Source organism: Pleurodeles waltl, chromosome 4_2 (genome assembly GCF_031143425.1).
Source record: "Pleurodeles waltl isolate 20211129_DDA chromosome 4_2, aPleWal1.hap1.20221129, whole genome shotgun sequence".
NCBI lineage: Eukaryota > Metazoa > Chordata > Amphibia > Caudata > Salamandridae > Pleurodeles > Pleurodeles waltl.
Window position 1 is genome coordinate 482,293,607 of NC_090443.1, and position 72,089 is coordinate 482,365,695.

General features: G+C 45.1%; 1 protein-coding gene across 1 annotated transcript; it reads left to right on the forward strand.

The window, feature by feature from the left end:
• Positions 1–1,971: 1,971 nt before the first annotated feature.
• GET3 (guided entry of tail-anchored proteins factor 3, ATPase) lies at positions 1,972–59,610 on the forward strand. Its single transcript, XM_069231846.1, has 7 exons — positions 1,972–2,163; positions 21,075–21,222; positions 21,892–22,040; positions 23,295–23,445; positions 24,957–25,064; positions 27,008–27,205; positions 58,080–59,610. Exons 1-7 carry the CDS (start codon positions 2,021–2,023, stop codon positions 58,209–58,211), a joined length of 1,029 nt encoding a protein of 342 aa, XP_069087947.1. The 5' UTR covers positions 1,972–2,020; the 3' UTR covers positions 58,212–59,610.
• The last annotated feature ends 12,479 nt before the right edge of the window (positions 59,611–72,089 follow it).

A 72,089-nucleotide genomic window follows, 5' to 3' on the forward strand; every position in this document is an offset into this window, starting at 1 on the left:
ACCGTACAATCAACCTTTACAGATCGGCTATTTCTCTGAACCACTCTTATATCAACGGAAACCCTATTGGGTCTCACCCGCTAATCTGCCGTCTCCTGAAAGGAGTCAAGCTCTCTAGGCCCCCTTCTGCGAAGTACTCTTATCTCTGGGATGTTTCCCTAGTCCTCAATTTCTTTCTCTCCTTGCCAGATAACCCTAGCCTTTCCCTCAAAATGCTCTCCGCTAAACTTACCATGTTGTTATGCTTAATTTCTATAAAAAGGACTTCAGATGTCAAGTCCTTAGATGTCTCTGCTCGACAATTCTTACCTTCAGGGGTTCTGTTTCACATTTCCAAACGTACCAAAACTAATTTACACTCAGTTTTCTACCCTTTCTTTCCAGACAAGCCTAAGTTATGTGTTGGTTTTTGTTTAAAAGAATACGAAAAAAGAACTGTCAACCTGAGAACGTCCTCTCCTAACCAATTGTTAATCTCTTTTCGAAAACCTCACAATCCAGTGTCTTCGGCAACTCTAGCCCGCTGGATCAAATTCATTATGTCCTTAGCGGGTATAGATGTTTCTGTTTTCGGAGCCCATTCCTCCAGAGGAGCTATGGCCTCGAAAGCTTTCGCTGTTGGGTCTTCATTGGAGGACATTCTCAGGTCAGCTGATTGGTCAAATGATAATGTTTTTAAAACTTTCTACTGTAAACCTGTCAGAACTGCTTCTTCGTTAGTTGTGGAACAGCTTTAAACGCGCATAATAGAGCCTCCGGTCTTGACATAAAATGTAGATTTTCCTAGTAATTTATGATGGAAAGTCTTAATTTTATTAAAGACACGGAGGCGAATATTATCCCACCACAGTACTTCTTCTAATATGTACTTTTATTTCCCTCCCAGCGACTCCTGCATTGCCTCCAGCTTCTGGGTAATTCTCTTTACTCAATTGGTTCCATCGTCAAGAAGAGTCTTCTGGAGTCGCCTTCACAACCTGTCCGGAATCAACTTCCTCAAGCATCATCCTGTCGGATCATCGCCCTGGTTCAAGACTTGTGCTCCTTTATTTTATCAATAACAATTGTTGGCCTCATTTATCCTTTGTTACATGACTCTATCTGACTTGCTCGTTCAAGAAAAGAGGGCTGCTTGCAGTCAAGTGTGCTCTCTATGGTTTATGGGCCTTTCCTATTGGTCCAGTTCACGTTATGGTTTCGCTCCCATTGGTTAGTTGTTGTCTAACCTTCCTGGGAGTTGTAGTTTTCTTGACTGCTGCTGTTTGAATTAAAGTAAGAAAAGAACGCATAATATTCGCCTCCGTGTCTTTAATAAAATTAAGACTTTCCGTCATAAATTACTAGGAAAATCTACATTCTATGTCAGGACTGGAGGCTTCGGATTATGCTTTTCCTTCTTTGCTGTTTATTAACATAAACTCACAGCAGTCAATCAGATTAAAGTTAAAGAAAAAACTACATTTCCCAACCGTATCAAACAGTCTCAATACCAATCACCCTGAACATCGCCCGTAACTGCGGCGATCCTTAAAACTCTTCCTCTTTCTTTGCTGCTGCATTACACAGATAAGTATTGCTCCGACGTTTTTCCTCATTTTCTTGTGGTGCCATAGCCTTTGCGCTGCTTAGGCATTTATTGTTGTCCTGGCATTTGGTCCGTGAGGTGTTCGATCACCCTTAGCTGCGCTGTGTTTTATTGAGTTTCGTCCATTCACTTCCGCATGCCCGCCTGTGAACTAATCATAAGAGGGTCAGACAAGCCTCGCCCCCAGTTACAAAACTCGCTCAACGTGATTGGTCGGAGACATTCCTACGAGCCAAATCGGTCTCTTCCGTTTAGTAAGCCTTGCCTAATATGGCTGCCGCTAAATTAATTTGCGGCTTCGACCATTGCCGCTAATAGGAGGCGCACCTTTTCCAAAATGGCCGTATTTGACCCAGGAGCGACTCTTCTGTGTCTCGTCACGATCACGTGTGCCCCTCTCAAGATGGCAGTGTAGTCACGTGGGCCACTCCCAAGATGGCAGCGCCGCCGGAGGATGAGTTCGAAGATGCCCCTGACGTGGAGCCTCTGGAGCCTACATTGAGTAACATCATTGACCAGCGTTCCTTAAAATGGATTTTTGTGGGTGGCAAAGGTGGCGTGGGCAAAACCACCTGCAGGTGAGAGAGAATGCAACCTGCGATAGATAGCGAATGTATTCCGAACGGCAGTGGGAAGCACCATAGGTCAACGTGATCGGCAGGATATAACTGCCTCTTGGTTATACAGAGATCACTGCAGGAAAACGGGCAGCAAAAGACTAGCTTCCGAGGGAGGAGACAGGTCAGGGACGCACCTACAGATCTGGCAAAGGCCACCAGAGTAAGAAGGGGGAAACGAGCTTGGTGGCCCATTATATAGCCGTAGGTAAGTGCAGAATCTCCAGCAAACGGAGGACAGGATGGCAGTCGGAGATTGCCTGCTCGTGGAAGCGCTCACCTGAAAGAGAGGAGGCGACCAACTGGGAATGAGGCTGGGATAGTACCTTTGAAAAACAAGCACTGGTATAGCCGATTGGTCTCCTCCTTGGGACCCTATAAGGGCTTAGCCACGCAGCACATTATCCTGGGTGGTTAAATGATAGCTTAATTACAGAATTTGTGTAAGGCTCTATCAAGCCCAAATTGCATCCACTTGCAAAAAAAATACTGCACACAACATAAAAAGTGTATACCAACTTGCAGGCACATGACGTATGACTCAAAGTAAACAGGCGGCATTTGTTTGCTTAGAGGAGCAAAACTAGTATGTGTAAAATCCATTTTCTCACGCTCTAAGTAACCTAAATAGCAGTTACGTGCAAAGAAAAGGCAACCCCCAACGTGGTCTGAAATGAGTGTTTTCTTCAAGACCTGAAGCTACCTGTCACAACAAGGCCGACGTTGCGGTTGGAACGCGACATGGCTTTCTAACATTTGGAGTTAAGACAGGCAAGGAAAGCAAAAAAACTGGGAAGCAGTGATAAACAAGATGTCACTTCACTGATGGCATCGGAGCTTGGGAGCAGTGACGTATTCACGGGCTGTTCGCCACACTCTTTATCTGGTAGTTGTGACAACACTTCAAATTTAATTAAGTGACACCTTGCTTAAAACAAAACGCTATGACGCGGCCCCCATAAATGAATTAGCAAAGGTAAAAAATGCACAAGTGTGTAAATTGGGGCAGTTTTGAAGACATGGTGTGGAAGTGTTTTTGAAGGTATGGTAGACTTCATGGATCTGAGCTTGCTGCAGGCAATGTTTTGTTTTACTATTAGGTTATTAAACTGTAAAAAGCATACTATACAACAGGTCCACAAACGACAAACAAAACGCCCCCACACTGACCTATTAGTCCAACTCTTAGGGCACTGCTTGATTGCTCATTAAACAGTCTGATGTTTGTGGAGCTTGTTACACACAACAGAATGAGTTGCTTGGAGCCCCTGGCGAGAGAGTGGGTAGACGAAGACCATACTGATGGCTAATGTGAGGACTTGTGACATATGGGCACATAGAAAGTTGGACTTGGGGTACAAGGATAATTTGTGTGACGCTTGTTGCCCCAGGAGGCTTTGGACACGTGGACAGATAGCATGACGGTCATTGGAGGACATGGATCAATAGTGTTGAGTAGTTTGGGGAACATGGATCAATGGTGTGCCATGCTTCAGCGTGGGCATGCATAAACAATATTCCAATAAGTTCTATTAAAAAAAACAGTACATCAATAAACTGACTCTTTTGCAGCCTTTCTGTTTCATAAGTAGTGATCGCTGAGGCAGCAGTTCAAGAGGACGACCCACTCCTATATTTTATTTGACATGAAGGGGTTAGCCTACGTATCACATGAATGAGCCAAACTGAAAGAGAAAGTGCAGTCCAGCCTTTTAGAGAAGGCTCGGTGAAAAAGTGATGCAGTTACGGAGTGTGAATAAAAGCAAAACTGCACCAAAGTGTAATTATAAACACAAGCGTTTGTGTATTTTTCAAAGATATTTTTAACGCTTATGGGAAAATGGAAACCGCAATGGAATATTAACAAGCACACATATTTGGAAGTAAAATGTTTGTTGCAGTTAAGTTGTATTTTACATATAGTAGCTTTGCTGATTGCACATTGTAACAAGCAGTGCTGGAGGCTCAGGGGAAAGAAAATGATGCTGCAATGGCGAATGAACAGCTAGAGTATGGGTACCCAAAGTACGGCCCGGGGGCCACATGCGGCCCCCTTGACCTTTTCATGCGGCCTCCTGGGCAACAGGAGTACAAGGTTGTTCGATTCAGCTCTAACAATATAAAGATCGCAAATAGAGAGGCAATCATTTATTTCAAGGTTAACTGGTGTTATGGAAAGGAAGTAACCAGGGAGTCCTGAGCTTCACTTTAGAAGCATGTTCATTTTTAAAGACATCTTGCAGCAAATGTGTAAAAATATAAGTTACTTCACAATTCAAAAAAGTGTGTTAACATGTAGTCCATTTCACACAAGTATAATTTATTGTATCAGTGCTATGAGAAGTATTCATTTAAATGTGATAGTTTTCAAACATGAATTTAGAAACATTCATTTTTACCCCTACCTGACAAATACGCCAATAGGGAATTAAACAAGCAAGTCTGGTGTTATGTGCACTTTTTGAGTGGCCTGGGTTCCTATTATACATGAACAGCATTATAGTTGATTAAATTAAACACAGGAGCAGATTTGTCGGTGCACACCCTGATTTCGATGAACTCATGTGATAATGAAGAAAAAAAGGAGGGAAAGTGAAATTAAGCAATTGCCTAGGATCACAGAATTTGGAAAATTGGGGAAGCCAAAATTAATCCCAGGTTTTCTAGTTTCATATTGCTCAATTTAGCCACTAGGGGCCAGATGTAGGTAAGTTTGGGATTGCGACTCGCAATTTGCGAGTCGCAATCCCATATGCAGAATGGTGTCCCCGACACCATCTGCGAATAGCAAGGGGGTCGCAAAGACCCACCTCATTAATATTAATGAGGTGGGTCGCAATTTGCGACCCCCTTGCGATTCCCTGCACTCACAGGGATGGTGGCCTGCTGGAGACAGCTGGCCACCATGTCTGTGACTGTTTTTTTAATAAAGCAGTTTTGTTTTGTATTGCAGCCTGTTTTTCTTAAAGGAAAACGAGTTGCAATACACTCGGGAAAATGAAACCATTTGGTTTCATTTTTTCAGAGTAGGCAGTGGTCCGTTAGACCACTGCCTGCTCTGAAAAAATAGTTTTGGCTACATTCACAAAGGGAAAGGGGTCCCGTCTGTACCCCTTCCCTTTTGCAAATGAGTTAGCACCCATTTCACATGGGTGCTAATTGCGAATTGCATTGCGACCGCGTTAGCGGTCACAAAGCAATTCTGCATTGCGGTGCGACTCGCAAATAGGAAGGGGAACACCCCTACCTATTTGTGAGTCGCATTCCCATTTTGCGAGTCGGTACCGACTCGCAAAATGGGAATGTGCATCGCGATGTCTGTTTTGCATGGCGCAAACTGCAAATTTAGCAGTTTGCACCATGCAAAGCGGTTCCTACATCTGGCCCCAAATGTATATCCTTCGCTTCGCCTACAGATACTTAACTGCCAATACTCCCAACCCCCTTGCCCAACCTCCAATCCGCTGGCATCGATGCAGCCCTCGGGCACATCACAGACCAAACTTTTTGGCCCCTAGAAAAATGGTTGCGAGTACCCATGAGCTAGAGGCTCGGTGAAAAAAAACACAGCAACAGAGTGAATGAATAAAAACGAAACAGCAACAAACTGTCATAAAAACATTGTAGGGGGGTGTTTGTTTTTACAACAAAAAGCAAACAAGTGGAAAGATTACCACTACAAAGGCAAACCTGGACATTGAACAAACACGGTCAGAAAGCAACAATAAAAATAGTGCGTGCATACGAACAGACATACAAAAAAGAGGAAAAATGCAAGTAATAGGCCGCTGCAACGTGGGAGGAAGCAAAACACACAAAAAAGGGACCAACAGCATAGATTAGCCAAAGATAAGCAAGCTTTTCTAAAAGACATAGAAAGGCACTAATGAAAAGCAATGGGTGTGCTGAAAGCCTACAGAATAGACACATTATGTCTCGAAGAGACCACACATGTGCTGCCTAGGCAAGACCTAAAAAACGAAGACAATACCACTGGTTGGAGGGTGTCTCCTGCAGATGCCATATGATCAATGGCACTGGAATTATGCAACACGGGAGGACCAAATTATGTAGCTGGATTGACTAAAGTATACGTTAAGAAAAGTCAAATCATACGACGTGACGGGGATCATTTTGTGATCATATCATTTATTTTGACATTTTACAGGTTAACACTATGTGGGAAAGCACTCATCTCAGTGCTTTCATCTCAGTACTTGTTTAACACCCAAATACAGAAATAAGCAACTGAAAACTGACCATTGAACCTCAGAGAACGATCTTACACTGGGCTGCTGTGCGTGTCGCCATGTTAGTAACTTTTGAGCAGTCTGAGCTAGAATATTTTTGTTAAAATCTACAAATTTATGTAGCTGATGCTCTAATCCGTTATTCCAGTGGCTCTGTTTATGATAGACAGCCTCTTGCAGAGGCCATCTATAATTGGATGAGAGATACAACCTTTTTATAAAGGGGATACCACTTGCAAGGCAATATTAGCCACCTTTAAAGAGGGCAAAGATGCATGCAAATGAATGGCGGGAGTCAATTTGTAAAAAGAGGTGAATACTTGAAAGTGAAGTGAATGGGTCTCAGGATGGTTGGTCTCTGGGAAATTGTGAGGCTCAAGTACATTGAAACAGAGAGGTTACTCGACGTTACTAGGTACAGAATGGGTGCTTGTCCAGTTTCCTTTTTTTCCGTACTCTGAGTGTGTTGGCCAGCTCTCGATTATAACTTTGCAGAACACTTTGCCTCAGCAGATACACTGCATGCTCTGAAACACCATAAGCCATGTTAGGGAGGATTAAGAATTGTGTAATTAATTTTTATGGTTTCATTCTAAATCCCACTTTTCTAGCCATCTTAAAACATAACACTTGATTGGGGTTGAGCTTATCGAGTGTGATCACTTTTTGTACAGTATTTGAATTCTAATTTCTTTACCACCTCCTGGTGTAAGCCTTGACTGCTCGCTATAGCATCATGCACTCTGCTGCTGTGTCCATGAAACAGCACTAACGATAACAAAAGTGTTAAATAAGCAGGCAAGCAAATATTTAAAGGTTAATTGAAATTAAAGAAAGAAAGTAACTAGGCTGTCCTGCACGCTTAACTTTCAGCACACCTTCATTTTTAAATACAACTTGCAGCAAATGTGTAAAAACATGTTAAAGTCACTTCAAAATTCAAAAAGTGTATTTCAGTAACGTTTCTTCTTAGTACATCAGATTACATCAGTGCATTGAAAAGTATATATTTTTCTAAAGTGATATTTTTCAGACATAAATTTAGAGACATTCATTCTTCCTTCACTCTGAAAACAATGCCAGTAGTGAACTAAGGTAAGTCAGTATTGTGAAGTTTTTGGGTGGCCTAAGATGCTATTGTACTCAAACAACATTGTAGTTTATGAAATCAAACACAGGAGAACGTTTGTACAGTGCAAATTTGGAAGTCATGTTTTTCGAAGTCCTCTTATATGTGATAAGAAAAAGGAGAGGAAGTGAAATAAAACAATTACCTTAGATCACACAGCTTGGTTAAGTGGGGCAGTCAAGATTAATCCAGTTTTTCCGGTTTCACATCTGGTAGTTCAGCAGATATATATGCTTCGTGTCACCCACAGGCACGTCATTGCCAAACCTCTAACCCCGACTGCCACTGTGCTGTTAACAATGCAGCCCTCTGTCACATAGCAGACCAAAATTTATGAACCTTGGGAAACTGTTTGCGAGTACCTATGCCCTATAATGAATTGTAAATTTGTTCAGAAGGATTCAAGACCCATATCCTAAAATGCAATATCAGTTCAATATTCCTGTAGGTAATCAATATGTGTTAATGAAAGGACTGTATACAGTTGACTGACTCCTTCTCCAGGGCGAACCAATTGAGTCAATTTAAAAATTGGAAATTGATATTGAACGTGGTTTACAGACTTTGGGAGCCCATCAAACAGAAGATGCATTGAAGCTATTCGTACATCCAGAATCTGTGGTATCATTGAAAGGTATTAGTCTCTTTTCCTGGAACGTGGCAGGTGTACATGCTAAGATCACAAACCCAGATTGGAGGGGGTTTGTAAGTGCTTCAGACATTATTTGTTGGCAAGAAACTTGGATGGCTGAGGCATTTCATAACAATGGTTATTATGCTTTGGCTCTGCCTGCCCTTCCGTCACCGGGAGGAAGGGCTAAAGGCTGCCTTATTACTTTTCTATTTGTCCAAATCGCTACCCTCCAAGCATCAATGGTGTGGTCTGCTCCCATTTTTTGGGGTAATTCTCTTATCCTTCCCTATTGAGCCTGATATTTTATTGATACATTTTTATTATAATATTTTTAATCAGCATGTGAGTGACTTGATAGATCAGTTTGACAGGTTTTTGGAAGATTTTTACTTAAATTATTATTCCCATCAATAAAGATGGGGAGATAGTCGCGGCTCGTTTCAATGCCTGCATGCTGACAGTAAGCAGCTGGATGAAGGCCAACTGGCTAAAACTAAACTGTGATAAGACCGAAGTTCTCTGCTTTGGGATAAGTAGGGCACAGTGGTCCCCTAACTGGTCGCCCAAAGAATGTGGCACTCTGCCCTTACCTGGTTCCACTTCAAGGAATCTACGATTTCTTTTTGATGACCACTTATCTTTTCAATCTCAGGTCAATCAGACCATTAAAACCTGCATGTGGATTCTGAGGAAATTGAAGAAAATGTTTCCTTATCTATTAAAAGAATGGAGAGTTACCGCTACCCTGGCTCTGGTCCTGTCCAGATTGGACTATGGCAACGCCCTCTTGCTTAACTTGGACAAAGGATCACTTAAAAAACTGCAGCTGATGCAGAACACAGATTAATATTGAATTTGCCACGATCAGCCTCCGCTAAGGAGAGCCTTAGAAATCTTCACTGGCTCCCTATAGCCCCAATGGATTTCTTTAAAGGCTCTCTGTATTTCTCACTAAGCCACGCACGGGATTGGGCCCAAGTATCTGACTACTAAACTTCAGTGGCACCGATCTACACGTCTGCTGCGTTCTGCCAGCACCTTTCAAATCCAAGTTCCCCGTACCAAGAAGGTGAAGTGGGGGGATAAAGCTTTCACTATCGCGGCCGCTAGGATTTGGAATTCTCTCCCGTTGGATCTCAGAAAAGAGCACAATTACCTTATCTTTAGGAAACGGGTTAAGACCTGGCTGTTCCCTCGATAGCCTGCGCCTTTCTCTTTACAGACATTGTTGCCTCACCTTAGTTAGCGCTTCGATGCCCCGGGCCGGAATGCGCTTTACAAATACCCCATACATACATACATAAAACGTTTTTTTTTTTTTTTGGGTACGGGATTTTAACATGTCTTGATTCATCTTATGTTAAGCGTGTCTGTGGGTTTATGAACCAAAAAATGAAAATATGAAACATTTTATGCACACAGTGATGGGAAGGTACTAAATACTCTTGTACTGATGTGTGATTTAATTTGTCCTAGTGATTTATTGCAAAGGGAGAAAAGTAGCATCCCTGTCTTTGTGGGAAGTTCTACAGGGAGAACCATTGATTGTATTCTGATAGCAAAAATGTCACCCTTTCTTTCGGATTTTAAAATAGCCACTAAGGGCCATATGTACGAAAGCTTTTTCCCCATAGACACAGAATGGGTAAAATCCTTTGGTACATCTGGTCCTAAGTGTGTAGGTGATCATAATCTTTCCGTTGCGGCCAGGGCGAGGTGCAGTAATATGCTCTGGGAAATAGTTAATCACCCTTTCTTCTCAGGCCAAGATATTCCAAAGATCGAATCTGTGATTCCAGCACATATGTGGGTGTCCCTTTATTCAAAAATCTTCCAGTCAGGAAACAACAAATCAATCTGCTGACCTAGCAAATGGTTTGTGCAGGATTGAACCAAATTTACAGAGTCTTCCCAATCCGATAGAAATCAGTAAAGTGGTTTCTACCCTTGGAAAATGGGCTTTTGGGAAAGCACCAAGTCCAGATGGTGTTCACGCTGATATTTTTAAATCTCATATCAATTTCTTAGCCCCCCACTTTTAACAAATGTGATAAAGAGTACAATGACGGGCCCCACCCCAGATTTCTGGAGGTCGGCAACAATTGTCCACATTTTTAAACAAGCATTTGCAATGCAATAGGTCTTGCATTTGCGAGACTTAGAATTATTGGTGTTGTAGATGCCTAATTGGACTTTTCTTGCCACATAAACTGGTCAACCGTGTCTCCTAATTTGGTCCTCTCTGCCACATAATTCCAGTGGCCCTGCATATAATTAAAGCACTTCCACTTACCTTCTTCCTCTATCTGCAGTAAAAAATGAAAATGTTACAATTTAGCATCCTAATTTAAATCTGCCATACTAATTCTAATAGAATATCACTTTCACCACCCAATCATCAGAGTTGCTGGTTGGCAAACACAATTCCCCCCAAAAAGACACAAGACAGCTATGAAGGAGGAGGACTAACGAGAGAAATAAACTAGAAAGGTCAGACAAACATATCAAGCCTGTTCAAACTGTTGGCCTGAATCATAATTATAATTGCAATAAAGAGAGATTAATAATACTTATACAATCATCATGTCAACCCAATAAAAAACTTTATTAGAACAACACGACGGAAAGCAGTGCTTTTGCGCTGCAATGCTCGACCTAAAAAGGAGACTGCTTTTAATGGCAGGTTGCAGAAACAAGGAGGAAAACTCCATCTGGTAGCAAATATGGGTGACCTGTGCAAAACAATTATTTGCTAAAATGCCATGTAAAGAGCTATTGGCTTTTTGAAAGAATTGTCCTGCAAAGTTGTTTTTCTGTTTTCATAACTTTGTCCTACAATATACCTTGTCAAGACAACATTTTTCATATAATTGTGAAGATCGCACAAAATAAAGTGCAACATTAGTCAACATGTGTGCCTATATTATTGTAAAGAAAAGGTAATCAATTGCGAATATGGCTTTAGAACAAGTCACCAACTCAGCATACTTTAAGTAAAATCTACTTCTATATTTGTTGTCTTTCTCGCAGGGTTGGTTGAATCTGCTAACAATTTTCTTCCCACTAGTATAAACATGCTAAGAGTTTGCAGAATCTACGGTCTGTAACCAGATTTGTTTATACAGCGACATACGGATACCGTTCATCACGCATACTCTTTCCAAATGAGAAAACTGGAGAATATTAAAAAAATGTGTGCACACAAGTCAATTCAGGCACTGCACGGAAGCTCAAAATGCCACTAACAACAGGATATTTTAATGGTTCAATAAGTATAAAACAGACAATGTGGCACTAGTATAAAGCCAAATCAACATTAATTATTAAACGTGCACATAATCCATTGGCACTCATAGTAGTAGGAAAGAAATCAACCAAGAAAACTATATAATATTGGAATGTCAGCATTGAGAAGGGAAGCTCCTACATAAAGGAAAGGTGTACGTTCCTAGGGAGCTGCATGCCACTGCTCACTACAGGGTAGTCCCTTGCTGTTTTTGTTTAGCAATATTATAATCAAGAGCTGAAGTAAGCATTCAGAACGTTCCTAAACATGATTGCCAAACAACTCAAGAGTGACAGAAATAATCTAGAAAAAACACCCTATCACGTGAAGACAAAAGTGCTACTCAGTAACCCGCTGATTTCAAGTAAGGCATATATTTGTTGCCTTGGAGGTGCCTCCCTAACTCGAGCAATTCTTTCTGTTGAAAATGGTAAACACATACTGTTGGAGTCCCTAGGTGCAGAGTCATGAGGCGTGGAGAGCATGTGTGTGCCTTTAGCAACATAATGCATTCTGGGAACTGTAGTTGTAACTGGTACGCTCCAATATGGGCAATCGGGTTCGTGCTTTATAACTTCAAAGCGCCATTGCGCGCGGAGGGCATCGACAAAAAATAATGTAGTTTGCCCTTGCTAAAGTATATGCGTGCCTGTGCAATAATCTATGTAACAGGGTCAGTCTCCAAGGCGTAACGAAACTGCCTCAGGGCAGGAAAAACGTAAAGCATTTACCAACAAAATGAAGGGATTTTTGAAAGGCAAGGAACGAATAAAAGTGATGGGCGTGATATGCGTGTGGTAAAGCCCACAGAGTAGATTACAACACGTTGAAAAGCAGACTTGCATGCTGCTATGCTCAACCTAGAAAGGGGGCAGAGCACTGCCATCATGTTATAGAGCTATTTCTCTGCTAGTTTCTGGTGTCAACAATCTATGTCATCTGCTTCTGTCCAGCCTGGAAACCTGGGCTAAAGCAAATAACATCTTGACTGAGATATAATTTGGTTTCAGGCCTGGAATTGGCACTGTGGATCAGAGCTTACATTTTTATCTTATAGCAGTAAAATGTGTCATGGTCAAGAAGGGAGCTTTACATCAGGCCTTTATTGACCTGACAAACGCATTCGCTTTAGAAAATTGTCCAATGTTATGGGCTATAATGGGGCAAAATTGGGGTTAAAATTGAAATCTTTACCCTTATAAAATGTTTGCATCATGATTTAACAGTAAAAGTCCGCTTTAGTCCCCATGTTGAAAATACATCCCAAATTAGATCTTCATGGGGCCTCGGACAGGGGTGTCTCTTAGCCCTTTTCCTCTTCCTACTTAATATAAATGGTATCAGCAATCACTACTGGAAGAGCAATATTGGCCAACAAGCAGCTGCACAACACAGGTGTTAGTACTTAGAGTGTAATAATACAGCACTCTACCTCCCAATGGTCCTATTGCACAGAGACCATCTACCCAATATCAAAATCCATACATAAAAGGGAGTGCTAAGGTAGTCAAAAGAAATTTCCTTGAGTGCTCCAAAAATCCAGTAATACTAGAACATTTCTTATAAGTCTTGTTTCATTATTCCTTAAATGATCATTCAGCCTCACCCCAACTAACGCGTTTCGTCCCCTAGACAGGACTTCATCAGTGTTTTTTTTATTTTTATTCACTTCTTTTCTTTTTTTACTGTTTCTCTGATGATTCTTTTTCTATAGCACATGTCAAACAACACTCATGTTTCATTTTCAGCAATGGGATCTGTGTATGTTGCAAAGAAGGAAGCAATATCTCCTCTCCGCCGAGCCTCAGCTTGTCATGACACTTGTTTGACATGTGATCACTTATTAGGCTCAGGAAAGGACATGGCAGAAATAGGAAGGCGGTTCATTCCCACTCTTCTATATACAGATGATGCAGTGTTGATTGCACACTCAGCAAACGGCCTACGGGCCTTACTGGATTCCCTTTCTTCTTATATGGAAGATTTAGATCTAAAAGTTAACTATTCAAAATCATATATTATGACTTGTGGCCAACCAGATACGAAGACAAAGCATTTTGTGGATTAAGATTTGGGGAAATCCAGAGGCAGCTCTAATCAGAACTTGCATTTCTGATTGTCATTGGATAAGGTTGATCAGATCTCTCATATTTGAAGACAACATTTGAGAAATTAAGTCTCTACCCACAAAAGATCACTCCTGATTGTAAAGAGGTAGTGAAATAGCATACCTTGATCATTACATGGAGAAGAAGTTAGTGTGGGTCCAGTCTATGGAGGCCGTAGTGAGATATTCTCTGGTATGAACCACAAAGAGCATAGAACAATATCTATATTGGATTGTCAACTCCACTCACTGTTGTTATCTTACCCTTTTTAGATAAAGCATTGTGCACTTCAAACTTGCTTTCCCTTTGCAACGTATCTGGCATGATGACTTGCATCCTTGTCGCTATAACAACACCTCAGTACAAAGAAAAAGTCACTTTGTATTGTTTTGCCCAACCCGGGTTTCTCATCCAATTAATCTAACTATATAAAAATATATAGCAAAAAGTCACACTTAAAATAAAAATGCTCAGAAATTAATTATAACATCAATATTAGAAAAATATTTTTACTAATTCTAAAAACATGTAACCCCTCTCGCCTAAGAAACCTCTTCCGACACCATTACATGCCCACATTCACACTCTAGGGGAAAACACAACCATTGGCTTATATTGATCCTACCCAATATTTTAAGCATATATTACATAAACATTAGTGCTCCTGACCAGTGGGTTATAAGAAACGTTGATGCATGTTTTGGTGGCTCACACCCATATTTTACTTTCTTCACTGTATTGATATTTTGAATAACTGTGGCGGGCCCCATCCCAGATTCCTGGAGGTCAGCAACAATTGTCCACGTTTTTAAAGAAGCTGCAATAGGTCTTGCATTTGCTTCTTGAACCACTATCTAGCGATGAAGTTCCTTGTGATGTGGCATAAGAAGGCCCAACGTCGTTCACGGTCCTGATTCCGGAGGAGATCTCTGGCTGAGTCACAGAGCCAGTCTCGCCTACTGTAGTATTCAAAGTAAATTAGGAGTAGAAAGTTAACAAGCCAACAGCGCTGATCCTGAGAGCTACCTCAGTCATTTTTTTTACCAACTGTTCGGACCTTTTTCTTGACCTTTTTTGAGAAATTGGTGTCAGTTTGGTAGGGATATGTCTTCCAATAAACCTACTTGGTTGTCACCTTGTAGGGAATGTCGTGGACAAATGTCTGTGTCTGATCACCACTTTGTCTGCATTTGGAGCCTGAGGTCGGATCATGACTCCACAGCCTGGGCCGACTGTTGATCGATGCACTCGTAGGTGATCCCTGAGAGAGCGATGAAGCTCCTAGCAGAATGGCATAAGAAGGCCTTGCAGACTGTAGGCAAGCTCATGGTGTATGGACAGAAGAGAGATTACTACAGAGCCTGCAAGGAGACTTCCAAAGATATTTGTACTTCCTGTGTTTCCCTACTAGGAGGCTAATAAATAAAGCACTGCACAGTAAAGAGAAAACATTAGAACACTCATATTTTCAAAATGTAGTTGCTGATTCCACAACAATATCACTAGAAATCTTTATTATAGAGTAGCACAGAACACTAAATTTGACTCTTTTTACTGACACATTATTACAATCAATTAGAAGAATAAGTTAACAAAATACCTGGTATTTTGTATTGTCATGACAGGTAATATGTTTTCTTCCGTTATTGAGAAGTAGTCCCTAATCCAGCGTACACTACCTCTTCTCTTGGCTGCTGGTGGGAATTTGCCTCTTTGTCAGATAAAAATTCTGTAATTTGGGCATGTCTCCAAACCAACACAGCATTCCCCCACATCAAGGGACCTCTCCTGAGCAACCAAACCCCAGTGTTTTTATATATTTCGACATCTAACAAGTGCACAGTACCTTTTCCGCTATCTCAGCTGGTCACATGTAAGGCATAAGTAAGCCAGAAACAGGAGGTAGAAATATACTCTTTGGAGAGCAAGATGCAAATTATAGTCTTCATTTCTTAATTTTCAAAACACTGTGGTAAAGAAATGACAGGTGTTACCCTGTCTTTGGGCAGGCACCTAAAGGGAAATGTTATCTTTAGGCAACAAGTCGGATACCCTCCTTCTAAAAGATGGGGATGACAACTGCATAAGGTGGATTCAGGAACGTATGCATGGTGCAGCAAAAAGGCTGTCCTCCCTGGATTGTGTGTTCTGCCTGGTGGCTTGGAAGTCATTATTCAATTGCTCATACCATACCTTCAAGAGAGAGAGACAGCTCGTGCCAGGGGAGCAAGTTTGCTAAATGCGGGAACATGCTTTACCAATGATCCTGGTGTATCTCGGCCTGTGCTGGCCACTTCGCAAGTTGCACCAGCCCCCATTCTTCGGCCTGGCTAGTGGCACACTGCAGTCCTGCGCGCTTTCTCCTGTGCTTTTGACATTCCTGCTTTCTGGATGCAGAACACGGTATGCAGCAGCCCTAGCAGCACAGCGGATGAGACGCATGGGTCAGATATTCTCGTTGCCAGTGTTCTATTGACAGAGCAGGCTTGACAGATTCTAAGGAACAGGCACACTGGAACAGAGACGGGCAGGATTATTAGTTAAAGAACTGGCACTCGTGCACACACAGTCTCCTTTTCTTTTGCTTACATACCCCATCTCTAAAGGTATGTGTGCGCGAGTGTGTTCTTACATCAGATACTCAAACGATGCGTAACATGACAGTGACGAAGATTCAATCTGCAAAAGGAGGGTAGAAATGGCAAATTATTCTCCATCTTTTGTCCCTACACCGCAGCATAGCCCAGGCAAAATTTGCCTTACTAGAAAGTGACTGAGGGCAGGCTGAATTGGGTGGGGATGGGACGTGTGGGAGGAGGAAGGGTGGAGGCAGTGGGAGGCTGCTTGAATTATTGACAGTGATACAGGTTACCTGTCGGGCCTCCTTGGGGTGATGTGCATATGTTGGGTTGGACGGGTTGTAGGAAGTTGGCTCTGTATGTGCTATTTCAAAGTAAGGAATAGCATGCACAGAGTCCAAGGGTTCCCCTTAGAGGTAAAATAGTGGTAAAAATAGATAATACTAATGCTCTATTTTGTGGTAGTGTGGTCGAGCAGTAGGCTTATCCAAGGAGTAGTGTTAAGCATTTGTTGTACATACACATAGACAATAAATGAGGTACACACACTCAGAGACAAATCCAGCCAATAGGTTTTTATATAGAAAAATATCTTTTCTTAGTTTATTTTAAGAACCACAGGTTCAAATTCTACATGTAATATCTCATTTGAAAGGTATTGCAGGTAAGTACTTTAGGAACTTCAAATCATCAAAATTGCATGTATACTTTTCAAGTTATTCACAAATAGCTGTTTTAAAAGTGGACACAGTGCAATTTTCACAGTTCCTAGGGGAGGTAAGTATTTGTTAGGTTAACCAGGTAAGTAAGACACTTACAGGGCTTAGTTCTTGGTCCAAGGTAGCCCACCGTTGGGGGTTCAGAGCAACCCCAAAGTCACCACACCAGCAGCTCAGGGCCGGTCAGGTGCAGAGTTCAAAGTGGTGCCCAAAACACATAGGCTAGAATGGAGAGAAGGGGGTGCCCCGGTTCCGGTCTGCTTGCAGGTAAGTACCCGCGTCTTCGGAGGGCAGACCAGGGGGGTTTTGTAGGGCACCGGGGGGGACACAGGTCCACACAGAAATTTCACCCTCAGCGGCGCGGGGGCGGCCGGGTGCAGTGTAGAAACAAGCGTCGGGTTCGCAATGTTAGTCTATGAGAGATCTCGGGATCTCTTCAGCGCTGCAGGCAGGCAAGGGGGGGATTCCTCGGGGAAACCTCCACTTGGGCAAGGGAGAGGGACTCCTGGGGGTCGCTTCTCCAGTGAAAGTCCGGTCCTTCAGGTCCTGGGGGCTGCGGGTGCAGGGTCTCTCCCAGGCGTCGGGACTTTAGGTTCAAAGAGTCGCGGTCAGGGGAAGCCTCGGGATTCCCTCTGCAGGCGGCGCGGTGGGGGCTCAGGGGGGACAGGTTTTGGTACTCACAGTATTAGAGTAGTCCTGGGGTCCATCCTGAGGTGTTGGATCGCCACCAGCCGAGTCGGGGTCGCCGGGTGCAGTGTTGCAAGTCTCACGCTTCTTGCGGGGAGCTTGCAGGGTTCTTTAAAGCTGCTGGAAACAAAGTTGCAGCTTTTCTTGGAGCAGGTCCGCTGTCCTCGGGAGTTTCTTGTCTTTTCGAAGCAGGGGCAGTCCTCAGAGGATGTCGAGGTCGCTGGTCCCTTCGGAAGGCGTCGCTGGAGCAGGATCTTTGGAAGGCAGGAGACAGGCCGGTGAGTTTCTGGAGCCAAGGCAGTTGTCGTCTTCTGGTCTTCCGCTGCAGGGGTTTTCAGCTGGGTAGTCCTTCTTCTTGTTGCAGGAATCTAATTTTCTAGGGTTCAGGGTAGCCCTTAAATACTAAATTTAAGGGCGTGTTTAGGTCTGGGGGGTTAGTAGCCAATGGCTACTAGCCCTGAGGGTGGGTACACCCTCTTTGTGCCTCCTCCCAAGGGGAGGGGGTCACAATCCTAACCCTATTGGGGGAATCCTCCATCTGCAAGATGGAGGATTTCTAAAAGTTAGAGTCACCTCAGCTCAGGACACCTTAGGGGCTGTCCTGACTGGCCAGTGACTCCTCCTTGTTGCTTTCTTTTGTTCCCTCCAGCCTTGCCGCCAAAAGTGGGGGCCGTGGCCGGAGGGGGCGGGCAACTCCACTAAGCTGGAGTGCCCTGCTGGGCTGTGACAAAGGGGTGAGCCTTTGAGGCTCACCGCCAGGTGTTACAGCTCCTGCCTGGGGGAGGTGTTAGCATCTCCACCCAGTGCAGGCTTTGTTACTGGCCTCAGAGTGACAAAGGCACTCTCCCCATGGGGCCAGCAACATGTCTCTGGTGTGGCAGGCTGCTGGAACTAGTCAGCCTACACAGACAGTCGGTTAAGTTTCAGGGGGCACCTCTAAGGTGCCCTCTGTGGTGTATTTTACAATAAAATGTACACTGGCATCAGTGTGCATTTATTGTGCTGAGAAGTTTGATACCAAACTTCCCAGTTTTCAGTGTAGCCATTATGGTGCTGTGGAGTTCGTGTTTGACAGACTCCCAGACCATATACTCTTATGGCTACCCTGCACTTACAATGTCTAAGGTTTTGTTTAGACACTGTAGGGGTACCATGCTCATGCACTGGTACCCTCACCTATGGTATAGTGCACCCTGCCTTAGGGCTGTAAGGCCTGCTAGAGGGGTGGCTTACCTATACTACATAGGCAGTGAGAGGCTGGCATGGCACCCTGAGGGGAGTGCCATGTCGACTTACTCGTTTTGTCCTCACTAGCACACACAAGCTGGCAAGCAGTGTGTCTGTGCTGAGTGAGAGGTCTCCAGGGTGGCATAAGACATGCTGCAGCCCTTAGAGACCTTCCTTGGCATCAGGGCCCTTGGTACTAGAAGTACCAGTTACAAGGGACTTATCTGGATGCCAGGGTCTGCCAATTGTGGATACAAAAGTACAGGTTAGGGAAAGAACACTGGTGCTGGGGCCTGGTTAGCAGGCCTCAGCACACTTTCAATTGTAAACATAGCATCAGCAAAGGCAAAAAGTCAGGGGGCAACCATGCCAAGGAGGCATTTCCTTACACGGGTGCCTTGCTCTGACCAGCCCAACATGCACACTACCTGCGAAATGTAGGATCCTGGGGGATTGCTGCCACATCCCCTAGGGCTCCTAAGTTTATAGTAACGTGGGAAGTCTCCAACGTGCAGAAAATCGTTTTACCCACAGACTTCTCTCAGTCCCCAAAGGTACTGCTGACCCTGATGGTCGTAGGACCATATTAAATCTAGATAGCCCTCCCTTAGCTTCTTTAACCATAACTTTTCCTCCATACCCTTTCCAACCGTTTGGACCTGGGTGCATAGTGTGCTGTCTTGTTCGCATCCATTGATGCCTTCTGTTGTGTTTCGTGTGTACTTAGTTTGTTCTGAATAAAAGCTTTTGTGATATGTGTCTGCCTGTTCCATTTTTGTGTTGTTAATCGGCTTAGTGGGCGTTGGTGTTTGGGTGCAGGGATCAGTAAAGTGTGGTTTGTTTCTAAGTGTGCATTTGCAAACTTACTTTTGTGTCTTTTTGGCTCATGTTTTTTGGTTACTTGGTCTCGGGGTTTGCTTTCCTGGTGGGTGTAATAGTGCAAATCTGTTTATCATCGGAGGATTTTGTGGCTCATTGTGTGCCAGTCGACATACCGGGTGTGTTGGAGGCTCATGGAGGTGCCAGAGTTCACCCCTTGGAGGGTCTTTTTTTCGTGAGTAGATTACACACATGACATGGAGCTCACTGTGACATCAGATGTATTGATTTCCTGTTGTGTCTTTTGCAGTTACCAGATTATAAAAACACGACCTAAAGATTATGGAGACCTTAAAGTAATTTCAAGAAGGGGGGCTGTGAGCAGATGAGGAGACGCCGCCACGTAACACTATTTGTGTGTTGGCTTTTGGTTACCTCATTGCACGAACATGCCTTGAAACTCAAGACCGCGAGGTTTCACCATGTCCAGAGGGGTTCTTTGTTGCCGCCAGCTTACATAGAAGAAGCTGGTGACCCCAAGTTGCTTCCATCGCCTGAGTTATGGGTGAACCCTTCTCTCCCACGCTACAGAAACACCATGAAGGGCATGTAGATCTTGCCCTGCCTCCATTTCATGGGCAAGATGGAGGACCCTTGCTCCCACGTTACAGAAGTGCCAAAAGGCTCATAGAAAATAGGGGGTGGGTCCATTCCCTAAGTAATATGGGGAAAACATCGCCCTGCCCCTCCCCACCCCCGTTTTATTGTTTGCTTTAATGTTTGCTTGCTGTCTCATTGTGTCCATTTCGACAAATCACAATAACTTGTATTTCCTCAGTAGATTTCATTTGTAAAGGTATATCAATAAATAAAGAAATACCTGAGGTACTCACTGCATTATCTGTAAAGTTCTCTGGTTATACTGAATAAGCAGCTACCTACTTTATTATCATAGGAAATCTCTTTATTGATGGCATAACTACAATTTCACAATTGCTTTATTAACCTTCTTGCTTTGTCAAATTTGCTTGAAAATGCATCATTAGCTCCTCTTTTTTTCAATCCCCCCGCCCGAACCTTCTTATGACAAGTGGATTCACTTGCTATGCTTGCTCACCACAGGGCACTCATCCTGAACTTTTACACCCACCACTTCCAAATGTCACGAGCCACTAGTGGATGTACCCAACATCTGTCCTGTTCAGATGCCTGCCTCAGCCCCTCGTGTGCTAGCCCCATCTCTTGTCTCTTTCTTGACCCATATGGCCTGTTCTTTCACCTTTGCCCTGTTGATACATATAGTATTTCCTTCAAGTACCATGTTTGTATTGTCTGCTCCCCTATGCTGTTTACCCCCTGTATTTGTTCCGACCCTTCCATGATCACTTTTGTCCTTTTTACTCTGAACATGCCAACCTCTCTGTTTGTTCACAGTTGCAGCTTGGCTGTCCAGCTGTCCAAAGTACGGGAGAGCGTACTCATTATTTCCACTGATCCGGCCCATAACATCTCTGATGCTTTCGATCAAAAGTTTTCCAAGGTGCCCACCAAAGTGAAAGGCTATGACAACCTCTTTGCAATGGTGAGTATACCAAGGCTATATCCTCCTGTCCACATGCGCAGCACCCTTCTCTCAGTTGCGGCAAGTGTGGCTGAATGCATAAGTGTTGCTCTTCATGCTATCCTAAATGCCTGTGGGGCAGCACAGGAGTTTTTATGTTTGCCAGTGAGTGCTATTGCTGCCACAGCTGCATAAGCAGGTGTGGCTAAATTGTAAAATTTTAGCAGATTTCTGGCTTTTTCTGTGGCACATCTGATTGATTTCTCACTGATCAGACCTCTGGTTCCTATAATAGTTGCAACTGCTGGAGAATCATGAGTTGTTTTCACCCAGAACAATAAAAAAAATAGGAAAGAGCACTTTCTTTACAGTCTGTTTTTGTGATCCATCTCTGAAGCCATCATGAGACAACAGGAGCGTAAAATATGAATAACATTACTGACATTGCTTGAAACAACTATTTCTCGTGCAAAGTGGCAGTGACTATATATTCATATCGGTTTCCAAATCATTGCTTTCACTGCTGGTAGTGTTCTTTGTGACAGAGCATCAACACTTCCAGTCCCAAGAAGTGTCCCTGTTGTTTCAATTGTTGCTGTGAATATTGGATTTGCTGACTGCGAATACAGGGAGGCCACAGACATCTGCAAACTCAAACCCTACTTTTCTCTTCCTATCCACGTATTGCAGGAGATAGACCCCAGCCTGGGGGTAGCCGAGCTTCCAGATGAGTTCTTTGAGGAGGACAACATGCTGAGCATGGGCAAGAAGATGATGCAGGAGGCTATGAGTGCCTTCCCTGGCATTGACGAAGCAATGAGTTACGCGGAAGTCATGAGGTGTGTATGTTTTTTTAGGTTAGCAAGTTTGGCATGCTGTGCCGAGGTGAGAGCCAGTATGACGCGGTGCAGATGCTAGGGTTTGTCATGAACTGAGGTTTAGGAGCACCAACCCTTGCATCATTGACATTGTGTGACCTGAGGTTTGACGACGGGAGCTAACAGGTTCAGGGGCACGAATCACGAGGGCAGGAGACCACAAGCAAGCTTTCCATGGCATCAGTTAGACTTTCAGTGATACTGAGGCGAGGGCTTTAGGTAATCCCAAACCTATTTCCCCTTCTTTAAGGATGGCATGAACCATACAATGGTCATGAAAAGTGTAGCAGACTATTTATATGAGGAGAATTGTGAAGGTGGCAACAGATAAAGACGGAGTTAGAGATTCTGATGAGGAAAGTAACTGCAATGCAGGAGAAACAGAAGAGATGTTATGTGCAGATGTACTTTTCTTTTACTCCCTATGGGGTATAGGGCTAGGGATGGTAGAGCTTAGGGTGGTGAATGCCTCTGGTTGGTTGGGTGTAGGTAGTGAAGCAGACTTCAGTGCCCCACGTTGGACTTCAGGGTTCAGATTGTCAGCAGATGGGTGGTGGTTCTCTTGCAACTATATATACAACAGTAAGCATCAGAGTGAGTAAACAATGCTTCGCCTACTTAGGAAGGTAGGGGAAGGTGTGTTTTATACTGACCACTGTCAATAAATGGCTGTGACAAGTGTATATCGTTTGTGTTGTACTGAATATGTATCTGCTTGAGACTGTGGTTCTGAATTTTATGAGTGTTGAGTTTTCATATTTGAGACGGACGTGTAAGCCCATAATTCAGTAAATGCTCGAGAATGTGGAGGAGTGGAGTCCCTTGGGGCTTGGTGTGTCCGGGAAGGGCGTTTCCTTCCTCTTGTATTATGACATGCGCTGCTCACTCCCTGGATGCTAGTCAAGGACATGACAACCGCAAATGGCATTCTAACCCTCAGCAAAGTCAAGTGTTTAGGGAATTTTGGCTCCAACCAGGGTATAAGATTTCCATGGTGCACGTGGTTTTCCAAGTTGTAGTATTGTTCGGCAACCGACATGTGGACATGCCAGTCTGAATGTGGCTTTTTCAGGAGTGAGTGAATGTTGCCAGAGTCTCGTTGAACAGGAATCTGTCATGTCTTACTCATTCTTCCACTTGTGTACTGGAGGATTCGCTGTGGCTGGGTTAGGAATGGGGCTAGTTCCTAACCTTACCTGGGTGTGTTTTCTGCAGGCTGGTGAAAGGAATGAACTTCTCGGTGGTGGTGTTCGACACGGCCCCTACTGGACATACTCTTCGGCTGCTGAACTTCCCTACCATTGTAGAGCGGGGACTGGGCCGGCTCATGCAGATAAAAAACCAGATCAGCCCCTTCATATCGCAGGTATGGCGACTATTGCCCCCGTACAGAAAATCTGTATTGTCCGCCTATAAATACTGCCCCTATGCTTTCTTCTGACCGGAAACAAAAATCCGGAGCTGCCATGAAATCAGCTGAGATTCAACAAGTGAGGACAGACTGGAAGAGAGGATGTGGCTTTAAATCCCCAGAAGGCTGGTAGATGGCGGTGGTACAGGAGTCCAAAGCAGTGCCCAGCCTCCATGTGATATTATCCATGGTTGTGACGGGAGGAGACTGGCGCCATCCATGACTCTGCTTTGTACCGGTGGTGTTTTGGCCAAGCAGGGACAGCCTGGCAATGGTGCAGGTTTCTAGTTCGACATTGACTGTGGTCTTGAGGGCGCAGACAGACAGTGCTATGGTCACAGTTTTGAATTGGTTTGGGTTTTAGAAGGAGAGGTGCGGATCTGCCAGTTACATGTTAGCTGTGGTTGCGATCCTAGCGAAGTAGGCAGAGGCTGTTGCAGCTGTGACGCTTTGAAGCCTGTCTCAGGGTTTGAGGTTCTTCGGTGAAGTCAAACACGTGTAGTGGTGGCATCAATAACCTGTCAAGCTAGAGCACTGATCGAGATAGTATATGGGAGAGAGACTGGAGTAGCAGTAACAACCATTTGATAGTCACATGATAGCCTTGCCTGAGGTCCTGGAGAAGCAAATAGCCACTGGTGTTTATATGTACATTTGTGGTGTATGTGTAGCACAAACACAAGACAAGTCAGTGTAGTTTGTACAAGTCAAAGCAAAGATACAGTCATCAAGTGATTGGTGAGATTGCTAGGTTCAGGGAGCAGCATTCGACTGTAAATGCATTTTGATGTAGTGTTCAGTAATTTCGATCATCTTTATTGCGATTTGTGTTTCACCATATGCTCTTTTAACCAATGACTTTTGAACAGTGTTAAACCTCCCCCCCCCCACCCCCTTTTTACAAATGTTGTTTAAAGAGCTGCACTTTCAGCTGTTTCCTCAATTGGAGCATGTCAAGGGCACTGTATATAGCCACCAGGGATGACTGTTGCAGCTTTGACACTCCGCGGCTGGCTACAGTATTGTAGTGGCTGAGGCCTTCGGAGCTGAAACTCTTACAGCAGCGAGACTTCACGTCCAGTCCTAGTGTAGCTCTGGATGAAGTCCCAGAGTGGAGAGCTGGCACCTGTGTTCAGGCATAGTACAGCATTGGCTGATGTCTTGCGGGACAGACGGGCACTGGGGAAGACACCAGGGCCTAGCCACAAAATGGGAGTGATACCTTAGTGAAAAACACAGTGACCACCAAAGCCTAAGGTTTCAATACTTTGATAAAATCTGTGTGGATCTGATCAGTGCTTGCATTTCTACAGTTTGTTTCTCTATTGTTTAGTTTACTATGCTCTGTGCTATTTTTGACTGTTTCTTCCCTACGTACCTAACACAAAGTAGTGCATCACCAGTGGAACCCATAAATTAAAAAAGAAAAAATGTCATTCCTATTTATGGGTGTTCTGTTTCCCCAGATGTGTAACATGCTGGGGTTGGGGGATATGAATGCAGATCAGCTGGCATCCAAACTGGAAGAGACTCTACCTGTCATCCGCTCCGTCAGCGAGCAGTTCAAAGACCCGGTAAGCATTTTGTGCTAATCTTCGTATATATTGCTGAAAATCACTCTGCAAACAAAGAAAGTTGAACCAGCCTTTATGGCCTGATCACTTTTTTTTACCAGTGTGTTTGTTAAATAAATGGTCCATTGAGTCGTTGTTTATTGTAGTACTCCAACCCAAATTAATTAGGCCATAGCCATCTAACATAGATCCAGGAGAGTCACATCTATGTCAAAGTTTCATTCTATCCACATACAGTAGCTTTACATTCAAGGAACCTGGATGGAAACAAATAATATACATAGTAGTCTCCTGAAAATCTGGCATGGATCCTGCCTACTCAACCCTTGGACATCCTTAGTAGAAGTGCGCCAGGCTTGACAGTATTCCCGTTTATTTGGTTTGCTAGTGTTTATTACTGGTCTTTAGCCCACTTTTGAGAGCTCATCGGCGTTTCATATGTAGGGTCGAACAGAGGCCAAAGGCACTTGCAAAGGATTGCACAGTTTACTGAAGTGGGGAAGCTCTAATTTTAGAACCCTGGTCTAACAGCTTCATAGCAGAGCTGCGTCTCCTCCTACTAAAACTCACACACTCCCAGTTGCAACACCCTGAAAAACCAGTAGCAATGTCACACATTCCTGGCTTTTAACTGACACTACTCCAGCAGCTCTGTCTCTGTTTTAGAGGCTTTGTTGTCGTGTGAGCAGGATGGCTCAGTGAGTTATACCTTTGACATTGAGATATACAGTGATCTAGAGATCACAAGTTTGAATCCCAGGACGATCTCAGCCTTTCATCCTGACTGAGCAGCATTAAATTATACAATAGAGACACAGCGTTTAAAAATGGCAGAAGTGAGAAGTATGATGTGCTATACATTTAAAGATAGCATATTATTTACTGTTTGGGTTATTTTGTTTTACTAGTACTTGCAAGTTTACTCCCCCTAGTCTAAATGAACACAAGAAAAATGAGGCTGTCCAGCCTTTAATTCAGGACGTGAAACAAAGTGAAGAGGGCGTTGCAGGGAGTACAGTAGATAATCATCAATACTTGTTGACCATCAGTCAAAGCATGAACATGAATCCTTTTTGTCTACAACGGACTGCACTGTCTAGTTACTAAAACAGAATTGTATTATTATTTTTGTATAAGGCTGTAAAATATTGTGGTCTCCAAGGTCTGTGATAATTTGTGACCAGAGGTACCATTTTATTGGTCTCTGGACTTTGACGACAATGTTTGAGCATGTCTCTTGCAGGCAGAGTATTAAGCATTGACCCTTCCGTTCCATAGTGAAACTGCCAACCCTTATCCATGCACGGGCCAATTTGCATACACTGTTAATTTTGTTTTGGAAACCCCTTTATCTTGTTCCTTCCCATCCATTATACCATATCTGGCCCTTGCCCTCAAACACATCACCCACTTTAACTGCACAAAGTAATCTTGTAACAACCTTGCAAGTGAAGCCGGACACTTTATTCCCAGGTTAGGTATTTCTATGAAAAGAAAATCATTTTCAGTTTTATTTCTTAGTTGCCTTTTGTTTGTCAGGGCTACGCGGGCATTGTTTTTTTTATCCGCGAGTTAATGTTTTTCCATTGTGCACTCCTCTACTCTCATGTAGGTGCTTGAAGAACTTGGCCTGCTCTGTTGCCCTATCTGCCCCTACATGTAGATGCATGTTCTCATGTTACCTTGAAAAGATATTTGTATCTGCTTATATTGCCCATCCTTCCTTTATTGATTGCTTACTCTGATTTCCCTTGGAAAGGCCACTTTTATCTTTTCAGTGACTCCCCCCAGTAGAGACTGCCTTCACCCTGTGTTCACCCGTTGTCATAAATCTGCTCCCTATCTTCCCCCATCAACACTCCCATTAGTTACTTTCTTTTTATTTCATCCTCAAGAAGCAGATCTTCCCTCCTACATTGATTTTTCTCCCTCTTCTCCAACAGGAGCAGACCACCTTCATTTGTGTGTGCATTGCTGAGTTCCTGTCCCTCTATGAGACGGAGCGACTAATCCAGGAGCTTGCCAAATGCAAGATTGACACGCACAACATCATTGTGAACCAGCTGGTTTTCCCCGAGACAGAGCGGCCATGTCGCATGTGTGAGGCTCGGCACAAGATCCAATCCAAGTATCTGGACCAGGTGAGCATAAGCAGCAGGCTTCGATGGCATAAGATCACTAAGAATTATCAACTAGGTGCATATAGCTTTAGGTCTGTGGACATAATATCTGGTGAGACATAGACAGGCTAGAAGAAGGTTTGTATCATGTATGGCTATAGATACATAGGCTCTGGTTACTCCTACCCTATTGTGCTGGGATCGGATTTCTTTGAAAGTTGTTTTCAAGTCACAAGACCTGTTGTTACTCCATCTTCGGTCTACAGTGCATTAGCTCCTGGGCCAAGATTTTTGCTGGGAACTTTGCAGCAAACTGTTGGAATTTTGACTCCAGTGACAAGAAAACTGTTGCTGACTTCTCCTGCAGCAACTGTGAGGACTTCTTATAGATACCTCAGTGTTTTAGAAGCATTGCACCTGAGAACTTTTAGTCGGACTGGAAAACCGGAGACCCACAGCTGCGACCTGCATAGACGGGACATCAAGGAACTTCAGGTCATATTCCAGAGAATGACTCGGGGGAGCTGATCATCCCTTGGAGTACAACAAGGCCTCCTGCACTGCCTGTAATCATTCCTGTGTAAGAAGGATCTTTGTACTGAAGGGAGAGGCACTGATGGCATCATAGGATACTGTAGCAACTGTTGCCCGAAACCCCTTACTTCTTCAAGTAGGAGGACATCTTCGGTGTTGAGGGAGGAGGAGCCCGTCAGGCCTACCAACTGCGAAAAGTGGACATAGCTTGGAGGTTTTATACTCTGTGCCCTCGGAATCCAAGCACGGGGAGTAGTGCATCCAGTAACAAAGCCCTCGTGACTGAAGACCAGGGGCACACCCAGGACTCCTATTTCTCTTCAGACACAAGAGGGTCCATCCCTGCCAGTTTGACCCCCGAAAGTGCATGCAAGGCAAGGGCAGAGTACCGTTTCTGAGGGAGAGATGGGCATCAAGCCCCAGACCTCCACTCGGAAGGCACTGACCTTCGAGTCCAGCTCCTCCAGTGGACACCGCTCGACCCCTGAAGCTACTTTTGATGCTGAGAAACTCTTCATCATAGGATGCCGAGCCACACCACATATCAATTGCTGGTCTCAAGAAACAGATTCCTAGCGTGTCCAAGATGGCGACCGGGTCGGACGCATAAATCGCAGCTCCGACCCGGCCTACAATAAAGATCCTGAACAAAGACGCCTTGACCCGCTGTGGGGTCGAGAACCATCCGCCCCTGCCGCGGAACCAACAGGACGGAAGCGGTGGCGAGCGGAGCGTCGAAGGAGCTGCCTGGGGCACTTGGCTCACGCCCCATCCGCGGGACGCATGAGGCGCCCACCCCCGCCGCACGATCGCGCTGGGAGGCGCCCGAACGCTGCTCGGTCGAAAAAATCGGAGCGGCCGGAGCCACGATCGCGTGGAGCGACGGGGCTCCCCATAGGCGGTAAGTGGCGACTTGCCCGCGTAATCGCTTCGCCTCGGGGACCCCGCCCCATCGGGACTGCAGCCGGAGGACGCTGCGTGGGCTGAGTGGGCGAGACGTGCGGGCGCTCCGTGGTCCTCCTGTGCCCCTCTGGAGGACACATGGGCCCTTAGTTGGCCGGGGCAATAGCCGAGAGGCCACCAGGCACAAAGAAGTATGGATGCTTGAGGGGCTAATCAACCGCGATTCAGCCGTCGAGGGTTGCGGCCACGAAGGAACGAGCCGGTCCATCACAGCAGGGGCAAGCAAAGAAATGCAGAGCCTAGTCAGAGGGTAGGCGAAGAGATGATGCCACATCAACGCAAAAATTAACAGGAACGCAGATGGAAACAAACTGCAGAAGCAACCGACCTAGGTGGCGCCTATTGGTGAGTGCGTAGTGGGAAAAAGGGGGGCCGCCTGACATCCTCAGGCACCGCGGCGCAGTTAGACCCCTCTACACCATTTTGAACACGCCGCCAGCGCCAAAGCATCTAGCCACTGCGATAAAATTAAGCAACGCAACGTTGAATCCAGAGACCAGCAACAGCATTGTACGGGAATCACCTGATGGGAAAACCAAAGACCCGCGTGCGCCCCCTGGAACCATGGACCCTACTAAGCCGCCTCTATTATCCGGGGCCTCAGACACATATCAAGCCCTTCAGAAAATGGAAGGGACGTTGCAAACGCACTCAACACAACTCGAAAAAGTGCTACAAGCCATACTTGACACTAAAACAACTCTGGAGGCGAAGATTGGCTCAATTACAGAAGATGTTAACCTGCTCCGCACGGACCAACAGGCGCTAGCAGAAAAGGTCGCTGAGCTTGAAAAAGACACGCCGCACCTCACACCATCTATGCTTGAGGTTAAGTCACAACTGGGTGCTATAATAGCAGAAGTTGAGACACTTAAACGCAGAGCCGAAGAAGCCGAAGGCAGATCGCGTCGAAATAACATCCGGTTCGTGGGATTTCCGGAACGCGCCGAGGGCCCCAATACAGAACTCTTTATCGAACAATGGCTGACTGAATCGGTACTGAAAAATAACGTTCCAAAGTTTCTTTCCATAGAACGCGCCCACAGGGTCCCAGGCAGACTCCCACCACCGGGTGCTTATCCACGTCCCCTCATAGTAAAATTACTGAACTACCGCGATAGAGACCTTATATTGCAACTATTCCGAAAAGCAGGCCCAATGCACTTTGAGAACACGCAAATAACCGCCTACCCGAATTTCACAGTAGAGGTACAAAAAAAACGAAACTCATTCTACCGGATCAAAGAGCGTCTAAGAGAGCACAATATTAAATACTCCTTGTTGTTCCCCGCTAAACTTCGCATACAAGACAATACCCGCACTCTATTTTTCTCTACTCCTGAAGACGCATGGACATGGCTTCATGCAAAAGGACTAGCTGACCCACTACCCCCTAATGACAAAAGCCTACCCCCGAGGGATAAACGCAGACCTCGCAGTAAACAAGATAACAAACCTTCCCCTGAACAATCGCAAGTTGAACGATCGCTACTGCTACAGTCTACGTTGCGTTTCGCCAACGCATCACCGACATCCTTATCTGGGCAATCAGAAGCAGATCCTGACCTAGAGTTAAACTCCGACTCAACCGAATCTGCCCGCGGCCCCAACCTCACTCCACGATCATCAGATGACATTTGTTAAATCTTTGCCCCTGAACATTGGAGGTCGTCTCACCCACTACTCCTACCTGGATACTTTCGTCGTTTGTAATCACATAATCACTTTCCTTAACTCGTGTGCTCGACTCGCTGCCGCTCCTGCTTGGCAAGGACACCAAAATGGGCCGGGTCTAAGACACTCAACCACCCGTAGTCTTGGATCACCCCCGCTCCATATGGACCGTTACCCCAGGATGACAAGTTTCGTTACCCCCTTATTTTTACCACAACTGCTACTGCTACTGCTGCTAAATATAGTAGATTTTATAGTTGTAGTTGAATGGAGCGTTTTACTGTTATATGTATTGACATGTACTATTTGCAGTGCGCCACACCACAATGTAAACCTAAAAGGCAGGTCACACACTCCAATAGCTAAGAGGCTAGATGATATATATACGTATCAAATAACAAAGAAAATCGGGCTTGCGCAACCACAGGCGGCACCCCCCCACATTGTCTCACTTAAATCCCATGGCATCCCAAAATCAGCGCTATACCACACACTATAAAATTCTCACATGGAACGTAAAGGGCATGGCATCCGTAAGCAAAAGGCAACGGATTTATACATACCTCAGCAGGCACCAGATACACATAGCCATGTTGCAAGAGACCCACTTAGATGAGTCCTCGTTGGCATATACCAAAACAAAATGGAAAGGCCAATTATATGGGACCACCTTCTCGACATACGCCAGAGGAGCTATAATCTGGATAGCCCCCGGGGTTCCATATACTATGTCCCGCAAACCATGTGACCCAAATGGGCGGTACGTGGTACTGGAGGGTACTTTAGACGGAGGCCCCTTAGCCCTGATAACATTATACACTCCTAATACAAACCAACGTGACTTCCTCAGGACATTGGGCAGTAGCATGCTCAGCGACCCCGCAACAGATGCCATATGGGGCGGGGACTTTAACTGCGTTCTAGATATCTTGAAAGACCGCTCTACCCCTCCACTAGCTCACACCCCGGCTAAACGAGCATCGCTCGACCTGGTAGATTGGGCTTCCAATAATGGGCTAAACAAAATTTGGAGAACTTCCCATCCCACACTACGTGAGTATTCTTTCTATTCACCAGTGCACAAACTTTACACTAGGTTGGATATGTTCTTCGCTACACCTAGCATAATCCCAAAGGTAGCTACATCTGGCTACCTAGCCCGTACTATATCAGACCACAACCCACACTACTCCATATTGCTTTGGGGCTACATACATGCCCGTATTCCAACATGGCGCCTGCAGCCAGATGCCCTGACTGACCCCCCTTTTAATACTGAATTGGCCACATGCCTGTCGACCTATTTCTCTCTAAATAAAAACACAACATCAACCCGAGCCACTGAGTGGGATGCCCATAAAGTAGTAATTAGAGGGCACTGTCTGGCAGCATCTGTGGGCATTAAGAAAATGCTGACCACAGAGTTATTAAAATTAGAAGCCAAAATACACAGGGCGGAGATTGAAGTCTCAACAAATAATACCCCACCAGAAACACTAATCTCACTGAAAGCAAAATACAGAGAAACGGATGACAGTCTTAGCAGGCACGACTATAGACACTTTAAAACGAGACAACATGGTGAGGGGGGCAGATCGGGCAAATTGCTGGCGTGGCTGGTGCGTCAATCACCGCAATCATCGCCGATAGGAACTATCAAATTACAAACAGGAATAGTGGTTAACACTCAAGCTGACATCAACAAGGCCTTCTACATGTATTATCACACGCTATACCAGTCTTCTATCCCCCCTACAGAACAAAAACTGGCTGAATTTCTAGGTCAGATTTCCCAAAACTCGAACATCGCTAACAACGCTGATATCCTAGACGGCCCCATTACTATTGAGGAGCTTCGCTTGGCCCTCTCTCAGATGGCACGTGGCAAGACCCCTGGCACAGATGGTCTACCACCAGAATACTACAACTCACAAAGCACCCACTTGTTGCAACCCTTGCTAGAGGTGTTTAATGAAGCGCGAAATAGAAAGCAATTGCCAGACTCTGAGGGAAGCATTAATAGTGGTCCTGCCTAAACCAGGACGTGATCCACTGGATGTCAGATCATATAGACCACTCTCTCTCTTAAACACTGATTGCAAACTTCTAGGGAAAATCCTAGCAAATAGATTGCTCCCCCACTTGCCACACTTAATACACCCTGACCAGTCGGGATTTATCCCGGGTAGAAACACCTTTCTTAATATAAGACGCCTAATCCGTATCATGCATAATACCACTGACCCAGATAGTGTGACTGTGTCACTAGATATAGAGAAGGCGTTCGACACGCTAGGTTGGGAATATCTATTCCGCACCCTCAAGGCGTTTGGATTCCGGAGTGGCTTAATTAAATGGATTGCTACACTATATTCCAAACCAACAGCCCGAGTTAAAACCGGTCAGGTAGTGTCGGAGGCCTTTCCTGTAAACAGAGGAACCAGGCAGGGCTGCCCGCTCTCTCCATTGCTGTTCGCAATAGCTATGGAACCACTCGCAATTAAGTTCAGGGGATGTGCACATAAATGGGGCATAAAGGAGTTTGACGCATATCACATAATATCCTTGTACGCGGATGACGCCCTGATATATTTGCGCAATCACTCTGCCTCCCTGTCTGAGATAATGCGTATACTGAATAGGTTTGCTCTTGTCTCTGGCTTGCATGTGAATTGGTCTAAATCCTGTATCTTCCCTCTTACTTGTTTGCCCCCTGAACAGCGAGCGTCTCTCCCCATGCATCAACTATCATGGTCGCACCAGACCTTCAAATATCTGGGTGTTCAAGTATATCACTTTATGTCAGACCTAAGGAAAGGTAACTTAGATAGGCTGCTTCGCTCTACCTGAGGCTCCTTGACATTTTGGAGTTCCTTGCCTTTATCGCCTATGGGCCGGATAGCAATAGTCAAGATGCTAATATTACCGAGATTCTTATACTATTTCTCTGCACTCCTGGTGACCTTGCCACGCTTGTTTTTCCACAAAGTGCATTCCCTACTAACTGACTTGCTCTGGGGCAGAGACAGACGCAGAGTAGCCCTAACTACCACACAATATCCACAAGAAGAAGGTGGCCTGGGCATGCCGAACCTTGAGCTATATTATGCAGCAGCCCAACTTCAATGGGTCACTAAATGGCTCAACGAGCCGTCCAATGCAGAGTCTACAGCAATAATGGCTTATACAATCCCAACAACGATATTGACATGGTTATTAATAGGTCTCCCTCATCTACTACATAATACTCCCTTACTGGACTCGGCCAGACACTGCTGGAAGAGATATGTGCAGGGCAAAATGCAGCCCCTCCTCTACTCTCCCCTAATCCCAGTACCACAGCTGCCGGGCATCCACGCCCTATCATCTCATCATGACGTACGGGCGGTTAATACCCTGAACACAGGAGACTTATATTATGACTCCAGAGCAATCAAGTTTGCAGACCTGGTGACTGCGGAGGTAATGCAACCGCGAGCCTTTCTGACATTCAATGCCATAACTAATCTCCTACGTAACATATGGGGCTGCGGTCACAACGAACCAAACGAATCCCTCCTACTTACTGCAATACTCTCTATGGGCGAGGCAAAACACTCTGTTACTAAACTATACAAAATACTTCTAACAAGAAGCTGCAAAGCCCTAACCCAGATCAAGCATCGCTGGGACAACGTCCTTCCCGCACCAATTGCACAAAAATCCTGGGACACAGCCCTTACTTCGATCAAGTCCGTATCTCGCAACTCCAGACTAAGATACACGTAATTTAATTATGTGCATCAAGCATATCTCTCCCCAGCTCGTATTCATAAAATATACCCAGGCGCTAACTCCATATGTCCAAGATGCGCTACCCCCGCAGCAACTTTCTACCATATGGTCTGGGAATGCCACGTGTTCAACACTGGCTGGAACCACGTCGTTGCTACAACCGCAGACTTGATAGACCAGTTGCTAACTCCTACTCCAGAATCCTGCCTGCTTAATATACGACACCGCACAAAAGGAGATAAACACATTCACAAGTTTGTAGATTTGGCATTTGTGACATATAAACGCCTGATAGCTACACATTGGAAGGCCCCAAATGCCCCTCCCCACTCCCTCTGGCTACAAGACCTACATGATTACACATTGGCGGAATCTCAAACCCTAAGGCAATCACAACATAGAGGTCAGATACAAGGCGGGACCGAAAGCTGGGACCTTTTTGTAGTTAGAATTGAATCCAGAGATGACAAATATCCACCATGAGTTAGTCCCTTCAACATTCTTGGGATACGCTATTACTAATACTATCCATAACAATTGAGTTTGCCGAAAACAGACCCATTATATTGTACCACCATGCCTAGCCCATAATATATCTACCCATCAGCCGCCCCTTGATAATGCTATCCCCCCACACGAAAGCGCACACATAGAAATGTAGCCCTTAGGGCCTGTACAGACATATGCTCCCACTATAATATTTGACGCCAACATATATATTTAAGAATAATAACCACCATGTCAAGTGTTACTAGTTATATAAAGTTTATGGAAAGCCAGTACACTAAAATACAGCTATGTTGTGCAGTGTAATGTACAAACGTTAAAAAAAGCACAAGGAGAGAAGCTGTGTGTTTTCTCACCAAGTCATATGTAATGTACTGCTACTTTTGTACCTTGTTTTGTATTAAGTTTAATAAACAGATTTAAAAAAAAAAAAGAAACAGATTCCTAAACTGAAGTCTGCGCTGAAAATCCGAGCCAAACAGGACTCAAAGTCTGCACTGAAAGAACCCTCCACTCTGAGGTTGAACTCAAGGGAAGTACCACTGATACTTCAGGTTCTGGACATCTCAGACTTGAGGCAGAAGATGATCTACACACACACTTCTCCATGAAGAAGTTTCTCACCCAGCCCACTACACATGACTGTCAATGCACAGCCTTTAGTATCTCCAAAGAAATCAGATGCCTCCAGGGAAGAGCTCTCCTTTGAGCCTCCCATTCCGAAAAGTGTTAAGAGACACGGCCACCAGCCCACCCCTACTACCACTGGTTTCTAGGAGAACTTCACCTCCCTTCTCCCATGCCTTAGCTCACCTTCCCCATATCACTCTCCACATTCCCCTTCACAGTCAGTCGATATCACCATGGGGACCCATATTATGAGCCCTTAGAACCAGGCCGAAGACTACCAGCTCGATCCTCATGATACATCAGGTCTGAAGCTGTACCCTGCTATGGCTTCTCTGCTAGATGACACAACTGCATATCATGTGTTAATCCAGAGGTCTGCACACCACCAGTATGTTGAGATACATATGGCACAGGAGAACGACTGCTCCCTTGTAGAAATGCTCTCCAAGACAGAAAAGTGAGTGCTGTATCTGCCTAAGTTTAAGGGTGAGGTAAAATCTTCCCCAACTTCAAAGAACTAGTGAAGGCTAGCATGCTTACTCCACAGGTGGAGAAGGAAATGCATGCCAGTCACTGATGATTCAGTATACGTAAATAAGGCCAAGTTCCTCCTGATTCCCTCATAGTCCACACAGAAAGGATGTCCCCCCCCCCCCCCCCCCCCCTTGTGCCCCAGAGAAGGAACACAAAAGGATTGATGCTGCAAGGAAGTGTGCGGCAGTTGGGCACCTACCCACTGGCGAATTGCCAGCTCTCCCAGCTTGCTCTCCCATATGACCTCCATCATTGGGAGGAAATGGAGTTGCTCATCAAACACTTCCCAGAGGCCAAGAACTCGTAGCTGAGGGCAAGGTATCTGCCAGCACAAATATAAGGTGCTCATTAGATGCTGCGGACACAGCCTCCCAGGTATTAAACACCAGTATATGCATGCAGTGGCATGCTTGGCTCAGGATTTCTGGCCACTGGCCAGTAGAACGCTTAATTAACATGCCCTTCGATGGGGAGTGTATTTTCAGCTCTTTGGTTGATGAGACTAAGAAAAGATTAGGTAGGACATAGAAGCAGCTAATGCAATGGGTGACCTTCATGTTTCTACATCCAGCTCTACTTTTCTTAAGCACCAGACCAGATGGGGTAGTATATTTATCTTACCAGATGCAAGGCTACCAAAAACAGCAATCATTCCAGGACCTAAGCCTTCGAAGAGATTTGGCCAAGGAAGATACAGAGGGAACTGGCGAGGTGACTCAAATCATGGTGCCTCTGCCTCCACATAGTGATTATCCATTTCCCCTGACCACACAAGACCTGTTGAAGGAATCCAAGGTTTTTCCTCCCGAGTAGGAGAGAATTGCCTATGATGAATGGGTGCTCTCAGTGGTTCAACAGTGTTACTGCCTAGAGTTCCACTCCACCACCTCCTCTGTGGTGACTATCCCGAGCTAATCAATGAGGAAATGCAGGTGCTACTCACCATAGGTGCCTTTGAGCTGGAGGCCACAATACCAGCATGGTTGTCAAATGTGTCATCCTTCTACTTCTTAATTCCCAAGAAGGATGTGTTCCTATGTCCAGCCTTAGAGCTCAGCATGTAAAACCAATACATCCTGTTGGAGCCCTTCCATGTGACCACCCTGCAGGATCTCATGCCGCTTCTCTATTGATTTGACTCCTGTTGTTGCTTGCCTTAAGACACCTACTTCCATATCCCCATATATCCAACCCACCACCCATATAGGCAGTGAACAAACTGCCCGTTCTCAGTCACAACATCACCAGGGGTCTTCACAAAGTCTTTGGCAATGTTGGCATCTCATCTGCACAGAAACTCTGTTCACATCTTTCATTAGCTAGACAACTGGCTTATCAAGAGCGGCAGCAGTGAGCAATGCCTTGGAAACGTGCAGTGGTATCATTGTGCCAATGGCTAGGGTTCACCATCAATGGCAAAAATGTGGTTGTATATGATTTTTGTTTTAGAAAAAGTATTTCATGGAATACCATTGTTGAGAAACCATTTCACCTAAACTGTTTTAATGGAAATTTGCAGGATAAATGGCATTTACCAGTATGTAGAAGCTAATTCATAGAATTTACTTTTGTTGAATTGGCATTTGTATGCTTATTTTTTAAGGTGTAAACCCAGTGCTTGCAGGTCTTACTATTAGAAACATTTTTGTCAGAGGTATTTATTTCAGTATGTGTGTGTGTATATATATATATATATATATATATATATATATATATATATATATATATATATATATGTTCGATGGCATCTGTCGCTGTAGATACACATGGTATGCATGAGCTCGCCATCTGGTGTTGGGTCGGAGTGTTACAAGTTGTTTTTCTTCGAAGAAGTGTTTTCGAGTCACGGGACCGAGTGACTCCTCCTTCTGTGCTCATTGCGCATGGGCGTCGACTCCATCTTCGATTGTTTTCTTTCGATCCGTGTCGACACCGAGAGTTCGGTGTCGACACGGATCGACGCCGAGACAGTGGCGCCGAAGACCATAGAGGCCAAGAATTTTCGGCACAGAAAAAGAGGAAGGTTACCTCGGAGCCGAAAAAACAATCAACAGGGTTTTCGGAGCCGAAAAAAGCGACATCAGACCCTGTTTCAGGCTCTTATACTGAAGAGCATTCTATGTCTTCACAAATGAAGAAACATAGATTTGAACAAGAACTGCAATCCACTGACGTGGATCACACGCAAAAGCGTATCTTTATTCAGCAGGGGACTGGGAAGATCAGTACCCTTCCACCTGTCAAACGAAAGAGAACGCTTCAGTTTACTCCTCAGCAACAAACAGCACAAAAGGTAACACCTCCTCCCTCGCCTCCACCTGTAACTCCGGCTTCACCAACTTACACCCCGTCACATTCGCCAGCTCACACCGCCATGAGCCACGATGACCAAGATCAGGATGCGTGGGACTTGTACGACGCACCAGTGTCTGATAACAGCCCAGACACATACCCAACTAGGCCATCACCACCGGAAGACAGCACAGCCTACTCACAAGTGGTGGCTAGAGCAGCACTATTCCATAATGTGGAACTACACTCGGAACAAATAGAGGATGATTTTTTATTTAACACCCTCTCTTCAACCCACAGCTCCTACCAAAGCCTGCCGATGCTCCCAGGCATGCTACGCCATGCAAAGGACATTTTCAAGGAGCCAGTTAAAAGTAGGGCAGTGACGCCTAGGGTGGACAAAAAGTATAAGGCGCCTCCTACGGACCCTGTATTCATCACCTCTCAGCTGCCACCAGATTCTGTGGTGGTAGGGGCTGCCAGAAAACGGGCAAATTCACACACTTCTGGGGATGCACCTCCCCCAGATAAAGAAAGCAGGAAGTTCGATGCAGCCGGGAAGAGGGTTGCTGTCCAAGCAGCAAACCAGTGGCGCATCGCAAATTCACAAGCGCTGCTAGCGCGATACGACAGAGCCCACTGGGATGAGATGCAGCATCTCATTGAACATCTCCCAAAAGATCTGCAAAAAAGAGCAAAACAGGTTGTTGAGGAGGGTCACAACATTTCCAACAATCAAATACGCTCCTCCATGGATGCAGCAGACACGGCCGCAAGGACCATTAATACGTCGGTTACCATCCGTAGGCACGCATGGCTCAGAACGTCTGGATTCAAGCCAGAAATTCAGCAGGCAGTGCTTAACATGCCAGTAAACGAAAAACTTCTGTTCGGTCCGGAGGTCGACACAGCCATAGAAAAGCTCAAGAAGGACACTGACACTGCCAAGGCCATGGGCGCACTCTACTCCCCGCAGAGCAGAGGATCTTATAACACCTTCCGCAAAACACCTTTTAGAGGAGGGTTTCGGGGTCAGGCCACACAAGCTAGCACCTCACAGTCCGCACCGCCCACCTACCAGGGACAGTACAGGGGAGGTTTTCGGGGCCAGTATAGAGGGGGGCAATTCCCTAGGAGTAGGGGAAGATTTCAAAGCCCCAAAACCACTTCCAACAAGCAGTGACTCACACGTCACTCACCCCTCCCACACAACACCAGTGGGGGGGAGGATACGTCAATATTACGAAGCATGGGACAAAATAACTACAGACACATGGGTCCTAGCAATTATCCAACATGGTTATTGCATAGAATTCCTGCAATTCCCTCCAGACATACCACCAAAATCACAAAATTTATCAAAATACCATTCACAGCTTCTAGAGATAGAAGTTCAAGCACTACTGCAAAAAAATGCAATAGAATTAGTACCAAGCACACAAATAAACACAGGAGTTTATTCACTGTACTTCTTGATACCAAAAAAGGACGAAACACTGAGACCAATTCTAGACCTCAGAGTAGTAAACACATTCATCAAATCAGACCACTTTCACATGGTCACACTACAAGAAGTGTTACCATTGCTCAAAAAACACAACTACATGACAACCCTAGACCTCAAGGACGCATATTTCCATATACCAATACATCAATCACACAGGAAATATCTAAGGTTTGTATTCAAAGGAATACATTACCAATTCAAAGTATTGCCTTTTGGTTTAACAACCGCTCCAAGAGTATTCACAAAATGCCTAGCAGTAGTCGCTGCACACATCAGAAGGCAGCAAATACATGTGTTCCCGTATCTAGACGACTGGCTAATCAAAACCAGTTCGCTCACACAATGCTCAAACCACACAAATCAAGTCATACAAACCCTCTACAAACTAGGGTTCACCGTCAACTTTGCAAAATCAAACATTCTGCCAAGCAAAGTACAGCAATATCTAGGAGCCATAATAGACACGACAAAAGGAGTAGCAACGCCAACTCCACAAAGGATCCACAATTTCAACAGAGTCATTCAACACATGTCTCCAAACCAAACAATACAAGCAAGAACAATACTACAGCTCCTAGGCATGATGTCCTCATGCATAGCCATTGTCCCAAACGCAAGACTGCACATGAGGCCCTTACAACAGTGCCTAGCCTCACAGTGGTCTCAAGCACAGGGTCACCTTCTAGATCTGGTGTTGCTAGACCGCCAAACTTACCTCTCGCTTCTATGGTGGAACAGTATAAATTTAAACATAGGGTGGCCTTTCCAAGACCCAGTGCCACAGTACGTAATAACAACAGATGCTTCCATGACAGGGTGGGGAGCACATCTCAATCAACACAACATAAGAGGACAATGGAACATACATCAAACAAAACTGCATATAAATCATCTAGAATTATTAGCAGTTTTTCAAGCACTAAAAGCTTTCCAACCAATCATAACCCACAAATACATCCTTGTCAAAACAGACAACATGACAACGATGTATTATCTAAACAAACAAGGAGGAACACATTCAACGCAGTTAAGCTTGTTAGCTCAAAAAATATGGAAGTGGGCAATCCACAAATTGGTCTAATAGCACAGTTTATTCCGGGGATCCAGAATCAGCTGGCAGACAATCTCTCTCGAGATCACCAGCAAGTCCACGAATGGGAAATCCACCCACAGATTCTGAACACCTACTTCACACTCTGGGGAACACCACAAATAGACTTATTTGCAACAAAAGAGAACGCAAAATGCCAAAACTTCGCGTCCAGATACCCACACAAGCAATCCCAAGGCAATGCCCTATGGATGAACTGGTCAGGAATATTTGCTTACGCTTTTCCTCCTCTCCCTCTCCTTCCTTACCTAGTAAACAAATTGAGTCAAAACAAACTCAAACTCATTTTAATAGCACCAACTTGGGCAAGACAACCCTGGTACACAACACTGCTAGATCTGTCTGTAGTACCACACATCAAACTGCCCAACAAACCAGATCTGTTAACGCAACACAACCAACAGATCAGACACCCGGACCCAGCATCGCTGAATCTAGCAATCTGGCTCCTGAAATCCTAGAATTCGGACACTTACAACTTAGCCAAGAGTGTATGGAAGTCATAAAGCAGGCCAGAAGGCCATCCACTAGACACTGCTACGCAAGTAAGTGGAAAAGATTTGTTTGGTACTGCCATCATAATCAGATACAACCACTAGACGCAACTCCAAAACATATAGTAAATTACTTGCTCCATTTACAAAAAGCAAAGCTAGCCTTCTCTTCTATTAAAATACACCTTGCAGCAATATCTGCATACCTGCAAACTACCTATTCAACTTCCTTGTATAGGATACCAGTTATCAAAGCATTCATAGAAGGGCTTAAAAGAATTATACCACCAAGAACACCACCTGTTCCTTCATGGAACCTAAACGTGGTTCTAACAAGACTCATGGGCCCACCTTTCGAACCCATGCACTCTTGCGGAATACAATTCCTAACCTGGAAAGTTGCCTTTCTCATCGCCATTACATCTCTAAGAAGAGTAAGTGAAATTCAAGCGTTCACAACACAAGAGCCTTTTATACAAATACATAAAAATAAGGTCGTCCTACGACCTAATCCAAAATTTTTACCAAAAGTTATTTCACCATTCCATCTAAATCAAACGGTAGAACTACCAGTTTTTTTCCCACAGCCAGATTCTGTGGCTGAAAGAGCACTACATACATTAGATGTCAAAAGAGCATTAATGTACTACATTGACAGAACAAAAAACATCAGAAAAACTAAACAGCTATTTATTGCATTCCAAAAACCTCATGCAGGTAACCCAATATCAAAACAAGGTATAGCCAGATGGATAGTTAAATGCATCCAAATCTGCTACCTTAAAGCAAAAAGACAACTGCCCATTACTCCCAGGGCACATTCAACAAGGAAAAAAGGTGCTTCAATGGCCTTTTTAGGAAACATCCCAATGCAGGAAATATGTAAGGCAGCCACTTGGTCTACGCCTCACACATTCACCAAACACTACTGTATAGATGTGCTATCCGCACAACAAGCTACAGTAGGTCAAGCTGTATTAAGAACTCTATTTCAGACAACTTCTACTCCTACAGGCTAAACCACCGCTTATGGGGAACTAACTGCTTACTAGTCTATGCATACCATGTGTATCTACAGCGACAGATGCCATCGAACTGAAAATGTCACTTACCCAGTGTACATCTGTTCGTGGCATCAGTCGCTGAGATTCACATGGACCCACCCACCTCCCCGGAAGCCTGTAGCAGTTCAGAAGTTACCTTCAATTTTGTACATTTGTATATATATTATTTAATCCTTTAATAGGTACATACTTACATTTTTCATTGCGCGGGCACTATTACTATAGTACAACTCCTACCTCACCCTCTGCGGGGAAAACAATCGAAGATGGAGTCGACGCCCATGCGCAATGAGCACAGAAGGAGGAGTCACTCGGTCCCGTGACTCGAAAACACTTCTTCGAAGAAAAACAACTTGTAACACTCCGACCCAACACCAGATGGCGAGCTCATGCATACCATGTGAATCTCAGCGACTGATGCCACGAACAGATGTACACTGGGTAAGTGACATTTTCAATATATATATATATATATATATATATATATATATATATATATATATATATTTAGATTGTCAAACAATTACTTTGGATGATTATAATTTGCTAAACCCTTACCACCTCTAAACACTGTCCATACCTGACCACCGCAAAACCCCTAAACACTATGCACCCCGCCCCCTAAATATCCCTTACCGTGCCTAAACTCCACCCATCCCTGACCCCTACATTATACACATTCTTGAACCCTAAAAACTCTTTCTACGCCTAAACTCCACCCATTCTTGAACCAGAGCTGGACAGGCCTTTTATTCAAACTGGCATTTCCCTGGTGGGGTGGAACCCTGGGAGGCTGGTTGTTAAAGCTCAGGGCAACTCATGGTGTCTCTGTTACTTTCTCCAGCTCCCCAAGGTTAATTTCAAAAGCCATGGAGAGGCTTCGAGAGAAAGGCAGAGGAAAAGTGATTAGAGAAGGAGAAGGGAGAGCAAAGACATTGACAGAGAATGGATGGAGGGAAAGAGATTGCACAAATAGATAAAAGGAGCAGGCAGGTTTGAGCATTTTTGCCAGTCCGCTTTGGTTCCCCATTCTGGCCCTGCCCTCAACCCTGAAAGCCCCTTTTATCCCTAAACTTCACCACCCCCATACTCCAGCGATTTGTGAACCCTATAAACCCATTTCTATGCATAAACCCCGCCCATCCCTAAATGTTTAAAAGCCCTGACCACCCGTAAACTCCACCCATCCCTTAAAAAAAAATTCACTACCCCTAAACACACGCATCCCTGACCCCAAAAATCTCCTCACCACCCTAAACTCTACCCATCACTGAACCTTAGAAGCCTTCACCAGGCCAGCACACCACCCATCCCTCAACTTTATAAGCCCCCTACTATCCCTACCTTCCCCTTATCTGTGAACCTGAGGAACCCTTTACCGCTGCTAAAATCCACCCATTTTTGATCCCTAAAAACCCTTGAAATCCTAAACTCCACACCTAACCTTTAAAACCCCTCATCATTCCTAAACATCACCCATTCCTGAATGCAAAAATAACTTACTATCTCTAATCTCCACTAAAGTTTAATGTGATTTATCTTTAATTTAAAATGTTTCCTTTAATTTTTGATTTATTTGTGCTTCATCAAAATTATCTTTCCTTAAAATTAGATTTCCGTGATTCGGTTTTCTTCAATATGGTTTCTCAGTTTTTGTTTTTCCATTAATTCACATCCAACAAAATTCCACCTTCCTCCTCAGCACATCCAACCCTTCTTAGGGTCTGCCCTGGACATTGTCACAGGAAAGACATGCCCCAACCAATAAGGGTAATGCATTCCAAAAGTTGCTTTCTGTCTTTCAGAGAGGGTGTTCATTTAGTGTAAGAAAGGTAATTGGGTTTTGGTAATGATTGGTTAGGGCCACACACCAGACTGCACATGCCCCTAATACAAGAATGCTTTTTGAGATATTAGTAACAAGTGAATGTTCACTGGGAGCACTGCCTCTTTAAATCACAAAATGTGAGAACTTCCCCTCCCGGTACTACCCGCACCCTGAGTCCATGGGCGATGCACTATGGATGAACAGGTTCGGGATATTTGCTTACACCTTTCTCCTTCTCATTCTGCATGTGGTGAGGAAAATGAGACAAGAGGCGCCTTCTAGGACTAGGAAACCCTGGACCTCCAATCTCTTCGAGGTTTTGGTGAGCCCACACAAACTGCCCCCGGCCAGACCTTCTCAGTCTGTAACAAGGTCACCTTTGGTATCCAGACTCGAGGGATTTAAATCTAGCCGTCTGGCACCTAAGGTCCTAGAGTTTGCTTACCTCAAACTCCCCGAGAGGTGCACGCAAATCCTGCGCAAAAGCATGTAAAGGCACCATGCACACCTGTCATGCAGCCAAAAAGAAACGTTTTCTCCACCACTGTATTTACAAGCACATAGACCCGCCCCTCTCCCGTGCCTGTGCAAGACATTACATGCTTTCTTTCACATTTGCAGAAAGGAAGATTGGCAGGCCCTTCTATCTGTTTACATTTAGCTTCAGTTGCAGCATACAAGCAAAACGTAGAGCATTCATTCCTCATTAAAATCCATGCCATTAAAGCCTTCATGGAGGGCCCCAAGAGAGTCATACCTCCCAGGACGCCTCCGTTTGCAACTTAAATTTGGTTATCGTACAACTCATGGGTCCACTATTTGAACTACACAATTCATGTGACTTTGTTTTTCTTTTTGGAATCCATCACTTCTTTCCAACAGACAGTGGGTTACAGGCAATGACCATAGAGGAGCCGTTAATCCAGGTTCATAAGGACAGGCTGATCCTTGGAACTAACCACAGATTCCTACCTAAGGTGGTCTCCACATTTCATGTCAACCAATCTATTGAACTGCCCACTTTCTTCCTTCACCCTGACACTAGCATAGAGGACATTACACATTAGATGTTGGACTCATGTACGATATTGACAGATTCAAGCCCATCTGCTAAAAAAGCAACTTTTTGCGGGCTTTGACAGGCCTCACATTGGATACTCCATGTCAAAAGTTGGCATTGGTGGGTGGATTGTCAATGGTGTTCAAACTTGGTGTGCTAAAGCCAAGTCCACGCTATCTGTGCCCCAAAAAGCACATTCCACACAAAAGAAAAGCACAACACTGACCTTTCTGTGAAACATCCCTTTAGCAGACCTCTGCAAAGCTGCCACTTGGTCAATACCAAAGGCTTCTGTATAGACCTTCACACCCACCAGCAGGTTTTGGGTGGCCATACTGTATTAAAAACGTTCCAAACGTATGCATCATATGCTCACTAGCCACTGCTTTTGGGGAGAAACTACTTCATAGTCTATGCAGAGCATGTGTATCTACAGCCAATTTGCTACAAACTGAAAATGTTACTGTGTAGCACATAGTGCTGCAGATTAACAAAAGCCCACTCTCCACTTCAGAAGCAATCTGTGATCAGTTGTTTTTCCTTTCAACTCCATTACGTTCTACAACGCACAGTTCATACAGTTTTTTTCTTGGACATCATACTCTACTAACACTACTCATCTTCTGAGAGGAAAACAATGTGAAGGGAGTCTGTTATGGTGCATTGTGGGCCACATATTGAGGCACCACAGGTCTTGTATCACAAAAAACAACTTAGAAGAAAACAAGTAGCATGTGTCCTGACACAACATAAGGAGTATGCATGAGTATCTATGAAGAGCATGTGAGTACAGTACTGTGCACTACAAACAGATGGTTACAAGGTACATAACAGTGAAACTCTGGGGGTACTGCCTTGGGCTTTTACTTACTGCTGGAAAGCTCACAACTGTAAAGCACAAGAAGTGTGTGTACTTACAGATAATGAGAGTGAAACTACTCAGCAGCTATCAGTTGGGGTAGTGAGGAGGCACAGTTGAACCAAAGAGATAGGTGCATCCCACGGCCAGGACATATCAATGTGATAGTATACGTAGGAATCTAGTTGGGGGTGGGCTGAGGGCTAGAAGGCAAAAGATTGACTTTTGTCATTATAGGCTATGCATTCCTTCATTGATGGCCCTTCTATGCACACACACCCCTCTCCTGCACCCAGCTTTTCTCCTGCAAACTGCACTAATCATTAGTCAGAAAGCAAAAGAAACTATTGTGAATTACCTTGCCCAGTTCTTCTAATGTTAAATATGCTTACTTGTTCAAAGGCAAAAGTGATGCCCAGATCATATTGAGAAACTGCTGAGTAACTCCGTTTTAATGACTATGATGGTGCAGTGAGAGCCGTAATCTGTCACCAAGACTGCAAGTTGTGGGTTACAGTGCTCTGGCTGCCTGGTTCCAAAGGACCACATAGGGGGATGCATTATCGTTCACCAAGAGCTGATCCGGTGAAGGGCATAGATGTCACACACTGGTGAAGTTGGTAACTACACCAAGTTGGGGCTATCTTAGGCAGTGCAACAGCTTCCAACACCAGGCAGTATTGGCCCCTAATCAAAGTAAACCGTGGAACCTTCCACCTTTGGGAGAGACCCAGTACAGCTTGGCTAGGAGCTAGGCTGTTGTTTTTTATTTCAACGTTCTGCTGTTCTGAGTTTCTGCATTTTCATACAGTTTTAATGCTGTGATATTATTTTGACGTACCAGTTTGACCGTGTTGGATTGCCGCATGTCCAGACTTACCCTTGACCATTAATATCAATGGAAGATCATCGGAGTAGAGCTCCAGTGGATGCCCTTTTATGCTACTCCTTAACCCTAGACTATTTATTTGCTCCCAGTCCCCTTCGTGTCCTTTTCAAACATGCTTGTTTTTCCTTGCATCATTTCCTTCACTTTACGAACAGTCAGGATTTGGGTTACACTAATGTGCAAAATCGAGCCTTTTCTCCCTCCTGCAAACTTTGAGTACACGGTTCGGGATTTTGTATCACAAAATAGCAGAGTCAATGGCTTACTGACTGGATCACTAATCAAAGCACTTTTTTTTACACAACAGTTCAACTAATCACCAACCACAGAAAGTTGGAACTCATCTCCTCTGCCTTGAAGGAACTGTACCAGCTTTCTCTTCCTGCCAGAATTCACTTCAAAATATGTTATGTGATCTTTAAGTCACTCAAGTGAGCGAGACTACATTATTTCTAAACTTAATGAATGTGGTAGTGAAGACGCTATTGTAAGGAAATGCCTCCTTTGCATGGTTGCCCCCTGACTTTTTGCCTTTGCTGATGCTATGTTTACAATTGAAAGTGTGCTGAGGCCTGCTAACCAGGCCCCAGCACCAGTGTTCTTTCCCTAACCTGTACTTTTGTATCCACAATTGACAGACCCTGGCATCCAGATAAGTCCCTTGTAACTGGTACTTCTAGTACCAAGGGCCCTGATGCCAAGGAAGGTCTCTAAGGGCTGCAGCATGTCTTATGCCACCCTGGAAACCTCTCACTCAGCACAGACACTCTGCTTGCCAGCTTGTGTGTGCTAGTGAGGACAAAACGAGTAAGTCGACATGGCACTCCCCTCAGGGTGCCATGCCAGCCTCTCACTGCCTATGCAGTATAGGTAAGACACCCCTCTAGCAGGCCTTACAGCCCTAAGGCAGGGTGCACTATACCATAGGTGAGGGTACCAGTGCATGAGCATGGTACCCCTACAGTGTCTAAACAAAACCTTAGACATTGTAAGTGCAGGGTAGCCATAAGAGTATATGGTCTGGGAGTCTGTCAAACACGAACTCCACAGCACCATAATGGCTACACTGAAAACTGGGAAGTTTGGTATCAAACTTCTCAGCACAATAAATGCACACTGATGCCAGTGTACATTTTATTGTAAAATACACCCCAGAGGGCACCTTAGAGGTGCCCCCTGAAACTTAACCGACTATCTGTGTAGGCTGACTAGTTTTAGCAGCCTGCCACAAACCGAGACATGTTGCTGGCCCCATGGGGAGAGTGCCTTTGTCACTCTGAGGCCAGTAACAAAGCCTGCACTGGGTGGAGATGCTAACACCTCCCCCAGGCAGGAATTGTCACACCTGGCGGTGAGCCTCAAAGGCTCACCTCCTTTGTGCCAACCCAGCAGGACACTCCAGCTAGTGGAGTTGCCCGCCCCCTCCGGCCAGGCCCCACTTTTGGCGGCAAGGCCGGAGAAAATAATGAGAAAAACAAGGAGTCACTGGCCAGTCAGGACAGCCCCTAAGGTGTCCTGAGCTGAAGTGACTCTAACTTTTAGAAATCCTCCATCTTGCAGATGGAGGATTCCCCCAATAGGGTTAGGATTGTGACCCCCTCCCCTTGGGAGGAGGCACAAAGAGGGTGTACCCACCCTCAGGGCTAGTAGCCATTGGCTACTCACCCCCCAGACCTAAACACGCCCTTAAATTTAGTATTTAAGGGCTACCCTGAACCATAGAAAATTAGATTCCTGCAACTACAAGAAGAAGGACTGCCCAGCTGAAAACCCCTGCAGCGGAAGACCAGAAGACGACAACTGCCTTGGCTCCAGAAACTCACCGGCCTGTCTCCTGCCTTCCAAAGATCCTGCTCCAGCGACGCCTTCCGAAGGGACCAGCGACCTCGACATCCTCTGAGGACTGCCCCTGCTTCGAAAAGACAAGAAACTCCCGAGGACAGCGGACCTGCTCCAAGAAAGGCTGCAACTTTGTTTCCAGCAGCTTTAAAGAACCCTGCAAGCTCCCCGCAAGAAGCGTGAGACTTGCAACACTGCACCCGGCGACCCCGACTCGGCTGGTGGAGACCCGACACCTCAGGAGGGACCCCAGGACTACTCTGATACTGTGAGTACCAAAACCTGTCCCCCCTGAGCCCCCACAGCGCCGCCTGCAGAGGGAATCCCGAGGCTTCCCCTGACCGCGACTCTTTGAATCCAAAGTCCCGACGCCTGGGAGAGACCCTGCACCCGCAGCCCCCAGGACCTGAAGGACCGGACTTTCACTGGAGAAGTGACCCCCAGGAGTCCCTCTCCCTTGCCCAAGTGGAGGTTTCCCCGAGGAACCCCCCCCTTGCCTGCCTGCAGCGCTGAAGAGATCCCGAGATCTCTCATAGACTAACATTGCGAACCCGACGCTTGTTTCGACACCGCACCCGGCCGCCCCCGCGCTGCTGAGGGTGAAATTTCTGTGTGGACTTGTGTCCCCCCCGGTGCCCTACAAAACCCCCCTGGTCTGCCCTCCGAAGACGCGGGTACTTACCTGCAAGCAGACCGGAACCGGGGCACCCCCTTCTCTCCATTCTAGCCTATGTGTTTTGGGCACCACTTTGAACTCTGCACCTGACCGGCCCTGAGCTGCTGGTGTGGTGACTTTGGGGTTGCTCTGAACCCCCAACGGTGGGCTACCTTGGACCAAGAACTAAGCCCTGTAAGTGTCTTACTTACCTGGTTAACCTAACAAATACTTACCTCCCCTAGGAACTGTGAAAATTGCACTAAGTGTCTACTTTTAAAACAGCTATTTGTGAATAACTTGAAAAGTATACATGCAATTTTGATGATTTGAAGTTCCTAAAGTACTTACCTGCAATACCTTTCGAATGAGATATTACATGTAGAATTTGAACCTGTGGTTCTTAAAATAAACTAAGAAAAGATATTTTTCTATATAAAAACCTATTGGCTGGATTTGTCTCTGAGTGTGTGTACCTCATTTATTGTCTATGTGTATGTACAACAAATGCTTAACACTACTCCTTGGATAAGCCTACTGCTCGACCACACTACCACAAAATAGAGCATTAGTATTATCTCTTTTTACCACTATTTTACCTCTAAGGGGAACCCTTGGACTCTGTGCATGCTATTCCTTACTTTGAAATAGCACATACAGAGCCAACTTCCTACATTGGTGGATCAGCGGTGGGGTACAAGACTTTGCATTTGCTGGACTACTCAGCCAATACCTGATCACACGACAAATTCCAAAATTGTCATTAGAAATTCATTTTTGCAATTTGAAATTTTTCTAAATTCTTAAAAGTCCTGCTAGGGCCTTGTGTGTTAAGTCCCTGTTTAGCATTGTCTTTTAGAGTTTAAAAGTTTGTTAAAAGTTTGAAATTAGATTCTAGAAACAGTTTTAGATTCTTTAAAAAGTATTCCAACTCTTAGCAGAATAATGTCTGATACAGAGATGCAGGTGGTGGAACTCGACACCACACCTTACCTCCATCTTAAGATGAGGGAGCTAAGGTCTCTCTGTAATATCAAAAAAATAACCATTGGCTCCAGACCTACCAAAATTCAGCTCCAGGAGCTGTTGGCAGAGTTTGAAAAAGCCAACCCCTCTGATGATGACATCACAGAGGAAGAAATTAGTGACTTGGAGGCCAATGTCCCTCCTCCAGTCCTAAATAGGGAGAACAGGACCCCTCAAGTCCTGTCTCCAACTGTGTTAGTCAGAAATAGTGAGTCCCTCACAGGAGGGTCCCACATTTCTGAAATCACTGAGGATGCTCTCAGTGAAGATGACCTCCTGTTAGCCAGGATGGCCAAAAGATTGGCTTTAGAGAGACAGCTCCTAGCCATAGAAAGGGAAAGACAAGAGATGGGCCTAGGACCCATCAATGGTGGCAGCAATATAAATAGGGTCAGAGATTCTCTTGACATGTTAAAAATCCCCAAAGGGATTGTGACAAAATTTGAAGATGGTGATGACATCACCAAGTGGTTCACAGCTTTTGAGAGGGCTTGTGTAACCAGAAAAGTGAACAGATCTCACTGGGGTGCTCTCCTTTGGGAAATGTTCACTGGAAAGTGTAGGGATAGACTCCTCACACTCTCTGGAAAAGATGCAGAATCTTATGACCTCATGAAGGGTACCCTGATTGAGGGCTTTGGATTCTCCACTGAGGAGTACAGGATTAGGTTCAGGGGGGCTCAAAAATCCTCGAGCCAGACCTGGGTTGACATTGTTGACTACTCAGTGAAAACACTAGATGGTTGGATTCAAGGCAGTGGTGTAAGTAATTATGATGGGCTGTACAATTTATTTGTGAAAGAACACCTGTTAAGTAATTGTTTCAATGATAAACTGCATCAGCATCTGGTAGACCTAGGACCAATTTCTCCCCAAGAATTGGGAAAGAAGGCGGACCATTGGGTCAAGACAAGGGTGTCCAAGACTTCAACAGGGGGTGACCAAAAGAAAGGGGTCACAAAGACTCCCCAGGGGAAGGGTGATGAGACAACCAAAACTAAAAATAGTAAAGAGTCTTCTACAGGCCCCCAAAAACCTGCACAGGAGGGTGGGCCCAGAGCCTCTTCACAAAACAATGGGTACAAGGGTAAAAACTTTGATCCCAAAAAGGCCTGGTGTCATAGCTGTAAACAGCATGGACACCAAACTGGAGACAAGGCCTGTCCCAAGAAAGGTTCCACTCCAAACTCCCATCCAGGTAACACTGGTATGGCTAGTCTCCAAGTGGGATCAACAGTGTGCCCAGAGCAAATCAGGGTCCACACTGAAGCTACTCTAGTTTCTGAGGGTGGGGTGGATTTAGCCACACTAGCTGTCTGGCCGCCTAACATGCAAAAATACAGACAGCAACTCTTAATTAATGGGATTAGAATAGAGGGCCTGAGGGATACAGGTGCCAGTGTCACCATGGTGACAGAGAAACTGGTTTCCCCTGGCCAATACCTGACTGGAAAAACTTACACAGTCACCAACGCAGACAATCAGAGAAAAGTACATCCCATGGCAATGGTTACTTTAGAATGGGGAGGGGTCAAGGGCCTGAAACAGGTGGTGGTCTCCTCAAATATCCCAGTGGACTGTCTGCTTGGAAATGACCTGGAGTCCTCAGCATGGGCTGAGGTAGAACTAAAAACCCATGCAGCAATGCTGGGTATCCCTGAACTGGTGTGTGTGAAAACAAGAGCACAATGCAAGGCACAGGGTGAACAAGTAGAGCGGGAGTCTGGAAGAATGGCCCAGCCTACCAAGAGAACAGGAAAGTCAGTTGGGAAACCAACCACAACACAGCCAAAGAAAGGGAACCTCTCTTCTCAGGAAGAAGTTCTGCCCTCTGAGGGAACTGAGCCTTTGGAGCTTGAACCTTATCAGGTTGAGCTCTTAGGCCCAGGGGGACCCTCAAGGGAGGAGCTGTGTAAGGGACAAGAAACCTGTCCCTCTCTTGAAGGCCTTAGGCAGCAAGCTGCTGAAGAGTCCAAAGGCAAGAAAAATGGAACGCATAGGGTCTATTGGGAAGATGGACTCCTGTACACTGAGGCCAGAGACCCCAAACCTGGTGCCACTAGGAGAGTGGTAGTGCCTCAGCTGTTCAGGAAGTTCATCCTAACATTGGCCCATGACATTCCCCTTGCTGGACATTTGGGACAAACCAAGACGTGGGAGAGGTTAGTCAACCACTTCTACTGGCCCAATATGTCCAACATGGTTAAGGAGTTTTGCCTCTCCTGCCCCACCTGTCAAGCCAGTGGTAAGACAGGTGGGCATCCAAAGGCCCCCCTCATTCCACTTCCAGTGGTGGGGGTTCCCTTTGAAAGAGTGGGTGTGGACATAGTTGGTCCACTAGAACCTCCCACAGCCTCAGGAAATATGTATATCCTGGTAGTAGTGGATCATGCTACCAGGTATCCTGAAGCTATTCCCCTTAGGTCGACTACTGCCCCTGCAGTAGCCAAGGCCCTCATTGGTATCTTTACCAGAGTGGGTTTCCCTAAGGAGGTGGTGTCTGACAGAGGTACCAACTTCATGTCAGCATACCTAAAGCACATGTGGAATGAGTGTGGAGTGACTTATAAATTCACTACACCATACCATCCACAAACTAATGGCTTGGTTGAGAGATTCAACAAGACATTAAAAGGCATGATCATGGGGCTCCCAGAAAAGCTCAAAAGGAGATGGGATGTCCTCTTGCCATGTCTGCTTTTCGCTTACAGAGAGGTGCCCCAGAAGGGAGTAGGATTCTCACCCTTTGAACTTCTGTTTGGTCATCCTGTAAGGGGACCACTTGCCCTTGTCAAAGAAGGCTGGGAGAGACCTCTCCATGAGCCTAAACAGGACATAGTGGACTATGTACTTGGCCTTCGCTCTAGAATGGCAGAGTACATGGAAAAGGCAACCAAAAACCTTGAGGCCAGCCAACAGCTCCAGAAGTTTTGGTATGACCAAAAGGCTGCACTGGTTGAGTTCCAACCAGGGCAGAAAGTCTGGGTTCTGGAGCCTGTGGCTCCCAGGGCACTCCAGGACAAATGGAGTGGCCCTTACCCAGTACTAGAGAGGAAGAGTCAGGTCACCTACTTGGTGGACCTGGGCACAAGCAGGAGCCCCAAGAGGGTGATCCATGTAAACCGCCTTAAGCTCTTCCACGACAGGGCTGATGTCAATCTGTTGATGGTAACAGATGAGGATCAGGAGGCAGAGAGTGAGCCTCTCCCTGATCTTCTGTCATCAGACCCAAAAGATGGTACAGTAGATGGAGTGATCTACTCAGACACCCTCTCTGGCCAACAGCAAGCTGATTGTAGGAGAGTCCTACAACAGTTTCCTGAACTCTTCTCCTTAACCCCTGGTCAGACACACCTGTGTACCCATGATGTGGACACAGGAGACAGCATGCCTGTCAAGAACAAAATCTTTAGACAATCTGACCATGTTAAAGAAAGCATCAAGGTGGAAGTCCACAAGATGCTGGAATTGGGAGTAATTGAGCGCTCTGACAGCCCCTGGGCTAGCCCAGTGGTTTTAGTCCCCAAACCTCACACCAAAGATGGAAAGAAAGAGATGAGGTTTTGTGTGGACTACAGAGGGCTCAATTCTGTCACCAAAACAGATGCCCATCCAATTCCAAGAGCTGATGAGCTCATTGATAAATTAGGTGCTGCCAAATTTCTAAGTACCTTTGACTTGACAGCAGGGTACTGGCAAATAAAAATGGCACCTGGAGCAAAAGAAAAGACAGCATTCTCCACACCTGATGGGCATTATCAGTTTACTGTTATGCCCTTTGGTTTAAAGAATGCCCCTGCCACCTTCCAAAGGTTGGTGAATCAAGTCCTTGCTGGCTTGGAGTCCTTTAGCACAGCTTATCTTGATGATATTGCTGTCTTTAGCTCCACCTGGCAGGATCACCTGGTCCACCTGAAGAAGGTTTTGAAGGCTCTGCAATCTGCAGGCCTCTCTATCAAGGCATCCAAATGCCAGATAGGGCAGGGAACTGTGGTTTACTTGGGCCACCTTGTAGGTGGAGGCCAAGTTCAGCCACTCCAACCCAAGATCCAGACTATTCTGGACTGGGTAGCTCCAAAAACCCAGACTCAAGTCAGGGCATTCCTTGGCTTGACTGGGTATTACAGGAGGTTTGTGAAGGGATATGGATCCATTGTGACAGCCCTCACTGAACTCACCTCCAAGAAAATGCCCAAGAAAGTGAACTGGACTGTGGAATGCCAACAGGCTTTTGACACCCTGAAACAAGCAATGTGCTCAGCACCAGTTCTCAAAGCTCCAGATTATTCTAAGCAGTTCATTGTGCAGACTGATGCCTCTGAACATGGGATAGGGGCAGTTTTGTCCCAAACAAATGATGATGGCCTTGACCAGCCTGTTGCTTTCATTAGCAGGAGGTTACTCCCCAGGGAGCAGCGTTGGAGTGCCATTGAGAGGGAGGCCTTTGCTGTGGTTTGGTCCCTGAAGAAGCTGAGACCATACCTCTTTGGGACTCACTTCCTAGTTCAAACTGACCACAGACCTCTCAAATGGCTGATGCAAATGAAAGGTGAAAATCCTAAACTGTTGAGGTGGTCCATCTCCCTACAGGGAATGGACTTTATAGTGGAACACAGACCTGGGACTGCCCATGCCAATGCAGATGGCCTTTCCAGGTTCTTCCACTTAGAAAATGAAGACTCTCTTGGGAAAGGTTAGTCTCATCCTCTTTCGTTTGGGGGGGGGGGGTTGTGTAAGGAAATGCCTCCTTGGCATGGTTGCCCCCTGACTTTTTGCCTTTGCTGATGCTATGTTTACAATTGAAAGTGTGCTGAGGCCTGCTAACCAGGCCCCAGCACCAGTGTTCTTTCCCTAACCTGTACTTTTGTATCCACAATTGACAGACCCTGGCATCCAGATAAGTCCCTTGTAACTGGTACTTCTAGTACCAAGGGCCCTGATGCCAAGGAAGGTCTCTAAGGGCTGCAGCATGTCTTATGCCACCCTGGAAACCTCTCACTCAGCACAGACACTCTGCTTGCCAGCTTGTGTGTGCTAGTGAGGACAAAACGAGTAAGTCGACATGGCACTCCCCTCAGGGTGCCATGCCAGCCTCTCACTGCCTATGCAGTATAGGTAAGACACCCCTCTAGCAGGCCTTACAGCCCTAAGGCAGGGTGCACTATACCATAGGTGAGGGTACCAGTGCATGAGCATGGTACCCCTACAGTGTCTAAACAAAACCTTAGACATTGTAAGTGCAGGGTAGCCATAAGAGTATATGGTCTGGGAGTCTGTCAAACACGAACTCCACAGCACCATAATGGCTACACTGAAAACTGGGAAGTTTGGTATCAAACTTCTCAGCACAATAAATGCACACTGATGCCAGTGTACATTTTATTGTAAAATACACCCCAGAGGGCACCTTAGAGGTGCCCCCTGAAACTTAACCGACTATCTGTGTAGGCTGACTAGTTTTAGCAGCCTGCCACAAACCGAGACATGTTGCTGGCCCCATGGGGAGAGTGCCTTTGTCACTCTGAGGCCAGTAACAAAGCCTGCACTGGGTGGAGATGCTAACACCTCCCCCAGGCAGGAATTGTCACACCTGGCGGTGAGCCTCAAAGGCTCACCTCCTTTGTGCCAACCCAGCAGGACACTCCAGCTAGTGGAGTTGCCCGCCCCCTCCGGCCAGGCCCCACTTTTGGCGGCAAGGCCGGAGAAAATAATGAGAAAAACAAGGAGGAGTCACTGGCCAGTCAGGACAGCCCCTAAGGTGTCCTGAGCTGAAGTGACTCTAACTTTTAGAAATCCTCCATCTTGCAGATGGAGGATTCCCCCAATAGGGTTAGGATTGTGACCCCCTCCCCTTGGGAGGAGGCACAAAGAGGGTGTACCCACCCTCAGGGCTAGTAGCCATTGGCTACTCACCCCCCAGACCTAAACACGCCCTTAAATTTAGTATTTAAGGGCTACCCTGAACCATAGAAAATTAGATTCCTGCAACTACAAGAAGGAGGACTGCCCAGCTGAAAACCCCTGCAGCGGAAGACCAGAAGACGACAACTGCCTTGGCTCCAGAAACTCACCGGCCTGTCTCCTGCCTTCCAAAGATCCTGCTCCAGCGACGCCTTCCGAAGGGACCAGCGACCTCGACATCCTCTGAGGACTGCCCCTGCTTCGAAAAGACAAGAAACTCCCGAGGACAGCGGACCTGCTCCAAGAAAGGCTGCAACTTTGTTTCCAGCAGCTTTAAAGAACCCTGCAAGCTCCCCGCAAGAAGCGTGAGACTTGCAACACTGCACCCGGCGACCCCGACTCGGCTGGTGGAGACCCGACACCTCAGGAGGGACCCCAGGACTACTCTGATACTGTGAGTACCAAAACCTGTCCCCCCTGAGCCCCCACAGCGCCGCCTGCAGAGGGAATCCCGAGGCTTCCCCTGACCGCGACTCTTTGAATCCAAAGTCCCGACGCCTGGGAGAGACCCTGCACCCGCAGCCCCCAGGACCTGAAGGACCGGACTTTCACTGGAGAAGTGACCCCCAGGAGTCCCTCTCCCTTGCCCAAGTGGAGGTTTCCCCGAGGAACCCCCCCCTTGCCTGCCTGCAGCGCTGAAGAGATCCCGAGATCTCTCATAGACTAACATTGCGAACCCGACGCTTGTTTCGACACCGCACCCGGCCGCCCCCGCGCTGCTGAGGGTGAAATTTCTGTGTGGACTTGTGTCCCCCCCGGTGCCCTACAAAACCCCCCTGGTCTGCCCTCCGAAGACGCGGGTACTTACCTGCAAGCAGACCGGAACCGGGGCACCCCCTTCTCTCCATTCTAGCCTATGTGTTTTGGGCACCACTTTGAACTCTGCACCTGACCGGCCCTGAGCTGCTGGTGTGGTGACTTTGGGGTTGCTCTGAACCCCCAACGGTGGGCTACCTTGGACCAAGAACTAAGCCCTGTAAGTGTCTTACTTACCTGGTTAACCTAACAAATACTTACCTCCCCTAGGAACTGTGAAAATTGCACTAAGTGTCTACTTTTAAAACAGCTATTTGTGAATAACTTGAAAAGTATACATGCAATTTTGATGATTTGAAGTTCCTAAAGTACTTACCTGCAATACCTTTCGAATGAGATATTACATGTAGAATTTGAACCTGTGGTTCTTAAAATAAACTAAGAAAATATATTTTTCTATATAAAAACCTATTGGCTGGATTTGTCTCTGAGTGTGTGTACCTCATTTATTGTCTATGTGTATGTACAACAAATGCTTAACACTACTCCTTGGATAAGCCTACTGCTCGACCACACTACCACAAAATAGAGCATTAGTATTATCTCTTTTTACCACTATTTTACCTCTAAGGGGAACCCTTGGACTCTGTGCATGCTATTCCTTACTTTGAAATAGCACATACAGAGCCAACTTCCTACAGCTATGGAAACACCTGCCCAGGCATTCTCCTAGTAGATGTGCAGGAGAGGAAAGGCAAGTGAGAAGTGGTGGTTTGCTGGTGGCTGCCAACCATAAAAAGCATGACCCAAATGGCGATTACCTTCTGGGGATGACCTCAAGTTGACAAGATTGAGAGATTGTTGGGGGTGGGTGTTAGGGAAATGCTATCTTTGCTGCCACTCACAACATCTTGTCCTCTCTGGTTTCTTCCCCATAGATGGAGGATCTCTATGAAGACTTTCACATCGTGAAGCTGCCCCTTCTTCCCCACGAGGTTCGGGGTGCAGAAAAGGTGAACACGTTCTCCAGCCTCCTTCTGGAGCCATACCAACCGCCGTCTGGAAAATAGGGACCAGAAAGAGGCAGACCAAATTTCTGCAAGGGTGGGGGGTGGGAAGACCTCATTATTCACCATCCCAATGTCCGATGATCTGCTAAGGAGCACAGGGATGTCTTTGTTATGTATAGACAGCGGGCACAACAGTCTTGAAATTTGGGGGTCACAGCTTCATTTTAAGATCAAATATGTAGTGTTGGATTAAATAAAAGGGCAAGACTGTCTCAACCGCACCACTTACCCACCAAGATACGGTTGCCTCACCTGTGAAGAAGCTCTGGGCAGATCATTGTCGGTTCCCAAAGTCATTTCCCCGTATCTGACTGTGGGCTGAGACGTGTTTGGGTGATTTCTCAACAGAATGGTACCAATTAAAGGGGCAAACTGGTTTGGACAAATCCAGCCACATAAGGGGCAGGCAATTATGTCCCGGTCCTAAAAGCATTTGATAAACCTCCCAGTCTCTGTACAAGCCTGTCCTCTCCTGAGAGTGTAAAACCTGTTCATTTTGTGATGGTGAATAAGGGGGATATCGTGCCTGTATTATGTTTGGAAGTTAGAGTATTTATTTGAGTACATATTTTTTTAATCTCTCAGCTTTTTCCACGCTAGTGGAGAGGGTGCTTTTTTTTTTTTTTTTTTTTTTTTTTGACATCGAGGTTATCCTTGGTGCTTAGGATGATTTTTCATGTCCTGGTCAAGAGATGCATTGTACAGCGCTGAAGATATTCTCATACACTTCTTCATGGAAACCTGGAAATCAGGCCACAAATAGAAAAATCACGTTTGTTTTGGGGTTGGGGATGAAATAGAATTCAAAATAAACAACTTTGAAAATCTAACACAAACCGAAAGTATCCTGGGGTGTTAATAGGTTTTATTTTCTAATGCTCTTCGATTCCTGTGGGCCACCACTAATAATGGTGATTTGTTCCCTGCACAGTTGATGACGGTCTAGTTTCTATATGCTTGATAGAAATACCCGTTCAACAGATGAGTACTTTGCAAACCCATTACCATCGTGGAGGAAAGGTTAGTGCGAGTGTTGGCATTTCTCTTAATTGTCTGCCAAAGGCTTGAATTTGTCCCTCTGAAATGGGTTCAGAGTACCACTGCTGAACCAAGCAAAGCCAAGCCTATTCTCCTTGTCCTTTAGAGCCCACCTTCATGAGTCACAAAAGCTGCCTAATAATATGTTTCCTTCAGAATGTGGGTGACCATTTGGGAAAATGAAGGGAAGGGTCACTTAACGCAGGGATTTGGTGAGAGCTTAAGAGGTGCCTCTAGAGAGCTGGCGAGATGGGGTTTGGTATAAAAAAATAAAGAACGATGTTTCATACTGTAATTTGGGTCTGACAACCTAGTTGGAAAAAATAACTCTTTGTAAAACTTGTCATGCTTGTAAACGTGATCTTTGTGTGTGTTTTTTCTGCTGGGGATGTGGGCGAAGGATTTTGGGACAGGGGTTTGAAGAACACTAATCGAAAATGGTGCTGTGTTTTGCTGCATGCTAAGTGGTCGTCCAAATGAAAGACTTCGATGGGGTTTGGGTCACTTAGCACCTGATAGGTCTGCAATCAGTTCTAGAGTGAGAATGGCTCACCTACCTCTTTAGCCCCTCCATATGACCACACCTTAAGCGCCCATCCTGTTCCAAGTTTCAGTGTTCCATTGCATGAATCTCTGTGCTCACAGCTGAAAAACGATGGGTGCCTGCAGCCTCACATTATTGGTGTGTGGCCACTGCTTTTCAACACCTAAAGACTCAGATTTGGGTAAAAACTTCTCTCTTTTTTTTTTTTTTAAGTTACAATGCACCAACATAAAAGCAACAACATAGCAGACAATCTACAACAGTAACACTGTGTCATGCATGATGGCGATGGTAATATGTTGTACGAGTAGGAGTGACACACCAGCAGCTGAAGGACTTGCTAAACATTGAGACCTGATCTCATCAGGTCCAAATAAAAAACAAATAAACAAAAAAAAATAGCTTTTCAAAGCCATTATTGGCTTATCCAATGCTTATTTAGTAATGGACATTGTAAAATTTGAATATAACAACTATTTAAAAAGTGCCTCCTATGCGCACACAGGCTCACTCACAGGCAGTAATCTTTGATGTTTTTTTTTTTCTTAAAGTACGATGGTCACTCATGCTTGAATATGTAGCATGCATGAGTGGCTAGTTCAGATTTTTTTAAATTAAAAAATAATTGTGTGTGTGTGTTTACCATGAGGCGTGTGTGGCCCACATGCAGTGTTGGGGGATATGCTGTGCCCTCACCAGTGAAAAATAAAACGGGCATTGGCTAACATTTAACAAGCATTGGCAAAAACAATAGGTTTTGCCTCTGCAAATTCTATTTGCTTTGTCAATGGTTTTTATATATTGCACCACAGTTGAGCTGCTGTGTTACATGGCTTGAAGTAAAAAAACAAAAACAAAATAATAACAAAGTTCTATGGCAACGGACAATGCTGGCAGCGTTATAGCATATAATTTTTTTTAAAGGGGCGCTGGTAGGCGATGCTAGTATTAAGTAAAGTTTCCTAGAAAAAAAAAAAAACCAATAATCAAAAGAAGCCTTGTTATATATGTTGACTTGTAAAGGGAAACGTGTCTGCTGTAGTTTACTTTTTCCCAAAGCGTATGACATTTATGTCCCTAAGCTTTCAATGTCTAATATCCTTTTACAGCACCTCTTTCGGCCAAACCTGTTCATTTAACAGAAAGAAATATTTTGTGGTACATTACACAGGTCTACTTTCAGCACTGTATTGAAAGAATGTCTGTGTACTTGTTTTATTAAGAAAATAAACTTATTTTTAAAGACCTGTGCATCACACACAAACTATACCATGCACAGGCCAGACAGAATGTCTTCAAAACGAGCATACTGAATACCATGGTCTGTCTGGGGCAGAAAGTAGGCCCAGACACCAAAATAAAGTTGGCTTGCCTCATTAGTGAATGAAATAGCTAAAAAGTGGCCCATGTTTGCAAATTGGGGTAGTTTTGAACTTGTAAGACACCGCTGAATTAGTGTTTGTCAAGGTATGGAAGGCTGCATGGAGGTGTGCTTGTTCCCATACACTACAACCTTCAAATTCACCTTCTGCAAAACACAAATACAAGGTAGATATTTTGCAGTGCATAGATGTCCTTGTTTCACCACCTCTTGTTCTGAAAATCAAAGCCTGGCAAATTGCCATAAAAAAAGATGACCGACAATGCCAAACACAAATCTCTTGCTGCATGACCCGACTTCCCTGCAACATGGTTTAAAGTTAAAAAAAAAAAATGCTAAGACTTAGACAATGCTAGCTGCTAGTGTTTTTTATACTTTAAGTGGGAATGGAGTAGAGGGACCACTGAGACATGCACTCAAAAAGGGGATATCGAAATAAAAAAAAATGCCTGCAGCTGAAGGACACTGTCCACCAGAGGAAGTGTTTGGTGTAGGCTCCACAGCAGGATGAAGAATTGGCTTGAAGCCCAGAAGGAAAACCGAGGCAAGGAGGAGGTGTGCTGACCAATAGTAAGCAAGGAGATAGTGACATGGGAACCAGCTAATGGTAAGTAAAGTTACGTGGGAGCCAGACAGTGGTAAGTAAAAGTAAGTAATGTGCGGGCACTAAGCCTCTTTTAAGATTTTTTTCCCTTAAATGCAAGAGATTTCGCAAGTGCTGTGCAGGCGTAACCTAAAAAGCATTCCTTGCCACAATAGTCCTTGATGCTCAAAGGAATTACTTTTTTTTGTGGATATGAGAAATGTGCAAGGGATAAATGCTATCACTCACAATTAAGAGAGCCAGTTGATGAAGTGGGCTGACCTATTGCCCCAGGCTGTCTTCTATAATGAGCAGAATTAAAATATGACTGCCACAAATGACCAGTAAGTCAAGAGTGCTTCTTGAAAATCCCTACACGTACATATTATTGTATTATCTTGGCTACAGCTAGACTTAAAAATAACGGTAATTTGAAAATCATTTAAGAGGAGGCCAACTCATTGGCATTTAATTGGCTATTTGCGGTGCTTTTAGATCTTCATCACATGGCAGACCCTTACCTGGTGAGTGAGCTTTGCGAGTCAGGTTTCAGAGGTTTGTAGCGAGAAGCGCTTTCTTAGTTGGAGGGAATTAAGGTATCTGGTGGACATCAACACATCTGCCTTTTGAAGACCAGATCCTAATTTTGGACATGTCTGGACTTTCTGGTTGATGGGTAAGAATGTACAGTACCTTAAGGAAGTCATTAGGTCACTTTTATTTTATTCCACATCATGTGGTGACCACCGTAGTTCTAGGATTGACCAGGGTAATTGTATGTACATTTTTCTTGTATGATGGTGTAGTAAATTTGACATGGATTGGTTCTACTTTGCAGACCTCCTACAAATAACACCAATGTTGATAAATAAAGGGGACTATTCATACAAATCTCTGGTTAGATACACCCCAGTTGCTTCCTGATGCTTAAGCTGCAGTTAGCTTGGAGATGCTTTGTCGTGTTACATTGGGCTGTATCTATGGCTCTGAACCCAGACATGTGGTCCTCATCACAGGATACCTATGTTAGCAGTAGTGCATGTCCCTAATGACTTCATTTGCCTTCTACCTACCCGGGGGATATGTTAAAAGCGTTGTAGAGTTTTGGGTACGTGATCACCAGTCTTGAAGCTGAAGCAAACTTTTCAATTAAACAACATGTAGCATTCCAAAGCCAATACTAGATAACAGGGTCGCACAAAGCATAGTCAATCTACAACACAAAAACTATCAACCAATTGGTTACTGGTAACATTTTCGTTTCTGCAAATTAACTACTTGGAGGATCTGACCAGAACATTAGTTATATATTTAGAGTATGTCTGAGGCGCTAGACAAATATTCTTACAAACCTTGGCAAAGCCAATAGGTCTTGCGTATGCGAAAGCTATTGGCTTTGGCAATGTGTTTTATCTATGTTGTACATCTGTGTGGTTGCGGTTCAGCATGGCTAAATGTTAGTGGTGTTGAGTAGAGTTTTGTGGAGTGGAATAGAGTGGAGTGGCACAGTGGTATGGTATAGAGTGGTGTAGACTGGCGTGGCATGGAGTAGAGTCTTAAAGTCGAGTAAAGTGTTGGGGAGTGGCATGGAGTAATGTAGCATGGAGTGTTGTAGAGTGGAGTAGCATAGAGTGGAGTGCTGTTGAGTAGAGTGTTGCAGGGCGCAGTGTCGTACATGGTAGCAGAGTGTCAGAGTGGAGGGGCAGAGAGTGGAATAGAGTTGCATTGTGTAGAGTGGAGTGATTAATTTGATAGGTGCCCACTCAAAGCTGTTGTCTGTATGTATGGGATACAAAAAACAAATATGAAACCAAAATCCTGCTGTACGTCTCTCCAATCTAAGTGAGTGAAAACCAAACCTGTATGGAGGGGGCTGAGTGGCAAAATGACAGCTGTCACTAACCAATGAAGACAAAAGAAGTGAGTGACCAAGATGCCAACCAATGATAACTAATGGGTGAGCTCTAATCCATTTTTAGGGTCGAGCCTGCGTCGCATGTGCTTGCGCATGCGTATCGCTTGCGAGAAGCTTTAGTAGTTAGAAAAGGGCTCGGAGCCCCATCCATGTCACGTCAGTGTCTTTCATTGGTTCGTGGGCTTGCCTTTAACAATCTGCTTGCTTTCATTAGCATTGCTTTCCATGCTTTTTCCGGTGATTAGCCCTCGGGCGCAGCAATGAAGTACTGAAAACATACGAGGCTCGCTGTTTTCCGTCCAGTTTGTGGACTACTTTTTATCTTTTTCGCAGCGCGATCTCGCTTGGCAGAAGTTGAGCGCTTTGCATGACATCGACCCTGTTACATAGTTAATTGCACTTTTGCCTGTTATGTAGATAATTGTACTTTTGCCAATAGGTTTCACTACGAGTGAACTGTAGCAGCGCAATCATGCTTTTTTTTCCCATTTGATGTGGCAAGAAAAATCCGGTTGGGAGTTTACAACTGCTAATAGCTCTAACTCGGAGAAATGCGAGACCCGTTGCATTGCAAATGCTTGTTAGGTTTGTATTAAGATATAATAGGTATCAAAGAGACAGCGCATGCAAGACCTAAAAAGGGTCTATTGGTGCTCACAAACTAAGTGGTCAAACAGCACAGCAAGTACTGCAAAACAGTGGGGAACATCAAGGGTCATCTAACAGCCCGGTTTTAAGCATAGATGGAAATGTAGATCATTTTGTTCAGCTCTAAGGCAAACTTGCACATGAATAGATGTGCCCCACATTAGTGCCACTTAAAATAAAGAACCACTTGGGATACCAGACACTAAACTAAGCTTATAACCATATGTGTCCAGCCATCCCCGCCGTTCACAGCCTTTGGCAGTCTGCAGCTGGGGGTAGCCAACAGGGCCTGACACCCAGAGACAATGAGTGCGCTGCATGGGTTTTGCCTCAGGCCTGGCACCCAACACCCGCTGGCAGCTGCTACCAATGTGCAAGTAACCTACCACAGACCACCTAATACCACATTTTCATTTAAATAAAATAAAAATGAAGTCCCTTGGGACCACGCATGGGTTGGGTCCTGCAGGACACCCACATGGACTGTCAAAAGTTCCTGTGAGAGTACTGCAATACCCGCACACCCAAAAACTTTGGGCCAAATTTACAAGGCCCTTGCGCCACATTAGTGTCTTTTTTTTATGCTAATGTGGCGTTAGGTAGGCATTTCTGACACTCCTTATTTACAAAGTGGCTCAATGCTAGCAATGTGCCACTTTGTAACTTGCGCCACATTATGCCTGTGCCTGGCATAATTTATGCAAGTTGGGTGTTCCCCAGAAGGGATGCCGCAAAAAAAATGGTGCAGTGAAAACTACAGGATTTTAAAGCATATTTTTTTTCTGTTATTTTTAACACCTGCACATTGCAGGCGTTAAAGTGGCAGTGTATGGGCCTTCCTAGTGCTTTGCTAGACTAGCGCTATGATTAATGGTGCTAATCCAGCAAAGCAACACAATAGCGTCATACATTTTGATGCTATTGTGCTAACGTGCGCCATGGTGCACTGTATTGTAAATACAGCGCTACCATGGTGACGTTAGGGGGACTAAGGGTGGCACAAGAAAAGTGGCGTATCAGGACTGATACGCCACTTTCTTGTAGATCTGGCCCTTTTGGTTTAAAAAAAATTAATTCTGTGCCCAGGGTGGTCCCCCTGGGACGCCTTTCCCATACAAAGTCCAGGGGGTCAGGGTACCCCAACCCTTCCCCCAATACTGTCTAATATACTATTTTTGAGGATGGAGGACAGATATCCATGTCCTGTAATAGTGACAGCAACTCTTTTATTAATGTTGCATCTACCCAATCAGATACCTCAGCACTGCTGGGACCCATGGTACAGAATAGGCCGATGGGAACAAATGCTAGCGACCAATCGGATTGCTCTATTTTATGAAATTGCTGTTTAGCAGGATGCCTGTGGGACCAATTGTCAAGATATCTAGACATTTTTCTTTTACCCTTAATTTCTCAAAAACAGCTGTACTGATTTACGCCAACTCACAAAAAGCACAATTTTGGGGTAATGATCTAGCTTTCTGCTACATTTTGTCTAATTCTCTCCAACTGTTTTTTCTATATCGTGATGTAAGAGTCCCTTTGGAATTTGCGTGGTCAAAGTGTTTTGGGACCACCCTTTTTTGATCCCTGCTTGACGGATCACCCTGAAAATTTCCTTGAAGAAGCTGAGGTGGAAGACCTTTTTTTGGAAGTATAGTGAAGATTCATCAAATGGCATAAGAAATTTGAATAATAATTGGGGTAGGTGATAATCACAACCCTAGTCAGGGTGAACCCCCTAAAGTCACTAAATTAACCTGAGCTCTACCCCCTAGTAGCTATGGTACAGGACAGAAAGGCTTAATTTAGGGCAGTGTGTAAAGTATTTATGCAGTTCCAATATAGTAATAAATTAAAAACAGAAAGCAATAAAAATTGCAAACCGGATTACAAAAGTAGAGTAAATACAAAAATGACAGCAAAATGACAAACATCCAGTGAAGGGAACTGGAGATATGATATATATTTTTTTTTTTTTTTAAGATTAAACTAAAAAAAAAAGCAGCAAAGAGTGTTAAGTGCCAATTCAGGTCAACCTGTTGCAGTAAATGAAGACACAGCTGTGATTTCAGGCTGACTGCGATGGAGCGTGGGTTGGATACGTTGCATGGATGATTGCTTTGTGCAGTAAGGGAGACCTTCCTGCACAAAAACAATCATGAGAGAAGTTTTCCTCTTTCTGTGTGCTGCAGAATGAGCAAATATATAAAAAGGAAAAACAAGGAGAAATAAAGGTATTTCGCCTCATTGCGCCTCCTTTACGCCTTCCCTGGGGAAGAGTAGGCTTTTGACACAGTCCCAGGTTTACGAAATCTTGTAAATCTGGGAATGTGCCAAAGGCCATGGGTGTTACGTGGGAACACCCACTGTAATGCCCACCGCATGCTTCCCTGTCACAGGGTGAGGCAACGCAGCGACTTACGCTGAGTTGATTCAGTCCATTTTAACAAGGCCATGAAAAGGCACACCAGGTGGCTTGACGTGGCCTTGTAAACTTGGCCCTGCAGTGTGCTCCTCCGGACGCTCACTAAAAGTGATGTTCCAGCGGTGCAAATATGCTTCTAAATATGCCCCTTAGTCTCAAAAATGTACATCAAAATCCTGTAGCCGGGCAGGGCAGCTGACTGCATCCAAAGAGGCCTCCACAATGCAAGACACCCAAAGTACGAGGTCCTGGTGAAGCTGTTGGTTTAAGCGGGAAAAGATCTGAGAGGAGAAATTTGAATTGCACACCCAGGAAGGTCCTCTTGTTGGTAGGATACTTTTGGCACTTTCGCCCAGTCAAGATTTCTACATTCAGGCTTATTTTCTTTCAGCAGTCGGAACCTTCCAGCGTCCAAACCAATGAACAAACCTATTCAAGGTAATGTGAGTTATGTAGTATGATTGCCACTGAGTGGGCACCCCAAGGTTACATCTGAGCTGGATTACCTGTCCTTAAGGTACAGCTTCTGCAAGTGTAAGGACACCGTCTTGGTACCAGCCAAACAATTCATCATCTGTAAATGGATTAGGGTGTGCAAATGAACCTGTAACATAAGTAGAAAACCATACGTACCCTAGGTGAAAGGGGCTGAGGATGGGTTTGAAACATCGGGGATAGTTTTGGGAGGGGGGCACGAAGGTTTTCATCCATTTCTACAAGACATCTATGGTTTCTTGCCCCTCTGAGCCTTCACGCATGTCAAAAGTTTGACGTTGCTTTGCCAAGCATGGCCTTCAGTGTCCTCAGTGCGGACATACAAGAAGTGTCTTCAGTTGTCAGCTCGTGTGTGGCTGTAGCTCTTGCAGCGTCGACAACCTCTTGGCCAGTTTCCTATGATTGTCGCGCAGTATGCTTATTTTAAGCATCAATGTATCTATTTTCCTTTCAAGAGAAGTCCGATTTATCAGATTTTCAGGGTAGATGTGAAGGTGTATTAAGAGCCAGAGAAGCCTCAGCCTTGGAGGTTTTTTCAATTGTTGGAGGACATTTGGGCCATTTTGACATATGGTGTCCCCATTATCACATATATTCTAGATCCATACAAGGAGCAGAAAGTCACATGTAGTTCTCTGGCTTGATAATGAGTGAACAGCTGGCAATTCCAGAGGTGGCCAGTCCCAAAAGGTAGGTTTGCTTTCTGTGGTCGGCCAGCCCTGAAGGATGCGGACATCAACACAAGCAGCCTGCTAGGGTAGAGTGAAGCAATCTTTAATGGGGCCCAGGACTCTTAACCTCAAGAAGGGCGGTTATTAGTTGAAGTATGACCCCAACAGGAGTCCAAAAAACATTCTCCAGGCCTATTGCAGACTGACGGGCTGTTGGCACAGTCGCTGACTATGGGCCTCTGTAGTGGCAATGGGAGGACTGCAGTTTACAATCATGCCAGAGGAAAGAGAGCAGGATGGAGTATGATAGCCTTAGGGAGCCAGGCAGGAGAGGCCCGTCAGCAGTGGAGGAGGGTCATGGGTGAGGGTCATGATGTACCCCTTTCTGCAAGGTGGGATTTAGATCAAATTGGGAGCCGGACACCAAAGGAAAGGTTGCCCATATTTGTGGATAATGACCTTTCATGAAACATTCCATAGTTAGTATCAGGGGAACACTTTTGGGAGAAATCTCTGATAAATTAAGCTGTACAAGCTTGTAGGGCTAGAAGCATTGTCCAAGGCTAGAAACACCGTTATTCCACTACAACTCACCCACCCCTCTCCTAGCTTTATCTTCAGGTCATTTATCCACCTAGGGTCCCTGAATTTGTTAGTTACCCCTTGGTCCCTTAGTCTGTGCTCCCCTTCAGATCCTTGAATGCCCTGTATGACATCAGGCCATAAGTCGAAGAACCATGCACATCCTAGTCTATGGTGGCTTCTGTTGACCCTCAAGGAACAAGTCCCTGCTCATCCAAAGGATTGGAGACATTTGTTCATCGTTAATTAGTGTTGAAGGTCCTCACACACACCAACAGGACCCTTAAGCTTATTTCAGTTCTCAGTCCCCTAATGCCCCTGCTCACACCAAGGACAAAAAGGGCTACTCCTCACACTCAGGTGCCCATGGAATTCAACTCACCTGATTTCCCTGTTCGTCCATACCCCCGTAGCTCTTGTTCACTCTTGCTCAGACACTCTAGCTCTCTCAGGTTACCGAGTACCATGTTCACCTGAGATGCTCCGATTCCTGTGTTTAGCCTTAGGTCAAATCACCAGATGGTCTGCTCACCCTAAGGGACTGAGGCTCCTATTCCCCCCCAGTTCCTACAGAGGACAATGAGGCAAGCAGGAGCTTAAGGGTATTGCTCACTTTAGATCCCTGATGCTCCAGTTTACCTTAATTTCTCTGAAAATATTACTCACTTTCATGTCCTTGGTTGCTCGTGATTGTCCCCAGGTCTCTGCTCAGTTCCCTCGGGCTCCTGGTAACCCTTGGGTATGCAAATTACCTGCTCACTCTTGTTTCCCTGAAGCTCTTGGCCCCTCGTGTCTTTTGGAGGCTCCTGCTGAGGACATAAATCCCTGAAGCTCCTGCTCCCACTAGATGCCGGACTCCTGATAATCCTCAGGTCACTGAAGTTCCTTCTCACTTCACTTTCATGCCCCTGAAGTTCTTGCTCACGGTTGAGGCGCTGGCTTTCTTGGTCACCTTCAGATCCTGTGTAGCTGTCACCCACTGGGATATTGCAGTAGGCGTCCACGGTTGTACACATCAGAGCTAGGCAAGGCTTCCACTTTAGGTTGCCACTTAGAGGCCTCTCTGCAAGTGATGTCTTTGGGAACTGAATAAAACTTTGGTCTTGATGTTTTTTTGTATTAGGTACAGACATGCGTCGATTCTGGAAAAGCTGCAGGGATTCACTCTAAATGTAACCTTTAAATGAATCTGTTCGATATTATCTGTTTCTTTACCTTCTCTCACAGAAACACATATATTCTCCAATTCCTTTCTGGATTTCCTAGTTTCACCTCCACTGCCACCAAGTGCAACTATCTGATTCTCTGGCTCTCTTTATTTCTGTCTATCCAACACCAACTTTCTCTGTCTCCCAATCTGTCTTTCTTTCTCTGTCTCTAAATATTTTTTACTTGTTGTAAACACCTCTCATTCGCCCTATCACTTAGTGCCCCTCTCTCTAGTTCTACCTGTTTTTCTCATACTCTACTTCGTTTCCCTTTCTTGCTGTTTGCCATTCTACACATGTCCTTCACTTAGTCTCTCTCATTTTCCTTTTCCTTCCTATCTTTCTCACTCTACAAATCCCCCCTCTCTCACTCCTTTATTTTATCTCTCATACCCTTATTCCTGCTCTCCTTTTGTATCTCTCCTTGATTCATTTCTCTGCAAATTTTCTCTTTTCTCCAGTGTGTTCTCTTACTCAGTCCCACTCACTTCCCACTTCCACTTGAAATCTTTTGTGCCCGCTACTACACCTAATGTTATATCATGTTGCAGTGGCAGCGGTAATGTTTAAAAATGGTGGGCTTTTATACCTGCCAGGAGTTCACCCCATTTTTTCTAAATTTGCCTTGAAAATTGCCCGTATGTTAAGAATTACCTTCATTGTGTCAATGCCAGCATTTTGTTACGGGTACCCCTTATGCCAATAAATGCATACAATATTTCAGTACCAGAATTTTGCCATTGATATTGCCCATATTCCATGGTTGGCTTGTATTTCAAAAATTACCTCCCATATTTCAGAGGCAGCATTTAATCATTGTTTGCTTCCTCCAACCCACCCCAAAAAGCCATGACTGCCATCTCTAAGGCCAAAGGTTGTCTCCAGTATGCCAGCACCAGAACCGGCATTTTGCTTTAAGTGTCCCTTTATGTCAAGTATTTCTTCCAGTATTTCAGGGTCTGCCTTTTGCCTTGAGTGCCCCCCGTATGCCAAGAATTACAGCCACAGTCCCAGCTAAAGCATTTTGCCACATGTCCCCTCATGCAAGAATTTTCCTCCAGTATGCAGACACCAGCAGTTTTCCACAGAGGCCATGCCAATAATTACTTCTAGTACGTCAAGGCCTGCATTTTGCCATGGGGGCTATTTCTTATAGCAATAATCATCTCCAATATACCAGCAGCAACGTGTTACCCGGGGTGCCGCCGTAAGCCCAGAAATATATTGAGTATGCCATGGTGAGCGGCAGACTCGCAATCATAAACGCATAAACACTCTCTCACTCATATTCATTCTCTCTTGCAATCAGTCTCTTCCCCGCCTCACTGCAACTCACCCCCCCTCCTCATAGTCAATCCAACTCACAGTTACACACAAATGTATTCAGTCACTGGTTCTCATTTGCAAACAAATACACTCACCTTTTCAAACTCAATCATTCTGGGACTCTGGGCTCTGGTGCAATTGCAGCTGCTGCACCCTTGACAGCTACACACATAATGCCCTTCCATGCACTGTCACAATGCCCACACACCCATTCCTTTTAACGCAGTTACATTCCTTCCACCACTTCCTTGCACTAATTTACACTTAAGACACTCTCTTAAACTCAGATTCCCCCTCACTCTCATTCTCATTGACACTCAAGCAAATTCACACCCACTCTAACTCACTCTGTCACTCACTTACAGACACACAATGCACAGAGGAACAACATTTTTTACTTAGCTTTCTTCCTTAGATGGTAGCCTAGGGGCTCCTTGGCAGCAGCAGAGTAGGAATCTGGTGCTGGGCATTAGAACCACAAGTCATGAGTCCCAACGAGGAGCCAGGGAGAGCAGCAGGGCCAGCTTTGGGAGGAAGACCCTCCTTAAGCCCTCTCCCAGCTTTTTAATAACATTGGAAGCACATCCCTAAAGAAAAGTTGGGATAGTGCTTGGGATCCTGCCCCTGCTCCTCATTGGCCTCTGGGATGCACTAATGTGTGCCCTGACTGCAACATTTCAGCAGATATACTATGCAGCCTGAGTCATGTGCAGTATGTATGCTAAATAAAATTTATTTTGAGTGTGTGGCGGTCGTAGTTGAACTACAATCCTCACATGTGCAAAACATATCCATCTAGAGAGTGCTGTATTTTGGATGGATCGTACCCTCCCCACTGTCATCAGGAGCCTGGAAAGGAGAATGAAAGGGCTGACGTTAACAATGGCAGTGTTCATGAAAACACAAAACTCATGTTTTCATGAACACTGCTCAGTTAAACCTTGCAGAGGCAAGGAGCAGAAAGTTGGCCTCACATGAGGCAATGCTGTTCCCCTTAGCCCCCGATAAGGAGTTTCTCCTGTGCTGTTTTGTCTCATTCATTGCTTTGCTGCAGACAGT

Coding starts and splice junctions, on each gene's coding strand:
- GET3 (XM_069231846.1), top strand. CDS start 2,021: ATGGCAGCGCCGCCGGAGGATGAGTTCGAAGATGCCCCTGACGTGGAG. Junction 2,164..21,074: donor GTGGGCAAAACCACCTGCAG/GTGAGAGAGAAT, acceptor GTTTGTTCACAG/TTGCAGCTTGGCTGTCCAGC. Junction 27,206..58,079: donor AATCCAAGTATCTGGACCAG/GTGAGCATAAGC, acceptor TCTTCCCCATAG/ATGGAGGATCTCTATGAAGA.